The sequence below is a fragment of the Saccostrea echinata genome, unplaced genomic scaffold, assembly GCF_033153115.1.
Source record: "Saccostrea echinata isolate AGI-Se365-2 ecotype Australia unplaced genomic scaffold, CSIRO_AGI_Sech_v1 ptg000030l, whole genome shotgun sequence".
NCBI lineage: Eukaryota > Metazoa > Mollusca > Bivalvia > Ostreida > Ostreidae > Saccostrea > Saccostrea echinata.
In genome coordinates, this window is record NW_026889779.1 from 8,163,279 (window position 1) to 8,218,144 (window position 54,866).

The window sequence follows — 54,866 nt, forward strand, 5'->3', positions numbered from 1 at the left end:
AATAAAATACAGCAATGAAAAAATTTGTCGAAAAATCATTCGACATTATTAACTGCAAAAAATATTCCATCCAGTTTGTTTTTCAAAACTTTTCAAAAAATAAAATTATATTAGAAAATATGTTATTTTACACCTTATTTTCAATACCATAATGTAAAACAAAAATGGACTTCATTTTATTGATTGATTGCATTGTAGTGCAGTACAATAAAATATTAAGGAGGTGTTCGATAGATAGAACAGTCTCCGCTTTTCGAATTCTGTACGATATTTGCGATACACTTAAGGCGGCCTGATATTACACTTCATGAAGTGAAAATTAAAAAGATCTTCAAAGTTATTTGAGCGCTTATTTTTGACTTAATCTAATACATATGCCTGACTGCTGATCGGATATTTATGACAGATCTATTTCATGCATTCCTCATTTAACCACACAAATCCTTCCAAATTTGTAAACATTGTCCTCATATTAGAATACATGACATACACGTAGTCTGAAATTACCTGACACATCTCATGGTCCTCCACCATAACATACCACGGTTTATCAAATTTCAGTATTTGCAACTTATCCTCTGTTTTCTAAAATACAAAAAAAGTTTCAATGCACAGCTAAGGAAATGAACAAAGTATGTTCTAAAATTGAATAAATACCCCCTTCCTCAGTCCCTGGTATATTTTCAGTGAAACAAAATTTTATAGAGCTTGATTACTCTGAACAAAATCGATTACTTTAATTTTGGAGTTAAATCTGTGTTATAAATTTCAGCTCAAACTAAAACGATAATTATGTGTCTATAAAAATCATAGAAAATCTTACCAAAATCTTCCTGCCTTTTCCTTCACTACAATGTTTGTTGACAACTGAGAACGTATGACAGCTCACTTTTGTGACGTCATCAATATTGTGACGTTATGTATCTCATTGAAATCATAACTTTCCATGCAGAGCATATTACTGCAGAAACCATACGCTATGCACTCTATTATTGCCTAAATAATGGTATGTACACTGTAGTACGGGTAATTCAATTTTTAGCGTAATAATAATTGACTTCAGTTCACGCCAAAACTTAGCCAAGGCAAAATTGCTGAGCGTGAGGTAGATCTAATTCCACCCCCTCCCCCCTTTCTAAGCGCAACGGCGACATTACAGTAGTAGATTTCTCAAAATTTTAAATAAGATCTCGGATCTATAAAATTTTTTACTATACTGTAGTCAAGACCCACAGGCACTTGTTTCGGTAATAAATTTTTAACCCATAGTGTTATTATTATACTATGGGTTAAAAATTTATTACCGAAACAAGTGCCTGTGTCAAGACCCCATAGAAACATTCTGGAACGTTTAGTAGTCATTGCTCCATGTACCTAGAAATGATGAATTTTATAGGCAAAAACAACAACTTCGACAGTGCCCAAAATTGTGTTACAGATATAGGGATAAACAAAATAGACCTTCTATCTAAAATTTCTTTACATGTCATCAATGACTTTTCATTTCTTTGAAAGGATCCCTCATTTTGCAACCAGACATTCTTCTTCTATTTTGCATGTGGAATTTATTTTAATTTTATCTATAATTAGTTTATGTTAAAGAAAAAAATATAAAAATTCGGTATTAACGGTCCATGCTTTCACTGACACGTTTTTCTTCTTACATTGCATATGTGTGAATGTAATTTATTATGATCTCAATTATTTAACGCGAGCAGTTGCTTCTTTTTATCTTATCTCCATCACCCCTACTAATGTTATTGTGATTTAAATGCAAGACACGTGGTGTAGATTGACCCATTCTAAGGTTATAGGGAAGAACCGGTTTTATAGATAAAATTGGCAGTAGGTCATAGGAAACGATTCTTAACACCAGGATTTCACTTTTTAAACCTAAAGCTATATATTAAAGAATGTTAAATTACGAGTAGTAATATTTTTTGGCCTTTGTTCTACTGAAAAATAAAGGTGAAAAATTTTCCACTTGTTACTTTTCTTACCCGCTTATCGTTCTTGATTTTGTGGTTTTATGACGTCACAAGAGCCCACTGATGTAAACAGTGCATTAGACTAATGTATTTCTACCATATTTTATCTAGTTAATTTAAGATTTTTTTGTAAATATAAATGTGTCTATGTTTTCGGTTGAGTTATCTGATTTCGTAGTTCAGTCAATTCAGTTTGAGCGAGTCGTTAATAAGGCACGGCAACTCAAAACTGGAGCCTTTTATCGGAGGATGATCCTGATGAATATTCTATATAAAATTACGCTTAAATTAAGCTACAACTTCGATTACTTACTCTACATCAAACCTTTAGAAACAAAAAAATATTTCCCTGTTTTATACACATATACGACATACCAAGAGGATTTCATCGTCATTCAAAAAAGTTGTTAGGTCTTTTTTATTCCAAGAAAAATCGCATAATGCAACATAGAATAGAGCAATATATTAAAAGTGACCTTTTCTGCTTAGAATAAAAATTTTGATTAAGCCTATAATATTCTGTTAAAGAAAGATATATGACACGTATGTGGGGAATATCCCTAACGTGAATCCCCAAAATAAACACGGGGGCCATGCAGTGGTATTGAAGTCCATGATAAGCGCGAGCCACTCAAATTGTCAGTTTCGTTTTGAAATTTCGTTTTCCCCGATCTGAAACACACATATTGCTGTTAAAACGATACAGCAATAGAATTCCTGAGTTTATGACATGACCGTATTCTTCTAAAAAAAAATATATATATATATATATAAAGAAGAAATGTTGAGCCCAGAGCAAATGAGATTGTTACGATGCCGATACTTTGTTCAGTCACGGTTTGACTCGACAATATCGATTTTTGAAATACTCGGTATGTAGTAGTAAACAGTACAGTCCGTGATCAGTTTGCAAATCCATCCATCATTTGCGAGACTACAATTTTAATATTAATGATCTTTTTAACAGGTAATAAAACTTTTGAAATTATATCCTTTACAGAAAAAAATCCCCCGTAAATATAATATACACTGGAAATATAAATAGGTTTATATACGATGATAAGTACTGATCTTTGATAAATATTTTAACATATTGATGGGAAAGATACCTACCTTTTTTTGTATTTTATGTATTAAATTTTACTAAATAAAAAAAAATGTCGATTTCTAATTCATTCAATATCTACATTTGGTAGAATCCTTATTCTTCATAGATTAGAGCTGCCTTTTTTTTTCTTTAATACATAGGTCTACATGTTAAAACGGCGTTTGTACTAACTCGCATATATACAAGTTTACGTTTAGTTTTTGCCAGAGTTATTTTTAACCCATCTGCAGTGTGTTTAAAAATGACACGATTAAGAACTTTAAAGAACTTTCAATTACAAAAACAAAGAAATAACAAGAGGGAGGGGGGCGCCAGAGAACGGATATTGGTGGTGATGTTGTACAGTAAGTGAATTAAAGACTGTGTCAAATGATAAGAATTGATTAAATTGTATAAAACAGCAACACAAGAAATTTTTTTCTTGTTTTTTTTAAGCCGTGTGATGCTACACAGCAGGTACGTATCGTTTGTCAAGAAAAGTGTAATCATATACTGATACTGACACTAAAGTTGGACTCTGTGTGAAAGTAAAACTAGGTTGTAAATAAATGATTTCATTAAAACAACTGCCCTGGTTATGAAAAATGAATTCATTCTCATTCTCCCTCTCCCTTCTTTCTCTCTTCCGATCGCTTTATTTTTCTCTCAATAGATCGAAGTGTTAAACGATGAAAATGATCACATTTTGACTGATAAACATGCAAACATCTTGCAAATATGCAATGGAATTTTTAAAAAGGAATACTGGCCTGTTTGAAGATCTATATTTATACAAGGTTTTAGCCATGATTATGATATTCTTTAAAATTAAGCTGCAAAATGACATGAGAGTTTGTAAACATTGCGTAGCTTTGAACAGCGACTGGGCCTTACTGACGTCATATGCTAAGGGAGATAAGCAACGTTAGTCAAAGTGAATTTTCACGACTGAGTAATTTTGATCGACTGTGCTGTAGCTATCTTGCGTAAAAAATCCAAAAAACAATTTCAGTCTTATTTTACCAGCTAAGATGAACTTATTCCAGTATGTAACTCAATATGTTCAGGTAATTGTCTCCTATGACCTTTAAAACAAGAAATTGCTATAATCTGTTTCTTTTAAAAACATGTCCTATAAAAATGCGTTTCCAGAATTTTCTGAGAGATTTTTAAGATTTTAAACAGAAATGAGTGGGGTTTAAAAAAAATCACAATCTACTTAATTAATCTTCGCTATTTTGATAATTTTCGGCGAAAATTGGAGCTTTACGGGTAATGTCGCGTGTAAAGGACTTAGTGTGAGCTTATCTCACTAAACAAGTACTGCTAAGCATTATTGAAAAGGGATTTACAATTTTATTCAAAAAAAAAAAAAAATTATATTAGAAAATATGTTAATTTACACCTTATTTTCAATATCATAATGTAAAACAAAAATGGACTTCATTTTATTGATTGACATTGCATTGTAGTGAAGTACAATAAAATGCAGTTAAATTCTTATTATGGTAAACAGTATAAATTCTCTTGAAAAAAAAAAAAAATCCACTCATCAGTCAAAAAAGAGTGTTCATTTTCTTTGGATCTTTTGCGCATACCCAAATTAGTCATTCGATTAAAAAGAAAAAAAAAGCAACACGTATCTTTGCGAAAGTCCTTCGGCTTAATTATTGATTGTATATTTTGATTCATATCAAAGAAAACAAATATTTAAGAACATGAGAATAAAAGAAATGCTCTCTAGTCTGTTTTCGAAACCTTTTTTTTTTTCAAAGCATAAAATGAAAAAAAGTGTGTGTATTCAATCAGTTTTTAAATTCAATTTAGAAAAAAAATGACTAAGTTAATTTTGATTGGACAATTTGGCAGGTATCACAATGTATCGCATTGTATTGCAGCAGAGTGCAGTATGGTGCAATATACTTGTATTTAAACAAGCACAATTATTTTACTTGTCAATGTATTAGAAATATACCCCACCATCCACCCTCCAAAGACAGCTTTTATATACAATTTGTCCATGTGATTGAATGTTTATTTGGAAATTTGCATAATGTAAGTTTTGTTTCAAAGTTCGATAACTCAAATTATGTCCCTTTGAACAACGTAGACAAAACGATCATTGATTTCTGCTTTATATTATGTAAATGTTTAAGCAATGCTAACGAGTAACAAGCTTGTATACTATATATAAGAAGTTAGAGAGACATTCACAAATGACCATGTGTTAAAGTCAGAGTAAATAACAGTTACGGGTAATGTCGCGTGTAAAGGACTTAGTGTGAGTTTATCTCATTAAACAAGTACTGCTAAGCAGTATTGAAAAGCGTCTTTGATTGTTCTACAAAGTCATTGGCGCTTTGTTTGAGTCTCAAAATACTCACTCATCAGTCAAACAGGAAAGTTTTTTTTTTCACTGTTTTGCCTAATAATAAAAATTGACCAAGTATGCTTTAATTAGACAGTACATCAAGCATTACAATGCAATGTATTGTACATGTAGGGCAGTTATATTTTTATTTAAAAGCCAAATTAATTGCCTTGCAATTAAAGGACTTCACTCGACACTCCAATTTTCCTCGGGATATTTCGCATATATCCATATCAGTCTTTCAATAAAAAATCAGCAAAAGTAACTGTTCTTTGATGAGAACTTAGCTCTAAGTACTGTTATCAGAATATATTCTGTTTATCCTTCCTGGTGCTTATCTGCATCACTCTCAAAATTTACACTCATCAGTCAAACACGAGATTTCTCTCTTTTTCAATCTTTCATATACCCAAACTAGGCGTTGCATAAAATAATACACAACAATGAAAAAATTTGTCAAAAAACCATTCGACATTATTACTGCATTGTTAATTTAGATTCATATGAAAGAGAACAATAATTTAAGAAAATGTAAATGAAAATATTCCATCCAGTTTGTTTTTCAAAACTTTTTAAAAAATAAAATTATATTAGAAAATATGTTAATTTACACCTTATTTTCAATACATAATGTAAAACAAAAAATGGACTTCATTTTATTGATTGACATTGCATTGTAGTGAAGTACAATAAAATGCAGTTAAATTCTTATTATGGTAAACAGTATAAATTCTCTTGCAAACAAAAAAAATCCACTCATCAGTCAAAAAAGAGTGTTCTTTTTATTTGGATCTTTTGCACATACCCAAATTAGTCATTCGATTAAAAAAACAAAAAAAAAAAACAAAAAAAAAACAGCAACACGTATCTTTGCGAAAGTCCTTCGACTTAATCATTGATTGTAAATTTTGATTCATATCAAAGAAAACAAATATTTAAGAACATGAGAATAAAAGAAATGCTCTCTAGTCTGTTTTTGAAACCTTTTTTTTTTTTTCAAAGCATAAAATGAAAAAAAGTGTGTGTATTCAATCAGTTTTTAAATTCAATTAAGAAAAAAAAGACTACGTTAATTTTGATTGGCCGGCATCACAATGTATCGCATTGTATTGCAGCAGAGTGCAGTATGGTGCAATTCTACTTGTATTTAAACAAGCACAATTATTTTACTCAAATCAATGTAATAGAAATATACCCCACCATCCACCCTCCAAAGACAGCTTTTATATACAATTTGTCCTTGTGATTGAATGTTTATTTGGAAATTTGCATAATGTAAGTTTTGTTTCAAAGTTCGATAACTCAAATTATGTCCCTTTGAACAACGTAGACAAAACGATCATTGATTTCTGCTTTATATTATGTAAATGTTTAAGCAATGCTAACGAGTAACAAGCTTGTATACTATATGTAAAACGTTAGAGAGATATTCACAAATGACCATGTGTTAAAAGTCAGAGTAAATAACGGTTACGGGTAATGTCGCGTGTAAAGGACTTAGTGTGAGTTTATCTCATTAAACAAGTACTGCTAAGCAGTATTGAGAAGCGTCTTTGATTGTTCTACAAAGTCATTGGCGCTTTGTTTGAGTCTTAAAATACTCACTCATCAGTCAAACAGGAAAGTTTTTTTTCTCTGTTTTGCCTGATAATAAAAAGTATGTTTTAATTAAACAGTACATCAAGCATTACAATGCAATGTATTGTACATGTACATATGTCGGACAGTTATATTTTTATTTAAAAGCCAAATTAATTGCCTTGCAATTAAAGGACTTCACTCGACACTCCAATTTTCCTCGGGATGTTTCGCATATATCCATATCAGTCTTTCAATAAAAAAAAATCAGCAAAAGTAACTGTTCTTTGATGAGAACTTAGCTCTAAGTACTGTTATCAGAATATATTCTGTTTATCCTTCCTGGTGCTTATCTGCATCACTCTTAAAATTTACACTCATCAGTCAAACACGAGATTTCTCTCTTTTTCAATCTTTCATATACCCAAACTAGGCGTTGCATAGAATAATAGACAGCAATGAAAAAAATTGTCGAAAAATCATTCGACATTATTACTGCATTGTTAATTTAGATTCATATGAAAGAGAACAATCATATAAGAAAATGTGAATGAAAATATGCCATCCAGTTTGTTTTTCAAAACTTTTCAAAAAATAAAATTATATTAGAAAATATGTTATTTTACACCTTATTTTCAATACCATAGTGTAAAACAAAAATGGACTTCATTTTATTGATTGATTGCATTGTAGTGAAGTACAATAAAATATCTAGGAGGTGTTCGATAGATTACAGTCTTCGCTTTTCGAATTCTGTACGATATTTGCGATACACTTAAGATTGCCTGATATTAAACTTCATGAAGTGAAAATTAAAAAGATCTTCAAAGTTATTTGAGCGCTTATTTTTGACTTAATCTAATACATATGCCTGACTGCTGATCGGATATTTATGACAGATCTATTTCATGCATTCCTCATTTAACCACACAAATCCTTCCAAGTTTGTAAACATTGTCTTTATGTTAGAATACATGACATACAAGTAGTCTGAAATTACCTGACACATCTCATGGTCCTCCACCATAACATACCACGGTTTATCGAATTTCAGTATTTGCAACTTATCCTCTGTTTTCTAAAATATAAAAAAAAGTTTCAACGCACAGCTAAGAAAAAGAACAAAGTATGTTCTGAAATTGAATAGATACCCCCTTCCTCAGTCCCTGGTATATTTTCAGTGAAACAAAATTTTAGAGCTTGATTACTCTAAAAAAAATCGATTTCTAATTTTGGAGTTAAATATGCGTTCTAAATTTCAGCTCAAACTAAAACGATAATTATACTTCTAAATTAATCACAGATAATCTTACCAAAATCTTCCTGCCTTTTCCTTCACTACAATGTTTGTTGACAACTGAGAACGTATGACAGCTCACTTTTGTGACGTCATCAATATTGTGACGTTATGTGTCTCATTGAAATCATAACTTTCCATGCAGAGCATATTACTGCAGAAACCATACGCTATGCACTCTATTATTGCATAAATGATGATATGTACACTGTAGTACGGATAATTCAATTTTTAGCGTAATAATAATTGACTTAAATTCACGCCAAAACATAGCCAAAGAAAATTGCTGAGCATGAGGCAGATCTAACTCCACCCCCCCCCCCCTTTCTAAGCGCAACGGCGACATTACAGTAGAATATTTGTCTAAATTTTAAATCAGACCTCGGATCGATACAAACTTTTTTACTATACTGTAGTCAAGACCCCATAGAAACATTCTGGAACGTTTAATAGTCATTGCTCCATGTACCTAGAAGTGATGAATTTTATAGGCAAAAACAACAACTTCGGAAGTGCCCAAAATTGCGTTACAGATATAGGGATAAATAAAATAGACCTTCTATCTAAAATTTCTTTACATGTCATCAATTGCTTTTCATTTCTTTGATATGATCCCTCATTTTGCTACCAGACATTCTTCTTCTATTTTGCATATGGAATTTATTTTCATTTTATCTATAACTAAATAGTTTATGTAAAAGAAAAAAATATATATAAAAAAATCGGTATTGACAGTCCATGCTTTCAATGTCCCGTTTTTCTTCTTACATTACATATGTGTGAATGTAATTTATTATGATCGCAATTATTTAACGCGAACAGTTGCTTCTTTTAATCTTACCTACATGTGATCCACCCCCGCTCTTGCAAGTTTTCCGTATATACTAAACAGGCGCGCTCTGATTTTCTGGTATATTTCAATTACACTAAACTATTCATCTCAACTCATTCCCAACATTTATCACCTGAAATAAGCGGATTATCAGAAAAATCAACAAATTTATTATGCACCAATCCTGTTTCATCTCTATACAACTTTGTACAACAACGTCTGCTTCCCTAAAACCTACTTTGGCTTCGGGATGTGTAGGGTATAGGTAAGTAATTATTACAGATAACCATTAGCAAAATCAGATCTGAGAATCACTCGATTAATCAATTGATAGGGATGAGACATTTCTTCGAAATGCTTCGGATGCTGCACTTTTGGAGCTTGTCTATTCACAAGTAACTTACTGCTCATGCCCCAAATGTACCAAACTTGTAGGAATGCTTGCTACCAATTTTTCTCCAGATGCTTTATTTGATCTCGATTCTTAGTATGGGACAACTATTGAGGTGCAAGATGTATTTTGTGCATTTTTATTCAGTACCTACTGCCATTGCTGGGGTTGTGTATGTACAAGTTCCTAATCAGCAATCTCGTTTAAAGTCATCATTTCGTAAGTTCAATGGTCGATACAATGACCTTGTCAGCAAATACAATTTATCATTGAGTCAAATGCTGACTGACGTTTTTCATATTAATTGTTAGGCCATTATTTACACACTGAATTGTCGACGGATTTTTCCGTTATTTTCCGATCATGACAAGGAGCACACGGCGGTGTGACCGGTCGGCAGGGGATGCTCACTCCTCCATGGCACCTGATCCCACCTCTGATGTTTTGGAGGTCCGTGTTTGCTCTGCACCTATTTTGTAATGTTTAATGAATACTGTTCGTTATCTCCATATATTTCGTTCAAAGGGATAGTTATAGGTCCAAAATAATACACGATTGCAACCACTAATGTTACAAATGCTGCATTTGAGCTGTATTTTCCTAATGAGTATATTGTCGTTTTCAAATAACTTGAAGCATTACCTGGAACTACCTGGACCAAGGATATATTATACATGCATACATTGTATGTGTGATAATTTTATTTTTTATATGTAGCTGATCAATATTTTTATGAAAAAATGTTGAGGTTAAGCTCTCCTAAGGAGGCCCATTACCAATTAACCATAAGCTCTCTCTAGACCAAACACATAAGATGCTTACTTGCATGTGATTCATATGAGATTTTGTCTTATATTCATATGCAATGTGAGCATTGTAATCTGCTCAGTAAGCTATATACCCTGAAGTAAATTGCAGGATGAACCAACACAATTCAGTCAACTGAATGATCTTGGAAAATAAATGAATGACTGAGTTCTGCTATTCAGTGACCTTTCAGTTAACTGAATTGCAGAGTTTCATCCTGTAAATAGAATAATTACTATTTTCAAAATATTATATTATTAAACTTTGAAAAGAATTACATGTAAATGATTTTGCTCTGAAATATGTTTGAACAGTTCAAGGAGAGATCATGTCAATTGTACAGTTTAGTTACAAAGAGTAAAAATAATTTGTTTGGGGGTGCATTGTGTTGGTGGGGAAAATAACATTGCTAAACATTTTCACTTACAATTTAAAAGCAATATATGGTTCAAAGAAAATTCTAGAAAAATAACTTTATTTTCAAAAAAATGTGTAAAAACATGAAACCAGTACATAAAAGTTACGATATTTTGTTAATAAATTGTTTCAGTTTACATTTTTTGTTGTTGTGGCCCTAAGATTAATCCATTTTAATAAACAATGGGTCACTTCATCTAAATGGCTCAGAACTTGAGGTATTGCTGCAAATATTGTTCCCTAATGTTGATTCCTGTAAAGGTCTCAATGGCAAGATGGCTGAACCCTAAGACACACATTCCCAGGAGGGCAATGATACTCCTCACACTCAGCTTAAATCCTGGCAACCTGGAACAAATATCTCACTAATAACTTTAATTGTGAAAACTGTATATAACGCAGTTTTAATGGCATGCCTCTCTTATTATAATTACTTAGCCACAGAGATTTAATGTAATCACAATATATACAAAATTGTATATATATTAAAGTGATGATGTAAAATCAAGCAACGTATATTACTAAATGTGTGTGCTTTGGGAGGGAAAATCTGTTAAAAAACACCCTCTGTGAACATTGAAACAGCTTTTAATGGTCATACATATAATCTCTTATAAATATTTTTGAGTTACTTTTTTCTTTATGGAATGAATATTGCCATTGACTACTAGTAATTACCACATGTATATGTATATGACTATTTACCTGTCTTTGACACTGATACAGTCCCTGAAACGTTCTACTTTCCCATTTTTCCGTTCGCTCACCGTTCGTTCACCGTTCGTTCAGCGTGCGTTTACCGTTCGTTCACCGTGCGTTCACCGTTCGCTCTCCGTTCACAGTTTTGCGTTCAGCGTTCACCGTGCGCTCGCGTTCACCGTTCACAAAGCGTTCACCGTTCGCTCTTCGTTCGCTCATTTTGCGTTCACCTTGCGTTCAGCGTTCACTTATCGTTCAGTCTTCAGTGTCATTCGGAACTCCGAAGTGAAAGGACTTATCTTTTTTTAAGTAAGGATTTACAGGTTTTGAATTTAATAAATAACATACAGTGTTTAAAAAATCATTATTTCATGGGAAAAAAATTATCTACAATATTTATTTTTATTATTGTAACTTATCTGTTAGGTTATTTATAAAATTTATGTGGAAAATCAATGTTGTTATAAGTACATGTACATGTACATGTATGTACCGATGTAGAACGATGCTGAAAAATTAAATCTAAATACGATCAAAATACTGATACTTTCAAGTACTGCAACATTTTGCTTTTATGTTAAAGACGACAAATCGTAAATGGATAGATAGTAATCGAAGTCAATTAATTTACCACCTGCAACAAAAATACGAAAATATTTATTTCTATCACATTTTTTTCAAATAATACAGAAATACATGTTAGAATTTGTTCTGAGAATGATAAACAGTACTGCGGATATCCAGTTAATTAAATATCTTTAGAGCGAATTAAATTGATAGTGTGGTTAAAAAAAATATTTGTTTAAAATGTAATACATTAAAGAATTTTTTTCTACTTTACATATATAAAGTCTTTAATTAGAGAGAGAGAAATGCCTTTATAACATGATTATCTTTTATATAACCAAGGTGATTCCCCGGTAATGATATTTTTCACCGTAACTTTATGTTTGTCATTCGATATTATTAAGAGCCCCCCCCCCCCTTTTCTCCTAAATCGGTTACTAAGTTAGTATTTCCAGTACATTTTAGTTAACATTTAAAAAGAAGTTAATGTGTTTTGCAGCACATAAATTTCAGTCTCAAAACAAACATGCATCTAAACAAATTCATTAAACAATAGTAGTTCAAAATATACATGTGCCGGCGGTGATACATGTATTTTAAATTGGCAGGGAGTATGTTTCAAATTCAAGCGGCTTAATCATTCCAAGTGTTTCTTCCCAATGTATTTTATTTATTTATTTATTTTATTTTATTTTATTTTTTTTTTTAGAAATGTTGGAATCAGATCTAGAAATGATAAGAAAAAATGTTAAAACTTCTTGGAAATACTAACACTTTGCCTTCGGTGTGACGAGACTTTCACACCTGCACAGTGTCGAATGATTTTGATTGACAGGTCAAGCACGTGGACTTCGTGTGAACTTGAAGCAGGAAAATAAAAACCGATTATGACTGTAAAACAAATGGATTTGTTGATAAAAAAAAAATGGATACTTTCACTGCCTGATATATTTAGAAAAGAATTAGAATTTTTGTTTGATATAGGTGCAAACATTTTAGGAGGGGGGGGGGCTAAAACCGAATCTCTCTCTCTCTCTCTCTCTCTCTCTCATTTGTCTGTTTAATAAAAACTATACCAACATATTACTTAAATATCAAGTTGTGAAAATTTAATATATAACAAATAATATGATTGCCTCTTTGTATCATCTTGTCCGAGTATAATCACGGCCGGGAAATGTCTACAGATACATGTAGAAGTCCGCTCAATAAATCATCATAAAAAAATAAAACTGACACATAAATATATTATTGCATTAAGATTTTAAAATACGAGTGTATTTATGCAATAGGTCCACATACCTTTGTAAATTTTTTTTCTCATTATTTTACACGGAATCCCTTGTATGGTTGTCACAGCCGTTGTAATTCATTCTATAAGTCCGTAGTTTTCTCTTCTAAAATCCACATTATTTGCAATGGCTTTATATATCAAATAAAAATAAACATATTTATTTTACAACTAGATTAATTTCATCTGTTATACTAGAGCGTTCGTTAACAATTACAATGTTTTACAGCGATAAAAATCGTGTTATTAAAAAGTTGAATTTAAACATCGTACATACGTGCAGAAAATATTTCAAGAAACTTAAATTAATAATTTTACTTAATGTGCGTGTATCGTCTTTCTTAGGTCAATTTTCATTGATTTGTTTATTTATTTATTTTTTATTTATTTTTTTTTAGCACCATGCATTAGAACACAATAGAATAGTTTCAATGCAAGGAAAAGATCAGAGGCATTCCGAATAAATCGTTCATCTTGCGTTCACCGTTCGTTCACCGTTCACTTTGCGCTCGCGTTTGCGCTCCGTTCGCGTTCTGCGTTCGCTCACCGTTCACCGTTCACACATCGTTCACCAAGTTGCGTTCAGCGTTCACACATCGTTCACTCACCGTTCGCTCTGCGTTCGTTCAGCGTTCGTTCACCGTTCGTTCAGCGTTCGCTCACCGTTCAAGTGGGAAAGTAGAACGTTTCAGGGACTGTAATGTAGCCATTGAAATACTTCTGTCTTGCATATATATACACAACCCCAGCAATAGCAGCAGGTACTGTAAATAGAATACACCATCAGAGTTGACAAGAAGGTGAAGAGTATTGTAATAAAATCCAAACTATAATGATAAATGTATACGAGTCTGTAAAGTATGCTGCCATCTCGGAAAAATTTACCTTGATGGAAAAACAGTCCACCCATCCATAGAGTAGTGGAAAATATGGGGAAGAATTCCAAAGTGTTCATTCTTGAAAAAAAAGTATGAAATGGATATAATTAAATAATTGTAAATCTTGAAGACTATATATGTGATTTGTTAAGTTATCAAAATAAGCTGTGTTTCGTTAAAAAGTTTGTTCTAAAACAAGCACTTTTTCTTATTACATTAACAAAAAATACAACCCTCTGCAAAATAATTTTATATATATATCATATATATCGTATAACGTCACCATGAACGAAGTCGGGGCGGCATATTGTTTTTTCGCCACCAATAATTTTGCCCGTGAATGTTTTTGCAATGGTTTGAGTAAAAGGTTCTACAAAATACGCTTTCTGCCCGAGAACCCAGTCAATACGTAGTTTGCTATAAGTTTTACTTTTTATTAAGACGTATCTTGCACTGGCTTCCATGTTTTGCGATAAAGATGACAAAATTCTGATATATATATATTGCATATATATTGCATGGGTACAGTTGATCCCGCTAGCTATGTTGAAGATAAAAGTTTCACGTAAAAACGCAATACCCGTCCAACATGTCATCACCTGGTCAAACATTCCACAGACCGCGGTCCAACATCGAATTTTTAGACCGCTCGGTAAAACATTGGAAATATAAGACTCTATGGAGGAAACAATTTTAAAAGGTAAAACAATTATTGTTATCACTGGCGGATTTAAGGGGGGCGTGGGGGGCGCACGCCCCCCCTAAAATTTTCAGAGTATGATATGACTAATATCAATAATGCCATACTTTGGTATATAACAAACCAATACCGCTATTTTTGTGCCTGGTTTTACTCTTAAAATACACGAAAACCCAGGAGCTTCCGGGGGCTTCGCCCCCTGGGCCCCCTCTATTCAAAGTACGATATGACTAGTATTAATAATGCCAAACTTTGGTACATATAAACTAACCAATACCCCTATTATTGTGCCTGGTTTTACTCTTAAAATACACGAAAACCCAGGAGCTTCCGGGGGCTTCGCCCCCTGGGCCCCCACCAGAGCATCGCCCTGGACTCACTGGGGGCCTTAAGGCGGCCGCCAGACCCCCTGCCTGAACAAAGTTATCCACGCCCCCCCTAATCACAAATCCTGTATCCGCCCATGGTTATTGCCCATGCACTTATAATTTTGTCCGTGGAGGTTCATGCAGATGGCTTGGACACTCTTAATAAACTCAGAGATGATAATCATCAACCCAAGTTACCATAGAAACAGACAACTTTTGCAATTTTTTAAAATATCATTTCCTTCAGTAAATGCCCAGCTTAAATCTTTTATTATTCCTTGCATCAGGTCAAAGTGATTTGTGAAAAAAAAATGGAATCGGATGCACAAAGTTTGTTGGTGTTGTCATGGATAAAGCACATCAGTTAACTAGTACGAGTTTGCTTTGTCACGCAGCCATTGTGTTGTAAAATAATATTAACATGACAAATTTAAACCAAATATTTATTCAGAAATACAAAATACGTATCATACTTGTCCAGCACACTAAAATATGTAAGTCTTTCTTGGACAGAACTCACCCCCCCCCCCCCCCCGTCCCCCGACCCTAACATAATATTAATGTCACAAATGTAAACTAAACATTTATTCAAGGAATGAATTTAATAGCTACCTATTTTATACGGTATAAACTGGATTGGGGCAGTTTACGCTTTATTAACCACAAATTTTCATTCATTTAGTGTAAGAATAAAGATGATTGCCAATGACTTCAAATTGTACAACGTCAGGCGGATCATTACGTTTTTGTGACGTAGGCAACCCAATTTTATATAATATAGAGTATTTTTTTTATTCGATCAAATACCTGTTATAACCAGAATTAAATTCAAAAATAGAAAAATATACATGTCCAAAACACTTAATTATAAATGTCTTATTTTGTCACACAATTAATGTGCGTCACCCCCTGCGATCCCTACCAATGCTTCACTCTGGACCCATTGGGCTTCAATCCAGACCACCAACTGAACCTGAACCCCCACACCTCCGTTCTGAAATTTCTGGATGCGCCACAGCAAGCATCTATGCAACTAAAAAACAATTAAGCTGTACTTACTGAGCCCTGTAATATCTTTCAAAGTCTTCATTACCGGTTGTTGCTGGAAAATTCACCTTAAACTTGCCTCTTGCAGCACCAACTCTTCTTGCAAATCTAGCTGTGAAAGCACAATACATCTCAAACAATATAAATGCAAACATCTTTTAAGAAATAAATTATGTTTTTAAACAATTTTCGGAATATAAATACGGTTTGGTCATGTGATCAAATCCCATAAAGCCCAAAGGGCTTTGTGGTAGACTTGATCACGTACCAACCCATTTATAACTATCACTGTGACAATAAATGTTTAAAGAATAAAAATGATACATGTATCTTAATTATTACTTATATTTACATTTGTGACTGATTTATTCCAAATATTCGTATTATAGTCTTTAACTAATTTTCAAACCTAAACGGTATGACTCGACCACTAATGACGTAACTGTGATGTCAATCGTGTGCTCTTGGTGCAAACCTGTTTTTTTTTTTTTAAATACACCTGGTAAACAACGCATTGCTAAAAGCTCTATTGATAAAGCACCTCGTGTGGATAAAGCATAGGTTTATCTCATGGGTAGTATCATCCATACGTATGAGATAAAGGGAACGACATAAAATTTATAAATATTTCACTCATTTGTCTCCATACTGTATCTCCTGGGTTAGAAAATAGAACTTTATTTTACTTTGTAGTTTTTGAAAGTCATTTAAATTTTACAGTCACCTAGCTCTTTTAAAACTACAAGCAATCTCTTTTTAGTTCAAATTCAAATTTATATATATATATATATATATATATATATATATATATATATATATATATATATATATATATATATATATATATATATATATATATAATAAATTTAATATTATAATGAACTGGGCCAAGCGGTCATTGGTTATTATATTCTTGAATGTAGCTTTTATTGTCTGTCTGTCTGCATTTTACAGCAGCCAAGTATGTACATCTAGTTAGACTAAATCTTGTAAATGACATATCATCACAGGGGGTCGTCACATTAATCTTCTTACCCTACTGTTAAATACACGTATTTTATAGTGTAGGGGTGGTCAAAAAGAAAGTAGAAAGATTGTTCGTGACAGGCCCCTGTGATATCAAAAATCTTGTGAATACGTACACAATTGCCAGGCATGTGCCACACTAACCCCTCCCAAGAGGACAATATCCCTGAGCTCCACCGGCATGATCCGAGATATGATGTTTTGGTACGAAGGCCCATAGGTAACATAAATTATCAGATATCATGGGGGGGGGGGGTGGTCATGCATTTAAAATGTTCAACAGTTCAAAGTTATACTTTAATGACAGAGCATGTAGAAAAGGTCACGTAATTACGAGAAAAGGTCTCGTAAATGTAAATAAGAGTGAATACTCTTCGACCAAAGTACACAAGAATCATCATTTCATGCTCAATGAAAACCAAAAGAAGTGAAAATGAAAGAATTGTATCCATTTGTACAGCTGCAGTTCAGAGACAAATCATCTTAGGGTATTTACTAAAGAAATACAGAAATTTCTTCGTTTTCATGTAATGATAATTATTTTATATTAGTTCAATGCACTACAGATACATTTTGAGGACACATAACTACCACATGGGGGGGGGGGATAAAATGTTTCATGGACATCATTATGTATATGTCAGTTTACTTATCTTTACATCCACAATTCTTGTATTTATTTACTACCGTATAAGTGGATTTTTTAGCGAGAGGCAAATTTATTTTTGGGAATATCTATCTGCTTTCTAGCTTTCATTCTATTGATTTAATTTAGATAATTAAATGGGTTTAAAGGTTGGAAAAATGAGCTTAATGGTAAAGCGTTAATATAAGAATTACATTACAACACTGTAACCATCGTGGAGTTTCACAGTTTAAGGGTTTTGGAGACAAAGGGTCCCCTGAGCAAATTAATTTCTCCAATTAAAGAATATCTCAACATTTACATTTTAGTATCATTGATATCATTATCATGATTGAACAATTTAATAATTATTATTTCTATCTTAGCAGACCCAGAATTTCAAATTGGAGGAAAGGGGGATAATAAAGTTAAAAATGACATGATTGAGAAATACCAGAGACTAATAGCTAGTATAAATTTGATTACGCAAGTTTTATCAAGACTTTTTTTTTTAATTTTACAGAGGCACGAGGTCCCAGAACTTAAATCGGTAACGGGATGTTTCGCACCCGTGCATGATTCGCCCCAAGATGGTTCGCGCCAATTCTGTTCTGGAATATATTTGTACTTTTTATAGGGGGTACATTGATTGTTCAACAAAACATGGGAAGAAATTCTCTTGATTTTCTCCGGTGTAGCTTTAGACTGAATTCAATCAAAGCGCAATTAACGCTAATCTTTATATTACCCATGAGAGTGATGCGAGACAAATGATGTCAGCACTGTTGAGGGAAGGATCCAACATTTTTTCAGATTTAAAATTAAAGCTTTAAAACTTTATTTTCAGAGAACAATATAAGGCCTTTCATTGCGGGGGTTGGGGGGGGGGTTGGGGGGGTGATTTTAATTTTCTACGTGCTCAATAATAATAACGAGTTTAAAATGAAACATATAATTATAGAAAATAAACGAGTAAACAATAAACAAATTAAAATAAAAAGGAAATTAAAATAAATGATTGAATTTGTAACCCTTATTTTGACGTTAGAAAGTATAAGTGTATCACAGGTTACTAATTTTACAATTGCAAGTAGTGCCATATAAAAACACTGTTTTTTTTTCATAAATATGTCTTCGGATGTATACGGGGTGGAATGGGCTGATTTTAGGGCATAGATGGGAAGGAGAGTGTCTGGGGAAAAGAATTAAAATTTCAAATATTGAGAAATGTTGCCTTTGAATGCGTAGTAAGAAGGGTGTAAATAGGCCATGTTTACCTTCTTCTCAAGGTATCACACCGGTAATTGACCAATCAATTGACCACTTTTATGTAGGTGTTGACCCTCTCTTTTAAATTAAGTCTCAGTCAGGATGTTTATTTTAGCATGATTTGTTAAGCACATTAATGTACTGAAATATTAATAAATTACAAATTAAAGTGATGAAGAAATTTGACATATTTACACAATCAAAATATCAGAATAACCATAATTCAGCTAATAAAGTGCCCTGTTCTTCTTTTGTCACTTCCTATAAATTTTATCAGCAGTTTTTGTACACCAACCCACCTCCAAGAATCATGGAGGATGGCCTGATATTAGTTTCTTTGTTGCATTTATTCACATTTAAAAGTGTTAAGATCCATAAAAATGTTTAAGATTTATATTTTCAAATTTAAATGTTGAATTTTTATGTAAATTTGGTGAAACAAAAAGCTGTAATCTTGAATTAATCATGCAAATTCATCAAACACCTTTGAAATTCCTGAGTAATTCAATGAAAAGAGGATAATTATGTATGTTCAATTGGAATTTCATGGCTAATTTGTGTCTGCAGAGAAAGCCAGTTACATAAATCACAACAATAAATTACATCTGAATTGTTTTCTCCATTTTCTTATCATCAAAGCAAGTTTAATGGAGTGTCAGAGCTGTCCAGGACCTCCCCAGATGCTGATATCATTTGGACTGCCCTGTGTTACAACACAGCTTTTAGATAAACTTCTGCATAGGTTGTAGACAAGTTCCTAGGCTTTATTTGGAACATAAATTGACCAGATGCAGATTTTATTATCAGCCTAATATTTAACAATTTCTGTAAATTCTGTTATTCTTAGGAGGGTAAAATGCAATTTTGTTATGTAATAATTGCATAATGGTCTCAGACTTGTGAATTATTTTTTGTTTGTTGTGAAGAACAGTGCATATACTCTCCACAGATACAAAATTGGTTGCCAGGCTGAAATTCTGCTTCAAAATATGCACAAAAAACTTCTGTCAGAGTGCTCAGTGTGTATTCTTGACTGCTCTGGAGTAAGGGAGATAAATGCATCATATCTCCAGCAATAATGGGAATTAGAACCCCAGACTTCAGGATGTTAGTGACAGTTATTTAAGAAATCTCAGGTGCAAAAATGAAAAAAATCTGACAACTTCAAAGGTCCTTCAAGGTATCACACCGGTAATTGACCAATCAAAATGAACTTATTCAATTGTAGTTCCATACATAATAAAGAAATATTTTTTTTATTGTGAGAAATTTTTTAATTTCCCTTATTCTATTTTTACATTTTTGGTATCTGTGCTTAGGATATTTTATGTACTTTGTAAAATATTAAAGGTTTTTGACAGGAACTATTTCTTTCGGGGCATAGGAGGCCACTTCCTGGGGTGCACACAGGATGTTTATAAACACATTGAATACACGTGGTTTTGAGGGTATTCCTGTTTGCGGATGGAAAAAATCAGAAAATGCCGTGTAGGTACCCTATTTTTTGGTGTCAGCTGATGTGACTGGTAACGTTTAACACTTCCTGCTAAATATTTTTTCATGAATTCGAATACCTGATTTTTAATGATTTTTTATTCTATATAGAATTACATAGTGAAAACAATTACCGGTGTGATACCTTGATCAAGGGGTAAGTTAAATATGCAGGGTATGGGGTAACTCGCGGTGTCTTAGAGGGACTTGCACACTATGGATTCTCTTTAGATTTAAAAATATTCTAAGGCTATAAGAAAAAAGAAATCGCTAAATTTCAAGATTAATTTAATTAATTCTAAATAAAATTGAAATAAATTCCACATGCAAAAAAGTAGAAGAACGCATTGTAGCAAAATAATTGAGCATATTAAAGGAAATAAATGCTATAATTATCAATGACATCCGAAGAAAATATTTGTAAAAGTAATTTTTTTTCTTAGATCCACCTCTCTTAGATTCTGCCATAAATTGTCTCGAATCACTTTTAGGGGAATATCGGTGATTAGCGTTAATAGCACTTGTACTGAGTTCAGCTCAAAGCTAAATCGGACGGGATTTCTTGGGATGACGCTTCAAAAAACAAAATACTTTAAATTAATAATAAATGTTAATTAATTACGCTCTGTTTCTTCCGACAAGGCAAATTCTTAGCTTAAGCACTGCATTAAAATATTTTTCCATAACTGTGAAATAATTTTACATGTTTATAATGGTTGACTTTAATTTTATGAAGTAATAATAATGTGAGATGTTTCGCGCCGATTTTAGCGCGAAACATTTCGGCGAACCATCTGAGGGCGGTACAGAATTGGCGCGAAATATCCCGGATTTCTTGATTTCAAAAACACCCTCGATTCATGCTTGTGATCTTTTTCTCGTAATTAAGAGATCTTAGAAAAATGACAGGGTACAAGGGACGTCATGAATATTGATTTTCTTGTTTGTATATATAATCGGGCTCGAGATTTAGAAAATGAAAGGCAATGAGAAGGAGGATAACCGCGTACTTGGTAACTATACTTTGAATATAAACAATACGACATATTTCGCAACGTGCATTCTGTCATGTAATTTCATTAAGATTTGATAAGACAATATGACTTAATCAAATTTTAGTGTAATGCTAAATATAATCCACAAGTGATGGTGACATCTTAGGATAAGTTTTCATAAATATTCCATCTGCAGTGCATGGGTAAGTGCTCAGCTGGTGCTTTCTACTCCAGGCTCCTTGTTTGTTGGAACTTGTAATAATAAAATCACCAAGAACTGAAAACTGTATAATATGCATTTTGAAAACCTAAATACTGTGAACTCTTGCAGACTTTTCTTATATAGAGATTTGGAATTATCATGATCAATTTAATAAATTATTAATTAAGTATGGACTATGGAATTTAACTCTATGGTATTTTTATGCCTCCACTGAATGAATACCCCCCTTTCAATATTTTTTACACTTTCTATGAAGTGTTTTCTATTTTTATCTTAGGATTTAAGTTAAAAATATGATTAATTTTACTAACCAATATCAAAATTAGACATGTGGACAAATTTTTAAAGAATTCATAATTTTATAGGACCCTCTGTCACAGCTTTACATTCTGATTATATTTTTTTTTTTTCTTGCCAAACTTTAAAATGATAGATAGAAACTTCAAGGTGACTAAGTCAATGATTATGAAAGAAAACATATACATGTACAGAGCAGATCCTCTATTTTGTCCTGTTTGTTATATGAAGATATTTCTGAATTTGATATTAGCAGCCTATTAGCATTGGAATAGTACATGTAGTGCTCTAGTGTGATACAGATACCTTGTAATCAGAAGTTTAACTTATTAAACTATGCTGATTTGAATATCCAAGAATCAGAAGGAGATCAAAGTTAAGAAGAAAGAACAATTTTTTCCCACTCACTATCTATTGGATGACAGAATTTAGACAAATTTTGTAAATTAAGATGTTTTATTTGATACCGGTAAATAATTTACTTTTAATAAAAAATTTTTTTTAATGATCCTTTAAATGCAGCAAATCTCATTTGTTGGAAGTTTGAATTTTGATGGATGATTCCTTCTAACTGATTCAATTATTCAGTACTTAGTAGTGGGAATAAGAATTGGGATAAATTCATCTAAATGATGACATTTTCATTTTGAGTTATAAACTTAAGAGGGCTTTTCTTACTATTCACATCCATCCATCTCTCTCTCTCTCTTACCTTTCATCAGAAAACTATACACATTTTTGACTCCTTCTCTGAAGAGCAACTGGACCTTTTGCTAACAATACAGACACAAAGCATTTTGGGTAAAAGCCTGGTATTCAAAATTGTTCCAAGAAACTGCAATGCTCCTTTCCAAGGGGAGATAATCAAGAAAAAGGCAAAAATAGGATTGGGCTAGCTATTTAAAATCTTCTTTTCAAGAACCAGTTGGCCAGAAAAAACGAAACTTAAGTGAAAGCTTCTAGACAAAGTAAATTAAAGATTCCAATTTATATGTGGCTGCCTTTCATATTGTAGAGCACTGGGATTTTTAAGATCTTAGATTTGATAATCTTTTCAAAAAATCAGGACTATGATTAACAGTAGTTATTAATATGCAATCATCCCCAGCTAAATCGTAATGCAGTTTGAAGTTTGTTCAAATCATACACAAGGGGGTTAGATGGGGTCACAATAGGAGATCAAAGTTTTTCATGGGAATGTATAAAGGACAAAATATTTAGAAAGCTTTCTCAAGAACATCAGAGCCATAATTAGTCATATATTGATATGCAAGCAGCCTCAGGTACTGCTGATTCAGATTACTTTGAATCATGGTCCAAGGGGTGTCATGTTGGAGCCATTATAGGGACCAGGGAACAAAAGAAGAAAATAAATCTTAAAATATCTTCTTCTCTCATAGGAATACAGTAATTTAAAACACATTTATAAGGAAGTGCCAGGGATGGTTGATTTTGCTTTGTTATAAAAGTAATTCATTATTTCTGTTAAATTCACAATACATTTTAAAGCCACAGGGAATGAAAATCACTACACTGTAAGCGTCAATTCATTAAAAGCATGTTTGGCCTGCTGAAGAGAGAAAAAAAAATGTCCACGGAAAATAATTTTACTGTGAAATCACTTATTTTCGAAGGGGGCGGTTTAATTTCATTGTTTTCGTGTCATAAAGAGACCCACAAATTCGTGTTACATTTAAAAGTATATAACAACTCAGCACTTCTTCATCCACACAATCAAAACCCCTTGAACCAATATTTTTTCCTCAAACTACGAAAATTTGACACAATGAAAATACATGTATATGGTTTGACAGTAATAGGTTTTAAAAAAAATGTCAATGAATTTTGACAGAGTTAGGTACATTTTGTTATAATTCACTAGGGCTGGGTATTGGCTAGAGATGTCATATTGCAATATACTCGTATTGTGTTATTTTTAACAATATTGCCATATGTATTGCAATATTTTCAACAAAAATTTAAAATGGTGTATGCTTATTATATTAACTTCCTTTTATATGTAGAATGTACATAACTAATATTACCAATAAAAGATATCTTGTAGATTAAATTATGGTTATGCAACTATAAATCGTAAATACACCCTTACAACAGCTTTTGGCATAATCATGCACAAACCTTTCTGACAATTTTTTTATATTTTATGATAGAATTCCTGAGTCCATGCATTTTGCCGGTATATCGGTATTACAAAAATGTATTGCAATGTGATATTTTTTGTCAACATACCATGATATACCGGAATATTGGTATAATTGCCCAGCCTTTTAATTGACAGAACATATAAATTTCTATATATGAATTCAGGTTTTAGGGAAATTTAGTCTGAAGGCTTCATTAATGGCATGAATCTTTCCTTGTTAATTAATATGTTTCCTCAATCAGTGACAAGAGTATTATACTGTACAGTATAAATAACACTATTTATATGATCATATACAAATATTTTTAGATTCATTAGCAAAATATCAATATTTGGATGCAGCAGAAATTCTTATTTTCTATTTTTTTTTTTTTAATCTTATGATAACAGTTTGCAAGGATCAATATTGAATCCTGAATAAAAAAAATATAACTGCTTGTGCATAAATATATCATAACCATTTAAATATGCCTAACGGTAGATCAACAGCACTTTTTCAACTTGTAAATCTGAATCAGAGTGTCATTTTATGGTTATTTTTAGATTATATTCACCCACTGTAGATACTAAAAAGTTTTAGCTTTCTTTGATATAGATCCTTTCCTATCACCTAAAGTCTAAAAATGTTTTAATGATTGCAGAAATAACTGAGATTTGATAAAAGTTCAAAGCCATGAGAAAAAATAAGTTGACATTAAGCATTTTCAGATTAAACGACACTTCAGTCAGGTATAAAATTACAGGTTTCATTATCACAGACTTCCAACATCCACAGCAACTCAGGTGAAATAACTCTAGAAATCAATACCAGTATTTGCAGGGCTTATTTCCAGATGTGTTTATATGGCAATGCTGATAATACTTTGTAAATGGACTGTCATGTTGACAGAGGGATTTTATTTATTGTTGGCAAATAAGGTTTAAGATGTTCTAGGGTTCATATTTTATGCATGGTGATAAAGAAAAATCGGATGTATCATTTTAAAACATTGCTGTGAATTTATACATTTCTAGGAAAATTATATTGTCATTTAAGCATTCTTCATTTTCACTGTGCATGTGATGCAAAAGATAAATTTCAGGACTCAGGAAAAGTGCACTGTGTAAAGTTTGATTTGTGAGGATAATTATTAGAAACTGCTGAAATGGGAATTCATTTTCAGAATGCTTTAATACTTCACACTGGAGAGATCTCTTGAACTTTACATTAATTGATATACTTACATAGATTAAAGTTTACCAATAAAGGTATAATAACACTGTATGAGTGTGTTATTGTGCAGGTAGAGGAGATCTGTTTGGTATGAGTGACTTGTAATAATCCAGGATTAAGAGGAGTATTTGTTGAGATTTAATTTCCAATTTATTTATTTTGTTTATAGATGACTGAGAATCATGACCAAATCTGGGGGTCGGTTAACCATGACAAACATGTCTGCTGACAACAGCCAAGAGGAGTCAGATGGAGATCCTCCAATGGGGTCCTTTGTTGCTGTCACTTCTACTGTCAAATTTCGCAACTTAAGGAAACGTCACCTCAAACGCAATCCTCAGATGAAGGCATTTGAGCGAAGGTACACAGAACTGGGTCCAAACTTGATTCCGGAGCAAAAACGTATAGACTATGTGCTGGTTCATAAAAATAAGTACTCAAATGATTACCTAGATGATAAGGAAAAACAAGAGGAGTTACGAAAAAAGGAGGAAAAGAGAGATAGGTTTGAGGCAGCACTGACAAAGGAGGGGTTCGATATTCAAAAGGAAGTCATCGGGGAGAATGTGTTTGTGAAATTACACTGCCCCTTCAAACGACTCTGTGCAGAGGCAGAAATGGTTAAAATGGAAATGCCACTTCATGGGGTAATTAATTCTTCATATATTGTTCCAAAGTAGAAAGAATTCAATCTGAAATGTTTTTGATTGTTTGATGTTCAGCGTGAATGCTCCTATTTCCTCAATATTTTATTTTTTTTAGTAATTTCAAACAAAGACATCAATACTGGAAGTTGCATGATATGATTCAAATGTTTACAATAAAATATCAAAGGAAATGCAATCACAGTTTGTAAAATGAATGGTATAAATGACATTAACATTGAATGGAATTGTATCCATTAACAGTGTGCAAATTATCCAGAGGAAACAAGGAACTGCATCAGTAAATTTTTTGAGAAATATTTTGAGACAGATAATGAAAGTAAGTGCTTTAAAAATATTGAACAAATTTATCTATTCATTAGCATTTGTGATGTAGAGGGTAATGGCTAATAATCTCAAAAGGAAATCTAATATGTTAGATTGGTCTATATATCAGATGGTATATTGATGCATTATCAATAGATTCCTGAAAAATATTTTGAATATTTAATGTGCATATTCATAAAAATTATAGTCAATTCAAGTATTCATGTAGTTGCATGCATAATATTACTATGCAATTGATGACTATAACAAGATATGAACTATTTGCTGATAAAAATGATATGAATTCAATTCACAATATTGTGAAAGGACAAGATAGGTTAAGGCCCCTTTTTGATCCCTGGTTTGGGGTGTCTATAAGAAGTTGATGCAATAATTATAGTTCATCATTACAAACCTCTGGTCATCTCTCATACAAAAAGAGTATTGAGTGTAAGTTATGGGTTACACAAAGGTCACAAAATATGCCAAATTACAAATTTTCTCATCTTGTGCAATTTTTCATCAATTTTAAAGCACATTTTGTTTCAGAAAACAGAGAGCACAAGCTTGCCTATCTACCGAATTTTGTTATTTCATGCAGAAGTATCACATGCATTTTGTGTATAATATCTCAGTCATGCAAGCTTGTGCTCTATATTTCCCAAAGTGAGAAACATCTCAAATTTGACGAAATTCCATTGGAATTGAGAAAATTCAATAAAATGTCTTACTCTGGCAACCTCTTATGGTCTTCGTGTATGGTTTGAATCAAATTTAGTGCTGATTTTAAAACAGGCATCATTTGAATTTCTTTTAACTGCAAACTATCACAATTTTAATTGTGTTTTGATTTTTATATCAAATAAGGGGTCAAATTCTGCTTTAACTATACCTTGTCCTTTATGAGATATGAACAGCTATCAAATTGAAATTTTCTTACCAAAATTTTAATATTTAAAATTTTCTTTGTGTATGATTTAAAGAATTATTTAAAATTTTGCTATTTTTAGTGGATTTTGTAAGTGCTCCATTTATGATGGATAAAATTAACCTATATGAAGGATATGAAGATCCCACTCATTTTTTCCGTCCAGCCATTCGTTCTATGCTGGTAAGTTGTAGACACAGTCAGGAACTCCCAGCTAGGAGCTGCAAGGTTTTGAGATTATAGAATTTTTATTTCTATCAATCAATATAGTTATGGGTAAGAAGATTAAAAATTTTCAGACTATTATCTTCAGTTTATCGTGTGCATGAAATGTGTTACAGGTGGATCACATTCTCATTAACATTGACATCAGAACCAAAGATGAGAAGAAAGACAAAGGCGGTGCTAAGAAAGTGAAAGGTATGTTCATTCTGAAGGAGATTCTGGTACATACCAGTTTGTATTGCTGATTTTGTGTGAATTGGTTTAGAATGAGCTTTAGATCTATGAACTTTTGACATGCCAGTTTATATTGATTTGTTATTGACCTATGGGTATAAAACATTCAGCTCATATGACTTTCATGGAACATTGGTAAGCTTTCTACATAGTGAACTATTCAGATGAAATAAGCATTAAAGCTGGGAGAAATGTTTCAATTAAGTATCCATCTATAGCTGAATATACGGTATAGAGTTTTTGATTACCATCTTTATATCAAAGGATAAATTGAGATAAAGCTTTAAATGATGATGCTTTGTCATTACCAATTATCAACTAAATTTGGTAAATTGTGCTGGTTCTAAATGCATTCAGAACATTAAATTGAACATAAAATCCTTGTTTTGACAGTGGATGCTGAGTCTGGGTTTTGTACTTGTCTCCCCTGTGTTGGGTCTAAACAGAAAGATGGCACCTCTGATACCAAAATCAGTAAGTGGAAGATAATCACAGTGTGTGTTCTACACTGTAAAAACCCTTCACAAGAATTGACAGCAACATGCAAGAAAATATAGTGTTTTAGTTACCCTGTAATTCACATGTTTGTTCTTTTCTGGTAAAAAACATGTCACTTAGTTTAACTGACACTCAGTGAAATTCAGTAAGAATTTTTAGAGAGAAAGCTTACAGCCATTGTGTTTTTTTTAAACAGATGCAGTGTGACTCCACTAAATTATCTTGTGTTGACAAAATACTTGTACATCATAAAATATAGATAAATAGTGTCTTTAGGATACCAAACCTTAAAGAAATTTGTACTTTTTTCCTTGGTTTGAACCCATTAACTTTTCTATTATTAAAATAAATGACCTTTTAGGAGTCAAGGGGTGGTAGAATGAAGTGTTATGTCTACTGGTGTCTCTTTAATAATTGATAGCTGTATTGAAGTCAAAAGCTATCACATATAAATGGACTGATACCAATATTTTATTACAATTTTTTTATGCAAGTTATTTTTTCTGGAAAATAAGTGAATTGTTTCTGCATTAGCTGACAGAGGGAAAGATTCAAAAATTGGTGAGCACTGACGAACACTGATTAGTGTTACATGTATTTCTTGGTGGATATACTGTTAGATCTGATAGATAATCTATAGCAAACAGTATCATACTTTTTCTCCTTTTTAACCCATGTCCACACATACAATTTATGGTTACAATACCCTTAATATACTTCTCTTATTTTCAGTTCAATATTTGTGGAAAGTAACAAATCTGTCTTCTCAAAAAATACTAATTAAAATCAAATTGTAATTCATCATATAGCACAAAATATAACAGTACCTTATTGTGTTTTAAATAAGTATTATGTGTTGTCTTTAGTTTTGTTGTGGTAAGCACTAATTTACATTTGTGTTAATTTTTGTCTATAGATGAAAATGATGAATTTAGTAAGTATCTGTTGAAAAGCAGGGGAAGAAAATTGTACCAATGATTCCATGCATTTGTGTTTGGTTTGGCTTGAAGAACAAAACATTCCATTTGCATTTAAAATCAAATATTAGTCATTCTACAAAAAATCTCATTGCAACAAATAATGCGTAGAATTTTCATAATGCTTTGTATGGAAAAACTCTTGTGTTGATAGTGAATGTGTATACATGTATTTGTTTAGTGAGTTTTAAAGAGTGTGCCGTAGTATATAAAATGTCTAAATGTATTGAAATTAAGCATAAACTACTGACATTGTTTTTTTTTCTTGCAACTAGAGTGAATTTTTATTTAAAACAATCTCCAAATGTGAAATTATTTCTACATATCATATACTTATTTCATAATTTGTATGATGCTTATTTGTTTGTTCTGAAATAGAAGGTTTTATGTGAAGCTTTGCTGAACTCACTGCAATAAACTTATCAATATACATATATTATATGTATTACCCCGGTATATACTGTGCTATATAAATCATGATTATGTCTAGTCTTTGAAAATTATTATAATTAATTAAGACACGTTGTCTAGAATCTAGAAACACACCCTCCCTTAAAAAAAAAGATTAAAAAATTATCAGAATTGAAATGAAATTGTAGAAATACTTGTATATTCATATTACAAATAATGAATAATATATTCTGGACCTTTTTTCCTTTGGCATCAGACTTTTACCAACACTTCTCTTGCAGAACATGATAAATGTGTAATATTCATGATTGTATGATATGGTATTAATGGTAGATTATTCTTTATCACAGTCATTGATCATGCTGATGCCACTGAAGAGAAACTCTACATACCAGGGAAAATACACAGTAAGTCAGAGAAAGTTTTACTTGAGTCGAAGTGGTTCAGAGATTAGCAGTTTGTGATAAAGATATACACATTTAACAACCCCTCCCAACCCCCTACCCTCCCATCCCCCATGCTTTCATAAAGATAATATACCCTTTAATTTGGACTATAATACCAAGTCACAAATATACTAGCTGATTCAAAGACAATTAAAGTAAAAAATACTCTGAGTAAAATTACTGTTGATATAATTTGTATGGACCTGAAATATTTGAAAATAATTCGTTTTTGTATGTATTTGATGACTGGATCATTTAATTCATAATTAGAAATAACTCTTCTTTAAGGGGCTGTTGCAGGGAAACAACCAATAACATTCAATGGTATCAGAAGAAGTTCATAGTTTTTATTGTTAAAATTTTTAAAAAAAATCTTTTTCCAAACATTTTATGTTATTACTTTACAGTTGCTGCATTTTTTGTATTACAGTTGTAACAATTTCATAAATGTATTGTCCCCTTAAGCAATGCCAGACATGATTAATCATTCAGAAAAGTAATTGATCCTAATCGATTGGACAATACCAGCTGATAAAACCTTTCATAGAGAACTTATTATATCTTTTTGATGTCTTGGACTTTTGTATTCATTGGAATCCCTCTAATTGTATAGTTAATAAATATTAACATTTTTTCAAATGTCTTTGTCCAAGATAAAACTTATACAAATAAGGAAATAGCTTTATATCTTCATGAGGCTATTTGATTGGCCTTCTCACTGTGTGTGGCTTAGCAATACACTGGGACAGGGAGGGACTGGCAGACAAATTTCTAATTATTGAATAAAAATAACATTAATATTTCATTTCTTTATTGAATAAAGGATCAGGTATAATATTCAAGTTATCCAGGTTTAGTCAAGGGTGTACGGGATTTACCTTGGGTTGTATTCCATACACCCTTCAGCCATAGGGTGTATGGAATACAATCCAGGAGAAATCCCCCGTATACTTTTAATTGGACCTAATAATGAATTTATTTCTTATATATTAACCTAGGTCCAATCTATGGTATATATCAAACTATAGATAAGATTTAATATTACATGCTAAAATGCATAGTGATGTCACGTTATTGGCTTTTTGTTCTAGAGAAACTATTCATTGTAATGTCACATTATTTATCCCCCAACTTCAGCTGAATGTATGGAAATTTACACCCAGTTTGCTAACCAATCAAATCTCATGTTACAAGCTACATAGGAAATAAATGTAAATAATTGTCTGTTTCTTTTTGGTTTTATGGTGATGATCAAACAGTTTGCTCTTGTGATAATTTTATGCATAATTCCTTTAGTGTTTATGCAAATTATGATGAGAGCAAACTGATTCATCACATCATGTTAAAATAATAAAAATATTTAGGAATTATCTCAAATTTTATTTTATTTTACTAAAACAAATTTTCTCATTCTCTTACACAGGTTTACCTTACCTTCTTATGAAGGGTGTTTACATTGACTCGTTCATCCTTCATGAGGAGTCAGAATGTAAAGAGGACCAGTCTATTCTCAAGGACAAGTATTTCACTGAAGCAAATGTGGACCTGGAGGGGGAGAAAACCCATGAGGCCCTGGAAACAGACCCCCGTAAAGCCCTCCAGGACACATGGACGGTATTCTATAAGTTCCAGCCTTTGTGGAAAATCAGAAACTATTTCGGTGAGATGATAGCTCTGTACTTTGCCTGGGTAGGAGAGATGACCAGCAGTCTATGGATCCCAATGTTACTGGGATTTGGGATATTCTTGTATGGTTTATATCTCAGGTAATGGTAAAAAATACATTGGAGAAAAAATTGCCCTTTTTACTATTGATTGTACTTTTTAGCTCACCTGAGCCAAAGGCTCAAGTGAGCTTTTCTGATCAAAAAGTGTCCGGCATCCATCTGTTGTCTGTAGTCTGTAAACTTTTCACATTTTCGACTTCTTCTCAAGAACCACTGGGCCAATTTCAACCAAACTTGCCACAAAGCATTCTTGCTTTGTTCACAGTGTGTGACTGTGTGATATACATGTACCCTCAGACAGAGGTGTCCTAATAATCATTCCAATCATTAAACAGAGTAAAAGGAAAACTTATATATCCCTTGTAAGAACCTGATCATACAAGTTACATAGGAAATATTTCTTTAAATTTCCTCCTCAAGAACAACTAAGCCATTGTTAGTCATATTTATACAGAAGCAACCTTAGATATTGTAGAATCAAGTTTGTTCAAATTATGACCACCAGAGATTGGGGGCTACAACAGAGGGTCAAAGTTTTGCATAAGAATATATAGGAATCATCTTGAAAAAATCTTCTGCTCAAGAACAGCAAAGCCATGATTAGTCATATTATTATAGAAGCATCCTCAGGGAGTGTAAGTTCAAATTTATTCAAATTTAGGGTGGGTAGAGTGGGGTCACAATGAGAAATCAGAGTTTTACATATGAAAAAAAAATCTTTAAAATTCTTCTGTTTAAGAACAACAAAGCTATGATTAGTAATATTGATATGGGAGCTTCCTTAGGTAGTATAAATTTAAGTCCCCCCCCCCCCCCCCCCCCGCTCAATACTAAACTGATTTCTGCTTCTTCCTAGCCAATGTGCTCAGGTGAGCGATGTGGCCCATGGGCCTCTTGTTAATCATACAAAGAGCTGTGATGAAACTTTTTGTTCTGATTTTGCATTTCAGTGTCGAAGAAAATGAATCCAAATTCACTGTTTATGCTAATGATACAGCAGAGACCAGGTAAGTTTTTATCCACCTGTATCTCTCTGTTTCTATAAGTCTAGGTCATATGATACATATTAATAAAGTCATGATATATGTTAATCTAAATCATGGCATGTTATTGTAAGCCATGATACAGTTAGTCTTAGCCATGATGCATGGTAAATCATGATACATGTTATTCTAAGCCATGATACATTAATCAAAGACATGCTATGTGTTAATATAAGCCATGTTTTATATTATTCTAAGCTGTGATAATGTTATTTTAAAACAGTGAAATTGTTTTTTTTAACACAGAATTAAAAAAGAAGTACAGGCGCTGTTGGAGACAGTAAGAAGTTCATTTGACAACGATGTCACTCCTTATTTTGCATTGATCATATGTTTATGGGGTATGTATTTCATAGCTTGTAGTTTTTCCCCTCTATACTTTTCATAAATTTATTCCAACTACTGTATACAGAAAAATTTTTGTCCCTGTTTTATTTTTGCCCCCTTCACCCTTGTTGCAACGGGGCAAATTTAAAACGGGGCGAATTCAAAGAAAATGACATTATTTTTCCTAAACAAAACTGTGTCTGGGCAAATTCAAAACAGGGCAAAATTGTTTGCAGGTGTAAGAGGGCGAAAATAAGATGAGGCAAAAATAACCCTGTATACAGTATCTGAAATGCAAATAAATGAAATATTTTGTTTCTTGCACACAGGAGTTGATGACTCAAAAATCATTCTACCCTAATTAAAATTAGATCTTTGATCCAATCATGTACTTGCTTGTGTCAGCAAGTATGTGACCATGCAGATCAATCAAGTGTAGAGATTGAAGAAATAACAATTTTCATTCAATTTTATCACAAAAAAAGGGAGGAAATTTTTATCATGCATACATATATTCATTGAACAGTGTAAAGAGTTACATGTATTTAGGAAAATGTGTACATTGAATTAGAAATCCCTCCTTTGATGAATCTTTAGCCCTGGACCATACAGAATTTCAAAATATTTTCAAGTTTCAACTTGACTTTATACATAGTCATTCATGTTCTATTGCTGCACAGTTAGTTTACCAAGTAAAAGAAAAAAATGAAATGTTTGTAAGAATGCCATCTTTTACAAGGATGCTCAACTTGGATAGTAAACAGACAAACAAATTGTTTTTCGTCACTAGGAACACTTTTCTTAGAGCGGTGGAAGAGAAAGAATGCCACTCTGGCCTATGAATGGGATGTAGATAACTTCGAACACAATGAACCTGATCGACCTCAATTTTATGGGTTAAAGGTCAAGAAGGACCCAGTGACCCAGGAACCAAACTGGTTTTATCCATTTAAAAAACAGATCCTCAAGTACATGGTTTCCACCTCTACATTATTATTTATGGTAATTACATCTTTTTTTTCTTTTATTTTTTCATATTTGTAATAAATATATAAAAAATTTGATTTTGATTGATTTGTGTATTGATCAGAAGATTTTATACCTAAAAGATAAATCAAAGTGTATGTAAAATTTTCAGAGAGGAAATAGTGGGTTTCAAATACTCTGTTACTATGATTAGGATTAAATTATACAGGGTGTTTCATAATATCTGTCCCTAATACAAACTGACATAAAAATACATCCCACGTAGAAGGTTTTAATAAATTCAGGAAAACTGAATTCAACGTTTATATGTCCAAAATACCAAATTCATACCAGTTCTCGAGATACAAGGTGTAATAGATGGACAGATGGATGGATAGACAGACAGACCCTGGGTTAAGTTAAGATTCTAAACACAGTTGTAATGGGGAAAGGTATTAATGAAACTTCCTGTATTATAGAGAACTAAAAGCTTGGTGTCCAATTGCAGCACTAAAAATTAGAGACAATATCCACTTTCACATATCTTTATTGATAATACCTTTTTTTACACACTTTTCAAATATTGGCAACCAGGAACACATATGCCCCATGTTTCATGATAAAACAAGCATTCTGAGAGTATTGCATTAGCAATACTAGTCCCCTACCGGCAAGTGTAATCTGGTTCCCGCTAAGAATTAAAAATGCCATAATTCTGTCAAAAATCAATGAAGCGGAACGACATGCAAACTTGATCTATAACTCATCATGGTAAAAACACATACCAAAAATCAGCTCAATATCTGCAAGCGTTTAGAAAAAAATTGTGGAAAACCCTTAAAAATTGAAAAGGTTGTAATTCCGTCAAAAATCATTGAAGCGGAACGAAATGCAAACTTGATCTGTAACTCATCAAGATACACTCACATACCAAAAATCAGCTCAATATCTGCAAGCGTTTAGAGGAAAAGTGCGGAAAACCAAGTGGGACAGACTGACAGAGGGACAGACAGAAAGACAGACAGACGGATGGACAGACTCAGAGGAAACCTATAGTCCCCTCCGGTTTCACCGGTAGGGGACTAATAATAAACTAATAAAGTAAGTAATACCATTTTACTCAATAATTTCTCTATTTCAGATGTCTATTGTCTTAATAAGCGTGACAGGTGTAATTCTTTATCGTCTGTTCATCACTTTTGACTACTGTCCAGGAATGAGTGCTATTCAGTGCCTTATCACCTCCTCCATTATATCAGCTGTCCTCAATGCTGTCTCCATTCTCATCCTAGGAAAGGTAAGAAATCACCCCCTCATTATATCTGCTGACCTCAATGCTGTCTCCATTCTCATCCTAGGGAAGGAAAGAAATTGCTCCTTCATTATATCTGCTGTCCTCAATGCTGTCTCCATTCTCATCCTAGGAAAGGTAAGAAATCACCCCCTCATTATATCTGCTGTCCTCAATGCTGTCTCCATTCTCATCCTAGGAAAGGTAAGAAATCAGTCCTCCATTATATCAGCTGTCCCCAATGCTGTCTCCATTCTCATCCTTGGAAAGGTAAGAAATCAGTCCTCCATTATATCAGCTGTTCCCAATGCTTTCTCCATTCTCATCCTTGGAAAGGTAAGAAATCAGTCCTCCATTATATCAGCTGTCCTCAATGCTGTCTCCATTCTCATCCTAGGAAAGGTAAGAAATCAGTCCTCCATTATATCAGCTGTCCTCAAGGCTGTCTCCATTCTCATCCTAGGAAAGGTAAGAAATCGCTCCTCCATTATATCAACTGTCCTCATTGCTGTCTCCATTCTCATCCTAGGAAAGCTAAGAAAGGATTTTTTTTCATTATATCTGCTCTACTCAATGCTGTCTCCATTTTTATCCTAAGAAAGATAAGAATTTACTCCTTCATTATATCAGCTGGAATAGTTAAACTAAATATGTTCATGAACATATTTTAGAAATTCTCTACAATTCAGCTTAACCCTATGCAAAGATGGAAGCTACTCTTCTACTGTAAACCAACTATTATTCATGTCATCTTTTATTTGCAATTCGTCAGTTTGAAATCAATCTGCGACGATTAATTTTCACGAGTGAGGAAACATTCTCTACAAATACAAAAGAAAATAAACGGTTTGTGGCGATCATTATTCACGAGTTAACATAGGTCGCGAAACTCGAGGATATTTCTCACACCCGAATAAGAGTTGGTTTACACTCATTATTTACAGTATTAGAGGTTTTCATTTGTATTAGGTTTTTTTTTGTTAAAATCAGTCCAATATTTTATCAGTGTGCTCTTCTATGCTAGATTAAGTAAGCAATATCTTTAAGTATTGAGGTAAATGTTATTTTAGGGAAACATCAACAGACAAATCTGGCATTTCTTTTGTTTTCAGATATATGAAATACTGGCATTCAAGCTCACTGAATGGGGTAAGTGCCAGTGTTTTAAGTTATTAAAAGAAATCTGAAAAAGCATAAATGTTTCATAAGTGAATGAATTGGTTGCAATTTTTAAAGTCTAGTTCTGGTTTGTTCTTCCAGAAAATCACAGAACACAGACCAGATATGATGATGCCTTAGTCACCAAAATGTTTGCTTTTCAATTTGTCAATAGTTATGCCTCCTGTTTCTACATTGCATTCTTCAGAGGAGTAAGTTGAGTCTCTTATCATTGTTATGATATTCATTTAACTTTGAACTGTGTTTCAATCAACCACATCTTCATGGATGTTTCGTTATTGGCATTTTATTTTTAAGTACATGGCAAATTAAATCTCCATGAAAGAAAAATGTTTTGTAAGACAAAACGGAGGAAAAAATAGATGGCAAGAAAAGACATAATACCAGAATTTGAGTTTTACCATTTTGTATGTGGAACACAGATGTTTCTTTATTGTAGTATTTTGATGGTGTCATTTCAGCGTTTCTCTATATTTGGTTACACTGATGAGTGTGTAGGAGACAGGGGGACGTGTATGTCACAGCTATCTTTCCAAGTCCTCATTCTTATGATAATCAGACCATTCCCAAGAATTTTAAAGGATCTGATTCTTCCGTAAGTTTATATAGCATAAAGAAAACTAGTCTTTCAAAAGGCCTTTTCTTTAATCAAATAAAACAATGGAAACTTCTTTTTTTCAAAACAGACAAGAATTGAATGATAAATTTTCTTTCAATGCTTAACTGAAAACAAAAAAAAAGCAGCTTGTTAATTTTTTTTTTACTTAGACTGTTGAGAAAGTTATGGAGACTCCGTCCTAATTGGTGCTGTCGATTCAATGCCTGTCCATGTGACTGCTGTAATAAAATTAATCGGGTCAACACTGAAGAGGCAAAGGATATGTTTGAAGCCAATAAAAAACTGTTGTCCAATTTCTTGGAGAGGGAACGGTTAAAACCCCCTCTTGGTGACTTCACCCTGAATGAGTACACAGAGAAAGTCATACAGTATGGATTTTTAATGGTAAGGTTTGACACTATGAATATTATTTAATTTTCACAACACCTTATTTTTGTGAGGTTTTTATTTGATATTTATTTGTGAGACAAAATTTTCACAAATTTCCAATATTGTTTTATATACATGAAATCCTTAGTATTAAATACAAGAATGAACTTTTTTAGGGAGCAAACAGTCTGGCTTAATTACACAAAAATAAAAGTTCTTGCAAATAAAAAAGTGATTTACAGTATATGATTTTTAAACTTTTATTTTACATATTGCAATCTGATTAAAATCAGATCCCTTTGATCCGCTCACATAGATCGCTACACAAGGATCTGAAGAAACTATATTTAGGGTCATCTCCTGGTGACCTTTCTAATAAAAATATTCATTTAAATTTTGACAAATCAGAGAGATCGTACTTAAGCAACATTCGGGAAAATGAATGTAGAAGTAGCTGTGGAGAAGATCTTATCATTTCGTACAAAACAAAAGAGCTAGAAAACAAGACAAAAGCAAATACTAAATATATTTCTCTACAGGAAAGACTGTGGTCATTCTTTTGACAGGATATGGAAACCAGGTCACAATTTTCCGTTCGTGTATCATTGGGGCTTTCACTTCTGAGACTGAATTCCAAGATACTTCTAAATTCTTGCAAGCAAATGTTTGATTGGATAATTGAAAGGTCACTAGGAGATGACCCTGAATGGGGTTTCTTCAGATCCTTGTGTAGTGATTTATGTGAGCGAATCAAAGGATCTTATTTTAATCAGATTGAGCATATTGAATTGATATTTCCAATTATAATACCTTTGAAATAATAATGTTGATTAAAAAGATTTTATTTAGCTTACTCTGAGATATGCAATGTGTATCTCTATTTGGTTTCTCTTTTTGCATCAGTTTTTGGAGCATGTCCATTTTCAAAAGACTCTCGATCAAACTTGCACAGATTATGCATCTAGGAAAATACTTACTACATGTATCACAAGGGATACTTATTATCAGTCTTTCTTTCCATGTATATTTCCAGATGTATAACTAAATCCATAAAATGATGAAGCTTTAGATTTTTTTTTCTAACTGACATCTGGTTTGAAAACTAATTTGCCCCATCTATAAACTTTTCAAACTATTGTAAACCAACTGTTATTTGTGTTGAGAAATATCCATAACTTTAGTATACAGTATGTATTATCTTTCATTATCTATATAAACCTAACAGGTTAAGAAATCTTTGACATTTTTATTTCAGCTGTTTGCAGCATCCTTTCCTCTTGCTCCTTTGATGGCCATTCTCCTGAATCTGATAGATATTAGGATTGATGCTCGACGAATGTTGTGGAGTAATAGACGTCCTGTAGCCTATATTAGACAGGACATAGGTACAGGTCCAAATTACTATGTGTACAGATTAATACCTGTATAAAAGTCATTGTTTTCAATGAATTGTGTTTAACTGTGGAAATATTTATATTTCCTGGAATTCCTGCAGGTAAATGGTACGGGATTCTTGACTTGGTGAACACAATAGGAGTGATAACCAATGGGTTCCTGATTGGTTTTACATCATCCTGGGCATATAACTTCGACACAGCAACAAAGCTCTGGATTGTATTGGGTTTTGAGGTAATTTCCTGCCACCCCAACAAATTGAATTTGGGATAAGTATGATCATGCAACCTGTGTACAAGTTTGATATTTTTACCCTGTATTGCAAACACACTGTGCATTTGATGTATTGCACGTCACACATTTATTATATCTAAATTAACTAGATAACAAAGAATGATATATAGATGTGTTTACTTATTGGAGTCAAAAATTTGTTAATCAATGTTCACTTTATTTAGCAAAAGGAATATTATGTACTCATGAAATTTACAAGAACTTTTTAAACTCGATCAGAAGGATAAATAAAAAGAAATTGTTTACTCTTCCTGTAATAGAAATACATTTGTCTTTAATCATCAACTGTTTCTTCTTCATTTACAGCATATTGTGTTTGCCCTAAAGTTTATCATAGCATACCTGATACCAGATGTTCCAAGGGAAGTCCAGCTCTCTATACGAAGGGTATGTTGAAAACAAAACCATGTGCACAGAGTATGAAAGACTGAAAATATTGTGAAGAAGCTTTAGATCATAAGATCAATTCCAATTCTGAAATAAAACTATTAATTATTTTACAGGAGAAATATCAAGTTGCCAAAATCTTGGAAAATGCCATGAACACTGAGTCCATTAACTACAATGAACTGGTTCCTAAGCACAAGAAGAAAAGGTAAACTTGTATTGGTGTGTGTGTGTGTGTGTTTGGTGTGCCTTTTTTTACTAACAGGTGAAATATTTCATTTAATTCAGGCCATTCTTCTGACTGATAACTTGTATTAACTTGTTATAAGAGTATTGACCAAATTTCAATTGTGTACAATGTAAGGTAAGATCAGTCGATGATGGATATATAAACACCTGGCAGTACCTGAGTGATCCTTTGTCAATTATTTCTCCTACCCAGAGTTCAGTTTTTGTCAAATTTGCATGCAGAAAATCAGTAGTAGTAATTATCTTTCTAAAAGTACACTTTTTCTATACAGTGCATGTTGAAAACAAGGAATGTAATTATGGAGAAATAAATTTCTATACAAAGCATGGAAGAATGTCACTGAAATCCTTTTTATTAAGTCTATAGGCTTCATTTCTTTTGCTGAACCCCTATAGTTATGGAAGCTTGGGCACACTCATGTTTTTCTTTGCTAATTAATGCTTCACCCCTCACTTCTTAACAGAAAGCACCGATCATCAAATTATGATACATTCGTTCAGTTGGATGACAATGTGGGAAAACCAAAGGGAGATAAGGCAGATTTAAAAGATACAGCAATACCAGAGGAAAATGTGTTCAAAGAGACTAGTTCAGCCCCTCGTGAGATGGCTGAATTCAGTCGCCCAGCATCGTATGTATAACGCACATTATCAATGGCCTGTTTTATTTTTTTCCCCCTGTTTATCTCTGTTTAATAAAGTAATTAATTTTCAAGTCTGATTTTTAACCCCTTTGAGTAGCTTTAATATTGTTTTCACTTTCTATTTTTGTATTGTGCTGTATTGATATAAGACATTTTTAACATGCTTATGTTCTTAAGATAAAAAATGGTGACTTAAAGTCTTACGCCCTTTTGTTACAGATCATATAGAATAATAATTGATGCCCCCCATCTGGCCACTGGTAAATTAATTAGACTGAAAATCCAATTAATTTCACAATAGTTTGATAATTTTAACATTTTGAAAAACAAAACCCAATAAGCTGTTTTTTTTTAATACTGACCCACAAAGTAATCTTTGGCATTCTTCAATCTAATTCACAAACCATGCACGGACACAGCAATTTAGCGGTATTAAAATGTTTGATTGTCTAAATTATTTCTTTTACTTTTCTCTGCTGACTGATTTTGAGTGGTGTGTATATACTCTCTGCATGTCTTCTCTATCAGGGCCCAGGATAAATCTGATCAATGGTATATAGTTAAGAGAGATATAAGTACCCCCACAATTGCCAGGTAGGCAGTCACTGCATGACTTGATTATTGTTGCTTGTTCTGCTCTGATGGAGTATTTTTTGACTTTCACGCTTGTTACTTGCATTTATAATTACCAAAATTACAATTAGAGCCAGGCCATGTAATATCTATCAATGTTCAAATTTATATTCTAATGCATCATAAACCCATTGCTTGAGACTCATCAAGCTTGCCTGTTAAAAACACTACAATATAATAATTATACTGTAGTGTTCATTCAGAGTTCAATTTAAAATCTTCCTTCTGGGACAGCCGGATCACAACTGATAAAACGTATTCCATATTCAAGTTTATGCAAGTTATAGACCCTTGTCTCAGTGTTGGAGTTTTATATTAAGATTGCATGTATATTGTAAAGAACAATATCTTGAAGTTTACTATTTATAACACTGGTATGAAGCAATGGGCTTGTAGTTCAGCTAGGGTAATAATAAATGAAGTGTTTCATCTAATTATCAATATATGTACATGTTAATGAGAAAGAGGTGAGCTTTGTGGCCCATGAGCCTCTTGTATTTAATGTTGCCGTTAAAAGAGCTAGGTTCACTTTATGCATAAAATGGCCCTGTCCTTATATCAGTTAATTGACTATCACCCTCTGTCCCATTTCACATATCAGAATAAAGTAGAGACTTAGTGCTTTCATTTCCTATAACAAATCTTTTTTTTGAGAATCCAGGTATTCGAAAACAGGCTTTGAGAAAATGCAATGTTCTTGAATTTTGCAGAAATCATGCGTATTTGACTACCATCAGCAAAGAATTAAAATATGAGCACAGCCCACGATCCAAAAATTAAAATATGTTTTGTGATCTTCAGAAACAGATCTTTCATTATTCAATTGCATATTTTGGATCAGAGGTTGTGCTCTATATGAAAAATTGAAAAAATACCTCATCTTTTGGCTATTTTTAAGGGAATTTAGAGGAAACGGGGAAAATGACGCATTTTATGACGTCATAATGCATTGACTAGAGAGAAAAGTACGTCATGTTCAATAGATACACGGTCATCAAGGGTCCAAGTTATAAATACTGCATTTTCAACCAAAACTGAGCAGTTTCGATTTTTCAGAAATTCTCAGGGCCCAAAAAGGCCCTAAGTGGCTCTTGCTCTTTGCTCTTTAGAACACTAGTTAATGATATGCAAATGTTTGGTTTATTTAAGGATATTTTTGTGCTTTGTGCATTTAAATATAACCATGCATGGATGATGCATGAAGAATAGAGGGGCTGTCATAAAAACTATTGTTGACATTCTCCTTTTAAAAACATCATAGAGCTGCTTGCATATTGAATGCTGCTACAAATTAATTTGAAGACCACTTCACCAACCTAAACTTGTGTTTTATTTTGAATAACTTGTTTGGTTTATTAGTCACTCTGTGGCTTTCATAAAGCTTATGCAGTGCATTTATTTGAAAATTTATGTGCAAATGAGCTCATGCTTTACACATTGACTACAATGACTATGATTACAGTGCATGACCTTGACACAAGGTCACTAGTATGGCTAATCTTTTCTGCAAGTTTTGTAATCTTTGTTTATGCGTGAAAATTTCTCAATGTAAAACATTGTGTAGAATGTTTCTTTACTCATGAAAAGTTAAATTGCTGAGGATGGATTTCAAATTGACAAATCGTATAAAAAAAAAAAAAAAAAAAAAAAAAAAAGTCATGAATAATAGTTGGGTTACAGTATACTTGAATTTTTGAAAATAAATATTGTTTCCTGATTCTTAAGAGGTACTTTTACTAGTACTGTAAACTGAGTAATTATTTATGACAACTTTTTTGTCAACAACAACTTTATATCAAAACTAACTGATGTATATATTTCTCACATGCAAATAAAAAGATTCTTTTGGAATTTGGGATGGGTGAAAATGTTTCTTTTATAACATATTCTCTTCTACAGGATTTTTGTAGAAAGAGGAATGCCATCAACATAATATGATTATCTATCCAAATAATTAAGTCATATACTCAAAGAAATAAAACAAAGAGATAGCATGCACGCTAACAGTTTAAGTGCATGTACTGATGTTAATTGTATACAGGATTTTTTTTAATGTACTGTGGAATCATCATTGTTCATGGGGAATCAAATGTTTTGTAATTCGGAAACATTTATTTACAGTGCTGGAACAGGAAGGGGTCTGAGTATTTCTGGAGTGGATCCAAAGATAAATAATGGTATGTCATTAAAGATGACGTTTGTATTACATGTATGACATCATAAACAAATTCCTTCAGCTGTCAAGTTAACCCCCAAAAAATATATTTTGCAAAAGAAAAAAAACTATAAAAGATATTCTCCCTCAGCAAATTGAAAGAAGCTAGGTTATGTTCTAGTGTATGTTTTGTTTTTTTCTGGTTTCTATTGACATGGTATTCTCAGAAAGTTGTGAATTTTAATGAGTTGTGAATAAATTCTAACAAGAATTGAAGAAAGTTTGAGGAAGTTTTGATTTTTTTTTTTTCCTTGATAAAAAATATATAGGTATTTAATGTCATTCACTTTTGAAAAATTCATAAGGATATAAACTTTGACTTCTAACATGGGCATAATTTCATGGCAAATGTTTTCCTGTTCGAGAAGTATTGACTTTGTACCAGCATGAACTATTAGTATAAAAACGTATGACATTCCTATAATGTAAAGAAAGACAGAAAATTCAAGGATATCTTCTTATAACAGATGATCAATATAAGCTCTAGACTTTTCATAATTACTTACTTTACATATCTGCAATGTATGCATAATAGGCAAAAGATGTTCTTATAGAACACTCTTCACTGTGTAAACACTATGTATTGTATTTTGTTACAGGGAACATAACAGCTGACTCCAGTGTCTAGGGGTGAGACTTTTCATATTCCTGTCAAAGAAATAAAAATCAAGTACAATCCATATATGCATGTTCACATTTAAAATACAAATTTGAATCTAACATACATGTAGATAGACTAAATGCTGAGTAATATGGGTTTGTGTATAATGAGGATTTTTAATACTAATTATAGAGATGAGTTGAGGATTAGTGTCATTTTGTGTATTGTTTTATGAAAGTACATGCATGTTTTTCTTCCAGTAGCTAGACATGTGATAAAGTGGTCTACACTGATAGCTCCAAGAGAGATGGTAGACATAAAAGAAAAAAACAGACCAGAATGCAGATATCCCAGCACTTATAATTAGTGTGTGACCAAGAGATTTCCTAAAAATTTGCAGGTGTAAAGGGTTTTAGTTAAAATGCTCATCAAAGTGGGAAAATGATTACACTTTCATGTATTAACACTACAAATGAAAGTATTTCATGCCCCTCATTATTAATTTTCATGGGTTTTTTTTAGAAGACATTTTTATTTCTAGTAAATCTAAGGTCAAGGAAGCTAGTTTTCATTTTTATTTTAATTAATATTGCAGGTATCATATGAAAAAAATACCATAGATATGGTTATGTGACTGTATTATAAAGTGCTAAGGACTTTTTAAACAAGCTCAGTAAAGTGCAAATGTAACTATCACTTTTAAAAGTGTTTTGAACTAAAGTGCATAATATGATGTATTTATAATTAAAATCTTTAAGCATCTATAACAGTACCTCCAATATAGTAAATGTATTTCAAATTTACAAAGCAGAAAGAACTAAAGTGCTACAGATAGTATTACTTCTTTAATCAGGAACTACAAATGTATCTCATTACACAATTTCTCTGACATATTTATATATATCTTTTTTTAAATATAAATTGATGTATCTTGCTTAATTTTTGCCAAAATTAAAAAAAAAATTCTACATTCTACTATTGTTAGAGGAAATATTTATAAATGTATTTTCATTTCTGTGTTTGTGTAAATATAGTGCCTGATTTTTATACTCAAGTTCATTATAATCTAGACACATGTATCAGAAATACTCTTTTTTAAATGTATCATTTAAACCCTCCAGAAGTTGTATATTTCCCTCAAAATGTTAATTTATTTTCTATAGAGTAAATATTTCGTGTTTTCCTTCCAATGGGTATCCTTGACCACTATTTTTGTGTTAGTAATTGATATTAGATTTTTTAAATTAACTTCATTTCTCCTTGATCATTTTTGGTCATATATTACAATGCAAAACATTCTATGTACCGGGTATTATTGTTGACTGTCCTCCATCTACATGAATGTTTATTTGTCTAGATGTCATGTTTGATTCTATTGTGGGTGGCCTACTCTTAGTATAAAATTAAAACTTCACAGATAGGTAAATCAGGATAGGATCCATTAGGGCTTTCTTTGGTCTTGACCTTTGAGAGCAAATCTTTGTTGTTATGACCTACCGGTATTCTGTTCATTATCCTTAAATATTGCATATTAGTAATTCAGGATGATATATTTTTTTTCATGTGCTTTAACTGAAAATGGGGGTAAATGTATTAATTTGGGTCTGCCCATCTGTCCATCTAAGTGTCTCTCATTCTGTCTGTGTGTAACACTTTTGTTTCCTGACAATATATCAAAAAGCCTATGAGCTTTTGCAGTGAAATTTTATATCACAACTGCTTATAGCCTAAGGAAGACCCCTAATGATTTTGAGGTCAAAGGGTCATGGTCAGAAATTTATATATTGCTAATAAAAATTTCCAGAAGATAACTTTAGTTCCCTTTAAGCTTTTCAGTGAAGCTATGTATCATAACTAATAGTGGTCTAATCATAACTTCTAATGATCTAAAGAGGACCTGTATTGATTTTGAGGTCCAAAGGTCAAGGTCAGAAATTCATACAATGCCGAAAAAAATAGTTTCCAGATGTATACTTTAGTTTTCCTTGAGCTTCTTCTATGAAATATCATAACTCCCAATGACATAAAGAAGACTTATTTGGATTTTTAGGTCAAAAGGTCATGGTGAAAAATTCATATGATATCTAGCATTAGACGCCGCTAGTTCTGTTTGAGGTTTTGCAATGAAATTTTATACCTTTAGTCAATATGACTGATAAAAATTATTCCTATTGATTTTGAGGTCAAAGATCAAGGTCAGAAATTTATATGTTGCATACATGTACATAGTTTTCAGATGATAACTGGTTCTCTGTAAGCTTTTGTAATGAAACTTTTCATGAATTTCTTAACTTAAAAAGACTTTAAGGCCAAAAGCTGAAAGGTCAAGGTTGACCTTATTCTTTTCTTCCTCCATCTGCATATTTTTACAGATATTCACCTTCTTCTTTTTCCCTTAAATGGGGAACAGAAATTCTCTGAATTAGCTTGTTTCAAATACCCGGTACAATGTACATGTACCACTATCAAAGTTGAACTGGACCTTTATTTTAGAAATAAGGTTGAATTCTCTCTGTTGAGGATGAAATATCCTGATCATCATCAATTAACTTCACAAATAAACAAAGATGATTTTTTTTTTTCAAATCATCCATTGGAGTTTAGCATGACTCTGACCTTTGACTTTAAAATTGATAAAAAAAATGAAGGGCATTAACTTATAAGGGTAACAAAACATAACTATCATCTCAAGATTTATATCTAGCTAAAAATAATTAGGAAGGAAATATACCAAGTTGACAAAATTTTGAACTGGTAAACAACTTGCAGGAGCATGCTTACGTCTTTGGGTAATAAGCTGATAATTTAGGTCTGATTTGGAACACAAATCTCAAATAATTGAATTTTAAATACTTCACAATTTGACCATTTCATCTTTATTGATTTATTTGAGGGTAAAGTTTGGGTTCCTTTTAGACTTTTAATCTCAGGTCTTATATTTTGTTTAAATGAATGGTATCTTGTAAGGGTATATCAGTAATGAATTTCATATTGATATTTCATTGATATTTTAAATTGCTAATGTATGAAAACATGTTAATTTAGTTTAATGGTAAGTTCAAATTTTTTGACATTGCAAGATACCAATAATCAAAGCTTATTTATTTCAATACTGACAGGATATTGAAAACCAGGTTTGATCCTAAAATTCATGTCAACCTAATGTAAGAATAGTGACCCTTGGTCTTAAGTTTCCATCCACATTGTAATTATTCTGTTTTTTGATTTTTTTTTTTTTATCTGTTGTAGTTTATATGCCTAACAGGTTGATTGTAGGGCATGTTCATGTGCCAAATGTGTGTATATATACCAAATATTTCCATTGAGCTATTGTGATTCCTTTAAGGTAGTTTATGATTATGTAATAGTGTAAAAATAGTGTAAAAATTGATAATTTATTTTTAAAAATTGTGAAAGATAGGTCTGTTTTTATTAAAACTGTAAACTTCATTTTATTCTAGATTTTGATGTTTTAATCCATTAATGTAAATATTTGATTTATGCTTTTAAGGATTTAAGTATTTTTATTAAGATTAAGGTTGTATGCTGATCACAATCATTTTTTTTTTACAATAAGTGGTTTTAGAAGAAAGTGATAGTTGTAGATATAACTCATTGTATGATTCACATTTTTTTAAATTTCAATCTCTTGTGACAGCAATAAAAGACCTAAGTTAAAAAGAGACATTAATTTTTCTGCACAGAACTATATAGTTATTGCTTTTTACACAGACATGGTCTTAGGATAAGTTAGTGAATCTATTAAACCTTTAACATGTAGTATTAATTGTAGGTCATTTTCATTTTTTTTTTTTTCAAATTCATGCATATTAAACAGTGGGTTTTTCACAGTGTTGATTTTTATGGCATACTTTTTCCTACATGTATACTCTCAAACAACATTGTTGTGTCCATTACTATGATAGCATATATCATACACATGATGTTAAAATATTTTTTACACTTGTTAATTATCTTTGTAATAAAATGTAGAAATGAAAACTGTATACTTCTATGACATTTTAGTTTGGATAAAAAGATGGTCATTCACATATTCCACTCCTCAAACACATGATCCATTCAAACAGATGGGCTGCTACATGTTTATCTTAAATGTCCAAGGAATTGAGCAAAAATTGGTATATTTAAACAATAAAATGCTTTCTTTGTTTATAGTGGGGGATTAATGGTTGCAACTATTGCAAAATAAGTGCAAAATTGCATTATTGGGATATGTAATTTTTTTCTGAATTGGTTGCAACTGTTAATCCCACATTAACAAAGCTATTGTATTGTTCATATTTATGCCTATATAAATGACTGTATCATACAGGTGGCTTTAAAAACCAGTTCAGCATTATAATGAAATGATTAAGGGAAGTGGTTTTCATAAGAAAGGAGAAAATATTCAGTGGATGTAAATAAAATTAAGAAATGTATAAACTTATCAGAAGGAACATTAAAACTAGTCCAAAATTATTTTTGTATATATATGCTCCCTCCCTTCCCCTTAAAAAAATGGTTTAAAGTGGCACAGGGTTGGACTGAAAATGAACAAGATAAGCCCTATAGTTGTCTTCATACAGTTTAATTTTCTCAATATCCAAACTTCAAAACACAGTTTGCTTCGATGTATAAAGGATATCCTTGAGTGGAAGTCTTACAAAATACTGTGTATTGACCTTCACTTAATATCAGCCTTCCAACTTCAAGGTAATTCTGGATTATCTGAACTATACTGCTTTACAACCCAGGAAATTCCAAAGACATAGCTAATTCTTGATCAAAGAATGTGTTGTGTATTCAGTGAATTTAGACACATTCTATCCCAGTGCCTTCGAAAGATTCTTTGAATTTTTACTGAATATATGTCTTCCTTGTCTGCTTTACATTTTTAATAGACTGAGGTTTTGTGCTACAGCAATCCTTGAGATCTGAATTTGATCATGATCACTTATCCACATGAAACTCAATACAGTGGAAAACAAAAAAAAAAAAAAAACACTGAAAGACTTCCATCTAGAAATAATTTTTTTTAATAAAAAGATATTACAATATAGTTTAACAATTTAATATCAAAACAAATCCTAAAAAACACAACAAATTTATAAATATACAGATATTGATCTTTATCTGTCACAGAATTGCTTTGAAAGAAGACATCTTTAATTATGGAACTTGCATCCAATCACAACTGTAATGTCTAAAACAATAAAAATACAACAGTAAATTCAAATTAATTGTTTAAATTTTAATAAATAGTTGGACGGAAAAAAAATATATAGAATCAAACTACCTAGTTTATAAAACAAGAGGCCCAAGGGCCTTAACGGTCACCTGAGTATAATACAACAATTTAGAAGTTAAATACACTGTTAGATGAAGCTTTTTTGCCCGAAAGCAAGACAAGTAGGAAGATCAGGATCAACAAAATAATTAGTCTAGTACTCAGTATCAACTCATAAATTAAAGGACTTATTGCATGATTTTTCAAAAATCGTAATTTTATGAAAAATATTATCTACAACCTTGTTTATTAAAATACTGAATACAATAAACGCTGTTGAAAGCATATTTTAAGAGATATTGGGAGTTGAAATTCAAATACGGCAATATGCATATTTCAGTCGGATTTCAGCGAAATACTGCTCTGACGTCATAGGCGACAATTCAGTGATAGAGATATGAGAATATATACACACTATTTGTGGAGTTATCAACGACAAATGCAGCTTAATTACGAAAAATGCTGAAAAAATAAATTCTTAATGTGCTTTTCAATCACTGTAGAAACATTAACTAGTTCTAAGGTATAAAGTTTATGAGATATTTTCGTTTTTTATTCCATACATTTAGAATCTGTAGCTCTGATTACAGCAATATTTCGTAGTCGGGAAATTATTTTCAAGATCGCCATCCGTTAAAATACATATGAAGACTTGCATAAATTAATATTATGTTAACAACGAAGAACAACAAAATTATGTTATGTTAAATTTGTGAATCAAATATGTAAATACGTGTGATAAGATGACAAATCAAATCGTATTTTGATGGCGAGTTTCTTCGTCTTCGCCGTTCTCCCTCGCTGCTATTTTTACAATGTTAACAGATTTTTCAGATTTTTTCTTGCTGGCAATTCTAACATATAAGGTTGGATATTCAATTTCATTTTGATAAAATAAGCGATTTGATCGTCCACAACGCAGAAAATTCAGGTTGTATCGCGTATATTTTCGTAAGATTAACGTGAAGAGCTGATCAGCCATTGTCGCCTTTGACGTCACAGGGTCACGTGACGGCTATCTAATTAACTTAGATCTTTAAATCAGGGGTTTTCATTTGAGTCAATAATTGATTAATTACCGCAGTTTATCTGCAGTAAAAACACAAAATTTATAAACTGTGGTCATAATGAATGTTTTACGCTTTTAATTTCAAATAATTTAGAAACATGCGATAAGTCCTTTAAGTTCTAATCTGTGCCCCACTTAACACTATCACCAGGCAGCCTGTTAACAAACTATTAGTGCTTCTGTACTATTTTTAAACCCATATTAAGACTTCTAGCATTGACCTCTATTATGGTCTTTGAAGAACTTTTAATAAGGTAAGTTATTTTTGTCTCATTTTTATTAATCTATTACTTACAAGTCTACCTGATTATTAAAACTAAGAAAATACTTTTTGAATTATATGATAAACGTTCTTGCATAATTATCTTATTCTATTTACCTTTCAAATACATTATTTACAGTGATTAATTATCAAAGGTGAACGGAAAAGGGAAATAACTTCTCTCAGTAGAATACAAATTAATAGAGCCCTGCCCAGGACTAGAATGCTTAGACAAATGGTCCAGATGTTCAAAAATCTGGTAGAAATAAGCTTACTTATATCATTTAAACTTTTACTCAGTTTTCTTCCGATATGCCCAGAAGTAGAGAAGAATTTCACAGGTACAATGCATTTTCACTACAGATTCAACAAAGCCTTACCCAACACCAGAACCCAAGACCAAGGGTCAACAAATTTACAAATTTGGAAGAGTTACCCTCATCACCATAACTATGGACTTCGAAGAATTAACACTTTTCCACTATATTATCAAAAGCCCCCCCCCCCCTCGTTATGCCAGAACCCCTGACCCTAGGACCACAAGATTTAAAAATTCTGTTTGAAGCTCCCATTTTCATCATAGCTAAGCAATTTATTTATCAGCTCAACACTAAGGAGCAGACAGGATTAATTAATGATTAATTAATAGAATTAATGCTTTTTCACTATATAATCAATAGAGCCCCCTCCCCCTTCCTCAAGAACCCCAAAAACTGAGGCCATATATTTAAAAATTTTGGAAGAAGCATCCTTGCCTATCATAATCATGCACTTAGTTTGTTTAAATAATCTCCAGTAGCAGAGAAGAAGATTTTCAAAGAATCAATGCATTTTCACTATATAATCAATAGAGCCCCACCCTAACACCAGAACCCCTGACCCTGGGGCCATGAAATTCACAATTTTTGAAAAGGCATCCTTATGCATCATAACCATGTACTTTGTTTGTTTAAATAATACCCAGGAGCAGAGAAGAAGATGTTCAAAGAATTAATGCATTTTCACTATATAATCAATAGAGCCCCGCCCTAACATCAGAACCCCTGACCCAGGGGCGATGGCTTTCACAGTTCTGGAAGAGGCCCACCTCCTCATCATAACTATGTACTTAGTTTATCACCTTAATGCCCAGGAGCAGAGGAGAAGATTTTCAAAGAATAAATGCATTTTCACTATATAGTCAATAGAGCCCCGCCCTAACACCAGAACCCCTGACCCTGGGGCCATGAAATTCATAATTTTGGAAGAGATACTCTTGCTCATCATAACTATGTACTTAGTTACTTTATTAAATATCCAGGAGCAGAGAAGAAGATTTTCAAAGAATTAATGCATTTTCACTATATAATCAATAGAGCCCCGCCCTAACACCAGAACCCCTGACCCTGGGGCCATGAAATTCACAAATTTGGAAGAGGCTCTCTTGCTCATCATAACTATGTACTTAGTTACTTTATTTAATACCCAGGAGCAGAGAAGAAGATTTTCAAAGAATTTATGCTTTTTCACTATATAATCTATAGAGCCCCGGCCACCCTAACACCAGAACCCCTGACCCTGGGGCCATGAATTTCACAATTTTGGAAGAGGCTCTCTTGGTCATCATAACTATGTACTTAGTTACTTTATTCAATACCCAGGAGCACAGAAGAAGATTTTCAAAGAATTAATGCATTTTCATTATATAATCAATAGAGCCCTGCCCTAACACCAGAACCTCTGACCCTGGGGCCACGAATTTCACATTTTTGGAAGAGGCACTCTTGCTCTTCATAACTATGTACTTAGTTACTTTATTAAATACCCAGGAGCAGAGAAGAAGATTTTCAAAGAAATAATGCACTTTCACTATATGATGTATATAGCCCCACCCTGGGGCCAGAACCCCTGTCCCTGGGGCCATGATTTTCACAATTTTGGAAGACCCACTCTTGCTCATCATAACTATGTACTTAGTTACTTTTTTTAATACCCAGGAGCACAGAAGAAGATTTTCAAAGAATTAATGCATTTTCACTATATAATCAATAGAGCCCCGCCCTAACACCAGAACCCCTGACCCTGGGGCCATGAATTTCACAATTTTGGAAGAGGCACTCTTGCTCTTCATAACTATGTACTTAGTTACTTTATTTAATACCCAGGAGCAGAGAAGAAGATTTTCAAAGAAATAATGCACTTTCACTATATGATCTATATAGCCCCATCCTGGGGCCAGAACCCCTGACCCTGGGGACATGAATTTCAGAATTTCTGAAGAGGACTTCTTGCTCATCATAACTATGTACTTAGTTACTTTATTTAATACCCAGGAGCAGAGAAGAAGATTTTCAAAGAATTTATGCTTTTTCACTATATAATCTATAGAGCCCCGCCCTAACACCAGAACCCCTGACCCCGGGGCCATGAATTTCACAATTTTGGAAGAGGCACTCTTGCTCTTCATAACTATGTACTAAGTTACTTTATTTAATACCCAGGAGCAGAGAAGAAGATTTTCAAAGAAATAATGCACTTTCACTATATGATGTATATAGCCCCACCCTGGGGCCAGAACCCCTGACCCTGGGGCCATGAATTTCACAATTTTGGTAGAGGGCTCAATGCTTGTTACAATGATGCAAACAGTTTGACTGCTTGATGTCCTGGAGTAAAGAAGAAGATTTTTTAAGATTGCATTATTTTTGGTGGTTTTAGCCCCACCCCTCAGGCCCCGGGGGGGGGGGGGAGGGGGGGGGGCAGGGACCATGAAATTCACAATTTTTGTTCCCCTTCACCCATAGATGCTATATGCCAAATTTGGTTGAAATTGGTTAAGCGGTTTCAGAGAAGAAGCTAAAAATGTTCAAATGTTAACACACGACGCACGACGGACGCCGACGGACGAGAACGGATAGCAATAGGTCACCTGAGTGACTCAGGTGACCTAAAAAGGTATCATTTCTAGATTGTTATTGTAAAACCCAGTACCTGTGGAATATTATTTTCTATTTACATATTGTATTACAGTAAAACAGGGTGTTTAGCTACAGCTGACTAGGTTGTACACTAATGGTGGTCTACACCGACGTCCTCGCTCCAAACTCTGAGTATTCTCTATTTATGGTTATAATTAATAGTTTAAATTTGTCATCCGTTAGTAATTAGCTAACTCTTTAAAGTGGATAAAAGTACATCTATGTAACTAAAACATTTTGTATCTAGAGCAGCTTTTGCATTTATCATTTAATTATTGATGTGTAATTAGCACTATAAATTAAATATTATATTACAGTAATAATGTACAACATTGAGCAATTGGATCAGATAAATTAAAAAAAAAAAAATCAAATATAATTTACAACAACTAATATCTACAGTTTTGAAATATTAAAATTTCCAAGTTTTGAGGACATTTTTTTTAAGTTGTTCAAAATTTGATTCTAATATACACAGACATGCACCTTTTCAATATACATATTTTTATGTTTAGTGCACTGACATAAAGTCATGGTGTTTTGAAAGATCTCATGTAACATATAACTGTTAAATAAATATCAAATGAGCACCATTGATTAATTAAAAACAATGATATATATACCAATTAAGGAATGTTTGAAAAATATACATTGTACATACAAAGAAATCATTTTAAACAAGATAAAACAAAATATCACAAACAGATGTTTTTTTGAGTGACAATATTGTGAGTGAATGGTAGAACATTTAACGTTAAACATATCTAAATCTTAATTACCGTAAATGTAAAATAACAAATAATAAAAAAAAGTTACAAAAATATGAAATATATAGAAAAGTATCAAAACAGGAAGTGCAATACTCAATAAAAATGGTATTTTTTTTGTAGAGTACTTCTTTTACTTTAATTGTCATATAACATATATATTTTACTTTGTTGTATGACATGTAGGTCTACAGCAGATGTAAATTTTGCTGTAAAAAAATAAAATTTTTAAAAATGATGGAAAAGCAGAGTGCAGTGTATGGATAGATAT

At 32.3% G+C, this 54,866-nt stretch overlaps 2 protein-coding genes across 2 annotated transcripts; one reads left to right on the forward strand and one right to left on the reverse strand.

Moving 5' to 3' along the window:
- Positions 1-10,809: 10,809 nt before the first annotated feature.
- On the reverse strand, positions 10,810-17,544 carry LOC133196286 (microsomal glutathione S-transferase 2-like). Its single transcript, XM_061332201.1, has 6 exons — positions 17,461-17,544; positions 16,331-16,430; positions 14,211-14,281; positions 14,024-14,089; positions 11,474-11,489; positions 10,810-11,116 (listed from the first exon to the last, which is right to left on the reverse strand). Exons 1-6 carry the CDS (start codon positions 17,525-17,527, stop codon positions 10,975-10,977), a joined length of 462 nt encoding a protein of 153 aa, XP_061188185.1. The 5' UTR covers positions 17,528-17,544; the 3' UTR covers positions 10,810-10,974.
- Positions 17,545-21,716: 4,172 nt separating this feature from the next.
- Positions 21,717-43,652, forward strand: LOC133196165 (anoctamin-4-like). Its single transcript, XM_061332095.1, has 24 exons — positions 21,717-21,745; positions 25,794-26,271; positions 26,533-26,608; positions 27,606-27,706; positions 27,865-27,943; positions 28,376-28,456; positions 29,397-29,414; positions 30,219-30,275; positions 31,738-32,080; positions 32,992-33,048; positions 33,331-33,425; positions 34,202-34,413; positions 35,519-35,674; positions 36,781-36,817; positions 36,929-37,038; positions 37,309-37,442; positions 37,616-37,850; positions 39,091-39,220; positions 39,331-39,464; positions 39,831-39,911; positions 40,028-40,119; positions 40,625-40,792; positions 41,333-41,398; positions 43,559-43,652. The coding sequence occupies exons 2-24, from the start codon at positions 25,807-25,809 to the stop codon at positions 43,650-43,652; spliced, it is 3,021 nt and encodes a 1,006-aa protein (XP_061188079.1). The 5' UTR covers positions 21,717-21,745; positions 25,794-25,806.
- The last annotated feature ends 11,214 nt before the right edge of the window (positions 43,653-54,866 follow it).

Excerpts from the sequence above, each read along its gene's own strand:
- LOC133196286 (XM_061332201.1), bottom strand. The coding sequence starts at position 17,527 with ATGCCGGTGGAGCTCAGGGATATTGTCCTCTTGGGAGGGGTTAGTGTG. Across the intron at positions 14,282-16,330 it reads GAAAGATATTACAGGGCTCA|AATGAACACTTTGGAATTCT; the intron begins GTAAGTACAGCT and ends TTTTTTTTCAAG. Across the intron at positions 14,090-14,210 it reads TGGACTGTTTTTCCATCAAG|TACCTGCTGCTATTGCTGGG; the intron begins GTAAATTTTTCC and ends TTCTATTTACAG.
- LOC133196165 (XM_061332095.1), top strand. The coding sequence starts at position 25,807 with ATGACCAAATCTGGGGGTCGGTTAACCATGACAAACATGTCTGCTGAC. Across the intron at positions 26,272-26,532 it reads TGGAAATGCCACTTCATGGG|TGTGCAAATTATCCAGAGGA; the intron begins GTAATTAATTCT and ends ATCCATTAACAG. Across the intron at positions 37,039-37,308 it reads ACATTGCATTCTTCAGAGGA|CGTTTCTCTATATTTGGTTA; the intron begins GTAAGTTGAGTC and ends GTGTCATTTCAG.